General features: G+C 39.5%; 3 protein-coding genes across 9 annotated transcripts; all 3 read right to left on the reverse strand.

Moving 5' to 3' along the window:
• Positions 1-458: 458 nt before the first annotated feature.
• NRAS (NRAS proto-oncogene, GTPase) lies at positions 459-11,122 on the reverse strand. Of its 3 annotated transcripts, XM_028503192.2 has the most exons (7): positions 10,983-11,122; positions 10,364-10,491; positions 7,962-8,140; positions 5,556-5,715; positions 4,399-4,522; positions 4,023-4,064; positions 459-3,916 (listed from the first exon to the last, which is right to left on the reverse strand). In XM_028503192.2, the coding sequence occupies exons 2-5, from the start codon at positions 10,472-10,474 to the stop codon at positions 4,403-4,405; spliced, it is 570 nt and encodes a 189-aa protein (XP_028358993.1). In that variant the 5' UTR covers positions 10,475-10,491; positions 10,983-11,122; the 3' UTR covers positions 459-3,916; positions 4,023-4,064; positions 4,399-4,402. The 3 variants fall into 3 exon arrangements, with proteins under 3 accessions (XP_028358993.1, XP_035871020.1, XP_035871021.1); XM_036015127.1 differs by lacking the exon at positions 4,023-4,064; XM_036015128.1 differs by lacking the exons at positions 459-3,916; positions 4,023-4,064 and adding an exon at positions 4,214-4,224.
• Positions 11,123-11,237: 115 nt separating this feature from the next.
• CSDE1 (cold shock domain containing E1) lies at positions 11,238-44,752 on the reverse strand. 5 transcript variants are annotated; one of them, XM_036015125.1, is made up of 21 exons: positions 44,637-44,752; positions 36,586-36,988; positions 33,920-34,066; positions 32,054-32,252; positions 30,962-31,071; positions 30,470-30,562; positions 29,749-29,846; positions 26,527-26,608; positions 25,584-25,712; positions 25,355-25,480; positions 24,545-24,757; positions 22,928-23,068; positions 22,676-22,840; positions 20,341-20,448; positions 19,586-19,761; positions 18,856-18,968; positions 17,560-17,679; positions 14,830-15,008; positions 13,854-14,017; positions 12,942-13,074; positions 11,238-12,526 (listed from the first exon to the last, which is right to left on the reverse strand). In XM_036015125.1, exons 3-21 carry the CDS (start codon positions 34,055-34,057, stop codon positions 12,479-12,481), a joined length of 2,535 nt encoding a protein of 844 aa, XP_035871018.1. In that variant the 5' UTR covers positions 34,058-34,066; positions 36,586-36,988; positions 44,637-44,752; the 3' UTR covers positions 11,238-12,478. The 5 variants fall into 5 exon arrangements, with proteins under 5 accessions (XP_035871018.1, XP_028358422.1, XP_035871019.1 ...); XM_028502621.2 differs by lacking the exon at positions 33,920-34,066; XM_036015126.1 differs by lacking the exon at positions 30,470-30,562.
• Positions 44,753-47,818: 3,066 nt separating this feature from the next.
• SIKE1 (suppressor of IKBKE 1) lies at positions 47,819-59,360 on the reverse strand. Its single transcript, XM_028503037.2, has 5 exons — positions 59,112-59,360; positions 58,796-58,901; positions 57,598-57,740; positions 56,267-56,380; positions 47,819-53,843 (listed from the first exon to the last, which is right to left on the reverse strand). The coding sequence occupies exons 1-5, from the start codon at positions 59,268-59,270 to the stop codon at positions 53,742-53,744; spliced, it is 624 nt and encodes a 207-aa protein (XP_028358838.1). The 5' UTR covers positions 59,271-59,360; the 3' UTR covers positions 47,819-53,741.
• Positions 59,361-71,652: the final 12,292 nt, after the last annotated feature.

The following is a 71,652-nucleotide window of genomic DNA, read 5'->3' on the forward strand; positions in this document are numbered from 1 at the left end:
TGCACCAACGCAACAACGGGAGGGAAGACTTCCAGTGGTAGCGCTAATCGCTTCATATTAATATCACGAGAGAACGTGACGCAGCTATGAATCACGGCAATGAATCACCCCCAAGTGATCATGTAAAGCAGGCTTTGACACATTTTATACTGAGATAAAATGAGGAACTCAGATCTCCCGACACCGCCCAAAACTCCCATCCCAAAGTCTGAAATATTTTCAATGAAGGCACTTCGGTGGAAAAAAATTATAACCAAGTCAAGAACTTCCAGTTTTTATTGTTTAAACATTTAAAAAAGAAAAACATTCAGCCAAATTTTCCAAAATTAGGGTGGATTAATTTACAATAAAATAGGCAACTCCAAACCCCAGCCCTCCCGCTAGGGCCACGCGGCCAGCGGTTTGCGGCCAGCAGTTCCCGTCCAGCAGCAGGACCGCACAGGCGGCCGGCCCTTTCACCTGTGTGACGGCACAGCCGCCTGCAGGCCACACACCATCTGTTGAGACCATCCCTTCCCTCCAGGGCAGAGTTCAGACAATTGCTTCTCAGGTCAGTTTTCAGGTTTTTAAAAATCGCCAGTTACATTTGAAATATATCTACAACTACTCTGATAGTAACAACACTTTTCAAACAGTTCTTACACGAAACACTTTAAAATAATTTTGAGGCACACTGCCAAGATGAGAAATAATGTATGAGAGTTACAGTCCCTCGTTTATGGAAACCACCCAAATAAAATATTTTCCCTAATTAACTATCCTTCTTTCTTGCCATGTATTAGCAGAGATGAGTTACAGGAGGCCGAGTGCACCGCGTCTGGGTTCCTGGTTGTAGCTGCCAGCTCGGAGGAGCTCAGGACTGCGAATGCAAAGCAGAGGATGAGTACGCTCACCAGCTCTGGAACGGGAGAAAAAAGTGTCTCTTTGAAGTGTTTCTCTATTCTTGCTTTCAAGTCAAGGTAAAAATTCACAGCAGTTTAAAGGATGGTGAACGACTACAGGCGGGCCCCACTAGACTACATATTGAGACTCATTTTACCCGGTACACCCCTAAAGTGAACACTGTCACAGGTGTGACACTGTGTGACCAGGGAACGTCCGCCAGGGCGCTGCTGGGAGCGAGTGCAGCACTGACCACACCAGGCACGGCAGCCTTCGGGCAGAACATCGCATTTCCACACTCTCGAACGTACGACCTTTACAAGACAAACCACCGAAGTGATGTGTAATGGATGACAGCTGGCCAGGCACTTAATTTGGGGAAAGAGACTGTCGGATTTTGAGGTAAACCAGAATTATTTTCAGCAATTACAAACACACTCTGAACACCACCTTTCACACCGCACCAGCTGAAGAGGCTCAGCATTCCGCTCTCTGTCACTCCGCTGCGCCAAAACTCACACCTACATGTAACTGCTTAAGACGCTACTGAAAGAACACTTTCAAGTCTGAATGTTGGCCCCTTGAGACACACCTGTGCTCGCAACACACTTGAGGAAACGATCAGGCACACCCACAGAGCGCAGTGGGCACAGGGCCCCACATCAGTCCCACCTTCCCCCCTAACTTGACATCAGAGAAAAATCACACTGTCAGTCACATGGACGAGAAGAGGAGGATGAGGAAGACCACCAGGATGACGACTGAGGTGACAAGCTTTGATCCAGCTGCAGGAGGAGTGGCACTCAGGAGCAGGGACGGGAGCAGCGGAGTCCCTGCCCGCAGGCACCCACAGCACTGTGAAGACTCTCAGAACGGCCGCTGCGGCTGAGGAGCGCAGCTCTGGGTTTGCCACTCTCTGTGCGCAGCCCCGGCGCCTTCCCCTCTTCTGGGTTCACTCAGAGGCAATGGGGGCGTGCTGAGTAAATGAAATCCCTGTTTGAAGCTGGAGGACCCTGGTAAAACATTTACATATTAACAGACCAGGACAGCAAGCGGCCGTTTGGGGCCAGGCTTGTATCAAGTTGTCTGTGTTTCATTAGAATTACCAGGACATTATTTGCACGTGGAACAGCCGAGCCCCCAAAGCCTCGTAACTAACAATTCACTGTGTTTCCATGCCTTTCTCAAACAGCAATTCCAACCCAAAGTCATCTTCTTGTTCTGAACAAACTCAGCATTTACATTTGTTATCTTTGATGCACAGACTAATCAATCAACACTTTGTTTTAAAACCTTTACAGAACATTATGAAAAAGAAAATTTAAAAAAGTTGATCTGAGCCCTGGTCGGGAAGCTCAGTTGGCTGGAGCATCATTCCACGCACCAGAAGGTTGCAAGTTCGATCCCCAGCTGGGGGCATGTATAGGAAGTGCCCAATGGATGTTATTCTCTCCCCACCCCAGCACCTTCTTCTCCCTAAAAACCAATAAACACATTCTCTGGTGAGGATTAAAAAAAATTGATCTGAGGTACCCCCATCCTTAAAAACATGAGAAAAAATATTGGCATCGTTCGGTTTCCACGTGGCTAAAAGAAGTCTGGACAGTTTATTTATAAAGACCGCTAGGCTGGCCCTCCTCAGGACACCACGCTTCCCCAGTCATGATGGAGGGAGGGCTTGTGTGAGCTGGCCTCTTCCTTCCGTGCACGGCCAACCGCCCACATCTGGCAAAGCTACCGGCTGGGGCTGCCGGTGCAACAAGCACATGGGGAAGACTTCTCTCTCCGTGATGCCAACTGGCTCGCTCGAGTTCCGAAGCAGTGGCCTGGTCCATTTAGCACCATGCTTTACTCAGGGGAAACAATCAAACCGCAGCGGGTGAGGGGCTAAGGGCAACTGTGGACACACACATCATTGAGACACCAGGATATGCATCGAAAGTGTGGGTTAATACACTGTTTGAAAATCACTGATCGCAATATTAAATAAAGCTGCATCGAATTTTTACGGTTTTGCACACCTGCAAATGTAGAGCCTTCTGATATAACCCAAATTTAAATACGAATGGAAGTTCATTGAACAAGAGATTACCAGTAAGCTAGAAGAAACAAATTACATACATTTGATAGGTAGTAACCTACAAAAAAAAAAGTGGAGCACAGGTAAAAATTAAGTGAAATTATTTATACTTGTTTCCAGTTTCATCCTTCTCTTGGGAGAACCTAAAAACAGGTCTCTGGAAAGCGGACTTCACACATGTAAGAAATGGCATCTGCTACCATATTGGTATGTATTATCTTTCTCTCAAAGATAGACAGGTCCTACTCATACCTCAGACATTCACTGTCACCTATACTGGTTTCAGGACATCCATTCCACTGCAGGGTTGGAAAGGGAGCTCACAACCCACTCCTAGGAAAAAGGCACTTCACTGTGAAAGTCAGGTTTAATTGCATGAAAGTCGAGAGGGCTAGGATAGACTCAAAAGTCCATATTCCCCTCTGTACTTATGAATACGGAGCAGATGCCAGCTTACAGAATATAGCTGATAACATTACAAACAACCAAACACCGACAACATTAACTATAGCCTCAGCAAAACAGTTACTTATGACATTTCTCCAAAAACCAATATAGTTCCAAGTTCAACAGTAAAAAGAAAAAAAAAAAATCTCCAGCAGTTGCTACATGAGAGCTCGAGACATTGTTTTCTAGAGAATTTAATGTCTACAGTTTGGTTCTGTTTCGGAGTGTGAATTGCTCATCAGATGAGAAACCTGGGGTGACAGAGGTGTGTGTCTGGGAAGAACCCAGAGTGGAAAACTATCGGGGAGTAGTAGCAAGAGGTTCATTTCTCTGGTCAGACAACCGAGTGAGGAGGTAGTTACTCCGAGAACTTCTCAAACAGAGAATGATGTGCTGGTCTACCGGGAGCTGGGAAGTGGCGGGGCCGCCGCTGCTCGTGAAGCTGACGGCAGCGACGGGAACACTCCTCTCTCCTCCGGGGAAGTCGGGACCAGGGTGTCAGTGCAGCTGGAAGGAGACGGAATGGGTGTGTGAGTGTCACCGCGAAAGTGTGAGAAACAAGCGGAAGCAATCGACACGAACGATAATCCATGCACTTCCAAGCCCGTCCTACCTTGACAATGGCTCTCCTCCGATGCTAGAACTTTAAAAGTATCTGTAAGAAAGAAAGACACACCGTGTCAGGAGCACCTAGTTTGGATGTGGCGCTTCTTCAAACTCTTGGTCGGTGCCAAGAATGCGGTCTTCACACGGTTCATCCGTAGTGTCTTCTAATTTCTAATATTACTGAAAATGTAACCATGTCTGTAAAGTAACTGTTTTAAAAATAGTCTAGAACTCAGTACTCTCGGGAAGGGCATGCAGAGGAAAACATTTTATAGTTGTAAGTGAGCAGAAATCCTCAGGCAAATAACAATGTAAAAGATAATAGCAGCAACGCTCCTCCACATGGCTCAGTTTAGAATTACGTCAGGAGACCACGTGCTCACCTTGTTACATCACCACACAGGGCAGCCCCATGCAGCCTTGAGTCCCATCATCACTGCTGTTGAGTTTTTTCATTCGGTACTGGCGGATTTCTCTGACCAGCGTGTAAAAGGCATCTTCGACACCCTAGGAAAGAAAATGATAAAGACAGCCTAACAGATATAATCCAAGCTGTAAGCGCTCTCTCACTTCTTTATGTGAATTTAGAATTCCAATTGTTAAATCATTAGCTGATAAAATAAGGTGGTTTAGCCCTGGCTGGTGTGGCTCAATGGATCAAGCACCGACCCAAGAACTGAAAGGTCGCCAGTTCTATTCCCAGTCAGGGCACGTGCCTGGGTTGCAGGCCAGGCCCCCAGTCGGGGGTGTGCGGGAGCCAAGTGATTTGATGTATCTCTCACACATTAATGTTTCTCTCCCTCTCTTTCTCCCTCCCTTCCCCTCTCTCTAAAAATAAATAAAATCTTAAAAAAAAATAGGGTAGTTTAGAGAGAGGATACTAAATTTAGTATTCCTCTTGAATCACATTAACGGGCTGATATACAAATGGCACATTTTACAAAATCACATCCAAGCAAAGGAAAATTGGTAATGTGGGACATACACAACCATCAGATCTAGCCATTCCATTCCAGAGAACTTAAACCGTATGCAGGGGCTGGTGCTGACAGAGAAAAGACTAGTGCTTATCTTTAATCAAGGTCTTCATTTAGTCATATCTATGCATGCCAATGGGGGAGTAAAAATTCCACAGCAGAATGTGAACAAGTTCATTTTGGATTCAAACCAAAGGTTAAAATAGAACACTATTAGCCCTGGCTGGTTTGACTCAGTGGATTGAGCACTGGCCTGGAAACCAAAGGGTTGCTGGTTCGATTCCCAGCCAGGGCACATGCCTGGGTTGCAGACCTGGTCACCAGTAGGGGGCAGGTAAGAGGCGACCACACATTGATATTTCTCTCCCTTTCTTTCTCCCTCCCTTCCCCTCTCTCTAAAAATAAATAAATAAAATCTAAAAAAAAAAAAAAAAAGAACACTATTAAAATATTAAAAATCCCTAATAACAAAGAATGTGCATCACACCTCTAGCAAAGAGTCAGTCAATCAAATTCTCAGTCTTAAAACAAACCCTTGCCAGATGCTGGAAGCTGTACTCTACCTGTCTGGTCTTGGCTGAGGTCTCAATGAATGGGATCCCGTAACTCTTGGCCAGTTCGTGGGCTTGTTTTGTGTCAACTGTCCTCGTTGGCAGATCACACTTGTTTCCCACTAGCACCATAGGTACATCATCTGAGTCTTTGACTCGCTTAATCTGTTCCCTAAAAGGGGGAATATATTGTAAGAATGAGCTTTTTGGAAGGAATAAACAGCCAGGGCAAAAAGGAATCTAGCAAATTTAATCTAGGCCTCTTAACATCTACTAGTGAGTTTCGCTTTCCCCCTACTACGTATGGAAGACCTTGCATGCATAAGACTGGTCTAGACTGATTCAGCAGCCACAGGAACACCAAGTCCCAGTTCACCTTCCAGCGGAGACGGGTGGTTCATCTGCCTTGACACATGCCCCTGTCAGGCTCCTGGGTTTTCCAAAGAACCTGGCTCTGACTTTAACTGGCAACTGTGAATCACCCTCTAGAGCAGGGGTGTCCAACTCATTTTCACCGGGTGCCACATTGGCCTCATGGTTGCCCTCAAAGGGCTGAATGTAATTTCAACTCCTTAACAGTTAAGGAATAGTTACATCAATACAGTCCTAAAACTATTTCAGCCTTTTGAAGGCAACTGTGAGGCTGATGTGGCCCCTGGTGAAAATGAGTTTGACACCCCTGCTCTATATTAAGGTCCAAAGTACAAAAAATAAAGTGACTTTTTGAGCTTCCCTTGAGAGTGACGGTATTTATCTACTTCTCTAGGTGCGCGGTGTCCCTGTGTTTCCTTCAAACATAATTAGAGCTGGGCGTCCAAGATATAAAAGAAACCCCCAGAACTGCTCTTATTAAAGGGGGTCTAAAGGACCTGGAACTCTCAACAGGGACGACACCCCCTTCAGTGACATTTAAGACACATCACAGAGCAGTCTGCAAAGTGCTGCTCGGATTCTCCTGACCAACACTGTCCCGCAGAGCTTCTTACAACGATGGAAATGCTCTGTATCTCTGCCGTCCAGCCACACCCACCAGTCACATATAGCTACTAAATACTGGAAAAGTCAGTGCCTAATACGGCCAAGCAACAGATTTTTCACTTTTTAAAAAATTTTAATTAGTTGAAATAACCAAGTACTGCACATTACTGCCTTCCACTCTGCCCCTGGAATTACATATGAAGTCATGTGCCTGAAATGTATTACACTGGGGGATGATGGCAGTAACCTACGTTAAGGGATAATATAAGACAGCCTAGCTCTGGCTGGTGTGGCCCAGTGGACTGACTGAGTGCTGGCCCGTGAATCAAAGGGTCGCCAGTTCAATTCCCAGTCAGGGCGCGTCCCCAGTAGGGGGCGTGCGAGAGGCAACCACACACTGATATTTCTCTCTCTTTCTTCCTCCCTTCCTCGCTCTCTAAAAATAAATAAAATCTTAAAAAAAAAAAAGACAGCCTAAAAAGGAAAATGACTTCTAGAAATTCAGAAAATAGGTGCCTGCCAAGCACTGGGCATTTTATCAAGTACTGGTACTATTTCCAGAGAGGAAGTGGAAAGCAGAGCAGGTTTAGGAGCGACAGAAACACACACACACACTGAATTCAGTTCTGAATTCAGTCTGAACTAGTCGCCTCTGTGAGCAGACTTCCTCACATGGATGGGGCACAAGCCAGGACCCAGCGCTGTCGGGGGAACCCTGGCACAGGCTTCACTATGTGGAGACACCGCTCTGAGCGATTTACGTATTTATTAATTTGTTTAATTTTCACAACTCTTGGTAGGTACTATAATCTCCATATTACAGATAAGGAGACAGACACAGAGATTTAGTGGTCTGCCCCAGAGTACCAGGGCTAGTAGATGATGGAGCCAGGTTTCAACCCAGGCACCTGTGTTCCAAACCGCTAAAGGAACACGGAGCCAAGAACAGGAGCCCCGAGTTTTTGGTCCTGGCTCTGCTACTAGTTAACAGTCGAGACTCCAAACACCTCATGAACCACCTTCTGGACTCTACTTCTGATTCTGTAAAATCAGAATGTTGCTCTTGCGGCTTTATCTAACCCCCATTTGTTCCTTCCTATCGTCATGTCTATGGCCTACTGAAGAATGCTTCTCAGGTGTCTGCCCCTCTGAAATTCCTTTGTGACCTAACAACCCCTCGAGTTCTGAATCACTCTCACTCGCAAGCTTCACGGATAAACTATCACACATTCCAGCCATATTACATTACATAAAATAAGTTCCAGCATTAACTTCCAGTAATAACCCCAGATTCCCAAAGCCCAACAAACAACTTAAAACTAACCCCTCTCAAAATTAAAAAAGCTCTATCTTTCCTAGCACAGTATCCGCACACCCCCCGGCAAAGCCTCAGAACACACTTAAAGACCATCCTTTCAGAAAAAATGACGCTCCTGGTACCTGTACAGGTTAATATCTGCAAATGACTTGCTATTATTGATGGCAAATACACAGAGGAAGCCTTCGCCTGTCCTCATGTACTGGTCTCGCATGGCACTGTACTCCTCTTGTCCAGCTGTGTCCAGTATGTCCAGCAGACAGGTTTCACCATCTATAACCACCTGTTTTCGGTAAGAATCCTGGGGGGAGGGTGTGGGGGGGGTGAGAGGGAGATTCCACTTTTATTAAAAACCACAGGGAATGCAATGCTATCGCCAAGGTTAAATAAGCTCCTACTCAAGTCTCTGGTTTGTCCCTCCAACTGCTAATACATAATCATAAACAGGAAGTTAATTAATGTCTTCCTAGGAAAAAAGCCCCAAATCCTATATGCCTGCAGAAAGGAAAATGTGAACGCTCTGTTCCTGGAAAAGATGAAAAAAAGGTAGAGAGTCAAGAGGCAGCTCTACTGCAGCTGGACTAGAGATTACTCACAGTGTATTTTACGTATGAACTGAACTTTTCTTATTTGAGTGTTTACTGTACATTTAAAATTCTAAACATACCTCCACTATTTATAACCTGGCCCTGGTTACCTTGTCACTTGTGTTTACAATTAAATATACAAATACTTTTTATTTCAGACAAGGTTATAATATCAAAATATTTTTCTCATCATCACAGATTGTACCTTTGGGCAATATCCCTCCATCAATTTCCTAAAGGTTACAAAGAAGGTAGAGACATAAAGAAATCCTCAGAGAGACACATGGACAATCATATAAAAAGTACTTTCAATTTAGCTTGAAGGCAAAAATTTTACTTATATTTTAACACTTGTGTTCTGGGAATTTGAGTAAAAAAAAAAAAGAAAGAAAAGAAAGAAAAGAACACCTCATCACACTTAGTGAAAGATCTGGCTCCAGAAATAGAATTTAGCCTAGTTTCCCAGCACATTGATCAGTGAGTTCCTGGGGCTGTACTTTAAACGGAATTCACATCGCCAAAACTTAAGAGCATGTTAAGTGTCTGACTTAAGGAGATGAGCAAAATAAAAATTGTAAAGATAGGTTTCAGTCAAACTGTTTTAGAACAGAGGTCAGAAGTGGTTCTTTCCCAGCAGGGTAAAGGAGTCACTGACTGGAAAGGGCATCTGAGAACTCTCCGAGGCACAGGAGGAAACAGTATTATTTGTTATCTGAGTGGTGGTTATTACATAAGTGTATACAAATTTAAAGTCACTAAGCTGCATCTGCATCATTTATGTATTTTACTATATGAAAATCAAGCAGCAATAACTAAAACTCTGAAAAAGATTAAATGGTTCTAACAATTAATACTAAAGCTGCTATGCCTGAAATAAAAGATTTTTGCAAAGCACTAATGAATAACTTTTAATAATGGCTATATTAGAGTTAGCTTGCACTAAACACTCAGTAGCTGGGCGGTAGGAAGACCAGGGTGTGGATTAAAATAAAATAATCTCTAGAGTTACACATTTCTAGGCCCTGACCGGGTAGCTCAGTTGCTCAGGGGATAGCCCCAATACGCCAAGGTTGTGGGCTCAATACCTGGTCAGGGCATATACAAGACTCAACCAGTGAATGCATAAATAAGTGAAACAACAAATGGATGTTTCTCTCTTTAAAAATAAAAAAAAAATCAGTAAGTAGAGTCACACATTTCTAAATTGAATAAAATGACAAGGCCTTTTATTTAAGTTTTTTGCCATTCATTGACACCAATCTGTAACACGAACTCCCGTGAAAACAACAGGATCTTTAAATAAGTACTTTTTACCCAGGGCTTTACCATTCACAAAAAGTCTAAACACATTTGGTTTTTCACACCATCCCTGTGTGGGTGGTAGGAGACGCTTCCTCACAGTAACTTAACAGATGAAGAAAACAAGGCTCTGAGAGATTAAGTGACTCGCTCACTATCACATAACTAAAGACACTGCAAACGGGGACTGAAATCCTAGGCATTGCGATGGAAAATCTCATGTTCTCTCTACTCCAACCCAGTCTCTGCGGCTTCAACGAGCTTAGAAATTACAACTGTAGAACACCCCGGTCTCCGAATCTTTTATCTCCATGCTCCTACGTTATTTAGACAACCGCTCTACCTATGGCCTGTGCATTTTTTAGAAAAAGAGCTGTCACGTATGAAGAAATGAAATGAGTTCAACACTGACTTCGCAAGTTTACAGAACTGTTAAAAACTGTGGACTTTTTAGAAAATCTTCAGCAGCTCATAAAACTGAAGTGTTCTCCACAAGCATGGAAAGCTTTATTTATTGTATTAATGAACGCAGTACCCAAAATAACTTTGCGCTTTCTCTCAGCTAAAGAATAGCTAAAGGGTACGGGTGAGGGTAGATGGAAAGAGAGCAGGGTCAGCAGACTACCCCTGGGCCTCACCTCTATGGTGGGGTCATATTCATCTACAAAGTGGTTCTGGATTAGCTGGATTGTCAGCGCGCTTTTCCCAACACCACCTGCTCCAACCACCACCAGTTTGTACTCAGTCATTTCACACCAGCAAGAACCTGTGGGAAAGCAGCAATTACGGTTAATTGGCGAGCCACCACTACAGTACTTCAAAGTACATCAGTAGTAAGGAAAGCCAGAGTTGGAAATGTGTCGGTTCCACACACGTGACTCTTCATTTGGTTCTCAGAGTGATTCAGGAATGCAAAAACACAAGTTACCGTGGGTCTCCGAATCCTTAATTAGTCTTCTAGCTACCGCCACCCTCACCTATTTTTCAGCAGGCTTTGGGCCCCGCCCTCGGCCTAAGGTAAAGGCAAGTCCCCCTTCCTGCTCCTCCCGCCAGACTTCTCAGTTCTGGGGGGCTGCCTTCAGGCTGCCCCCGCTTCAGGATCCCCCGCCCGTCTCCAAAGATCTTCGCTGGAGGGCTCAAACCGAAGGACCCCCGCCCAGGGCCTTTGTCTCCATGTCGCAAATTCCACTGGATTCCCGGCAACGATCAGACGCCTGTACGCTCCAAAGCCCAACGCGACACACACCAGAGCCTTACCTCCAGCCCTGGTGCCTCCGCTGCGAACGGATTTACAACCAACACCCGGAAAAATGTTAGAGACCCCGGAACCGCCATGAACAGCCCCCACCAGGGAGCGGCACTTCCGGCCCCGCCCGCTACGTAATCAGTCGGCGCCCTAGGCGCTCCGTCCCGCCCCGGCCACGTGGGCCCCGACCCGGGAGGCAAGTGGCTGGCCACACCCAGACCCACCCCTCCCGCTCAGGACGTTTCAATAATGAAAGCGCTCGGTGCTGGTGTCTCAAAAATCAGTAAAACTTTATTCGCTTCCATTCTTTCGCCAATAACAGAAAACTGGAGAAAGCAAAAATGTTTTGTGTTTACAAAGATAAATGGCCTCTTTACCCAGAGAAGATCAAAACCTCAAACGACAACGGGGAAGATAAAAGCGCCCTCCCCCACATCCCCTGAGCTGACCCTTGTCATCTTAGACAAAGCCTTCAGTCCACTGGCCAGGGACCCTGTATGTGGCCAATTAAAGATGACGGCCAAGAAATCAGACCAATCCGTTTCCGTGATATAAAGTGGAATAGAAGCTACACCAAGGGTCAAGTGCCTGTATTTTACAGGACACAGGAACCAGGTGGTTACTTATAAAAAAAACAAGATTCATTTCAGGCACAACTTTTTTATTTTTTTTGTTTTGTTTTGTTTTAAATCAGTAAAAGAAACTGGGTCCTAGAAGCTGCAGTGATCTAAGCAGCAGCAAATTTGTGCATTCGTCTTTGTTTAAATACGTTTAAATTATCACACTCCTGGCACACCTCATTTGCATGAAATTCTGCACCATACATACTAATTGTAGTAAATTTACCCTCCCCACCCATCCCAGGAAAAAAGAAAAACTACTCTGGAAGATAATTTTCATTGAAATCTAACGAAACTTTCATTAAGTGGACTGTGATAAGATTATAAATGATATGAAAAATAACACTTTAACATTTGGCCATCAAGGAAATGGTTTGCCTATACAAATTTTTGCAATTAATATAGTCTACCCTCATGTGGTCCTCAGAATTAAAGCATAATGAACAAGAAAAGATAAAGAATGCAACTGAGTGCTAAGGCAGGACACCGTGCCAGAGTGATGAAGGTAGAATATATACTAAATACCAAGTGCAGAATTTCATAGGGCCAACCAGGTAACAGTCTATTAGTTTTCACTTAACACGGGCAAAGTGGATTTTGCAGTTACCAGTTGCGTTATATGCACCAAATAAAGCTCCTAAAATTGATACTACAAGGCGCCACCTTAAGTTTTCCAGGCTGCAACTGTGCATAATTTTAAAATGGTTTTCTTAAATTTATTTATTTTTTTAAACATAACACGAGGAAGGTGTTAAAATTGGTGTAATAGCTCAATAGAATAAGTATTCCAGATTTTGGGGAGGGATGAAGAGGGAGATATTCAGACCCTTCACCAGAATCCCCCCAGCTTGATCATAGCGGATTAATGATGTGCTTTGTGGATGTGGTTAGTCAATGACACCAGCCTGACGGATCTTTCTTTCTGCACCAAATCCCTGTGAAAAAGTAAAACTGCAGTTAATGACCCGCGTGCAGGATAATCACAGCCCACTCGCAATTCCAAAATGTACTACAAAAGGACTGCTTTTAATCACCTTAACCATTACCAATTTTTCCCCAGAGGAAATCTCTAGTAAACCCTCTCAATCTATTTATTACCTAAAACTATGTTCAAAGTATCATGAAAACCAAGAAATGTATTTCTTAAAATAAAGGTAAGCAACCATTCTGCTGGGGGCTGCATCAACGTGTAGGGACTCCCAGCTGGTTATAAAGCAACACTTGATGTTCCTTATTAAGCTGAGATATGTGGAACTAGGACCTCAAGTATTTATTATGCTGGTCTGTCAGTGTTCTGCCACCCCGCCTGCCCCCCACCCCCACCCCTGGAAACCTTGCATGCCGTCATACCATTGAGTTGTCTGGTCCCCTTGGCTGACGAAGAACCATTAGGCGAGGAGCACTGGCATCATCCAGGGTGATGTTCTTCAAGCGATTGACCAGCCTGTCAGGCCGTGGAGCTGCAACGGCCTTGGGGCCCTCACTGTAACACAGTCAAGAAAAGAGAAGCAGCAACACTTGGTGGGAAGAAAGCAAGTACTCACAGGAGTGTGTTTTCCACATAACTACCCAAATGACTCAGTTTTAATGAGGGGGGACTCTTGCCTCATTTAGCCAGCCAGCTAGCAAGACAGGACAGACAAGTTTGCTTGTGTTTTTACTCCCAACTCAAGGCTGACTACTGCACAGGAGCTGAAAGAATCATTCGGGTGAGGGTCATCCCTAGATTGGCCCAGACAACATAAAACAAGGTAGTGGGTGTGAAAAACCTGCAAGACTTAAACACAAAGAAATATTTCCAGAGACTGCCAGATCCTTGCATAGTAACAATGTTACTATTTTTAAGTGAAAAAAAACAAAAACAAAAACAATACAACCCCACAAAAAACGCATAGAGCCAGAATTGCTAAACTATAAAATGAGACTTTTAAGCACAATATATATATAACCTAGAAGTGGCTTAATGAAAGGAGAGATAAAAAAAGATAAGCAGAATCTTTTAAGAACAAGGAGTACACGATCATTTTACATTTAGTATATATTATGTGGCAAGTGCCCAATTAATGTTTCAATGGGCCAGATTTATGAGACTAAGAGTTTACATAATGAAGACTGGAGGTGAAGGACATAGGAAGTATCAAGCAATAACCAGAGTGGCAGAAAAGGATGAAAAAACGCAGATGGAAAAGGGAAGAAATGTGGTGAAGCCGAGATCACAAGAGACAGTCCAGAGAGACTGCCAGTCCAACAGCAGAAACTCACCAGACTCGCCAAACGTTACACGCGCTGCACTTGCCAGTGCGCTGATTAAGAATCACTGAGAATTCCACCTCATCTCCAGCCTGTAGCTCAATGCCATCCTGAACTTCTTTCACATGGAAAAAGAGCTTCTTGCTATCTCCTACTTCATAGTTAATGAAACCAAACTGGAATTAAAAAAAGCCTGGCTGAAACAAATAAAGGTTGCCTTGTGCCTTCATCTATTATATGAGCTAAATTTTTGAATTACATAAAATCATTAAGGAACTGTTACATAAACATATGCATGATTTTGATCGCTTCTGGAATTACTAAGGTGGTTTATAGTATTATAAAAAACAGCCACACAAATACTGTATTCACAGTTCTGACATTAAGAAAATGTTCTGAGGGCTCACAGGGATTTTCTTGAAATCTAAGTACCAGGAATAGCTTTGTTTGCCCTAAGCTTGTTTCATGAACACTCTTACAGTTTCTTTTTTTGTGTGGTCTGCAGACACAGCTCTGAGGTTTCAAGTATACAAAATCGTAGTCTTTCTAGTCTGAAAATCTATTTGCCCCATCATGTAATGTTAGTTGTCAATATCACTGATGTTCTTCATATTTTTATACATCACCTCGAATTGCTGAAAAAATGGTAAAGTGGGGCCCTGGCTGGTGTAGCTCAGTGGATTGAGCGCAGGCTGCGAACCAAAGTGTCACAGGTTCGATTCCCAGTCACGGTACATACCTGGGTTGCAGGCCACGGCCCCCAGCAACCGCACACTGATGTTTCTCTCTCTTTCTCCCTCCCTTCCCTCTCTAAAAATAAATAAATAAAATCTTAAAAAAAAAAAAAAAAAAAAAAAAAGGTAAAGTGGAAATAAAAACTAAGTAAATGGTTGGCAGTTCCAACCTTGGCTGAAAATTTTTCAGGTTTTGGTTACTATCACCAACTTATAAAAGGATCGAATTCAGACCCAGAGACACCACCACTTACCTGATCTTTCACACACTCCACAGTGGCCCTACGCAGAGGTGTGATGTTGTAGGCCATAGTCTGTGCATTTTGGCCCAGGACACACAACTGGAACTTGACGCTCTCCCCTTTCTGCAGGCAATCCCCTTTGTTGGCCATTCCAACTATGCCAAATGGGTAGACCTCGCCTTTCATATCCCCTGTGAGAAGAAAAAGGCACAAAGACTAAAAAGCTAGTATTTCATGAAAGCTAATACTAGTAAGTTGCTAAAAGTGCCTTAAGTACCCTAAAAATATATTTATTTTTATACCTCAGACATTCTTTCAAGCTTCAATGAAATCCTAAATGCTAAATACTATAGCGAAAACAAATGAGAACCTGTAGCTCATTATTACCTTACTAGCTAATGAAGAGCTTTAAATAATATTTATAAAATTAAAAATAAAACTACCGCTCACAATCTCATTACCTAAGTATCTGGTCTTTTTAAGCACTACGGATTGCTAATATGACCCACTATCTTTTTCTCAGGTTCACAATATGAGCCCAGCGACCAAAAATATTTCTGACTCACACCCAACTGGGCATGAAACAATAAGCCAAGCGCAGGCAAAGATGATGTGAATACAGTTTTTTGCCATCTCACCCCCTTTCTCTGTTCTGGTTGTGGTTCTCTCAAACCAGCAGGCACCTTTCTCCTGAATCAGGGCTCAGAACACTTTCCCTTAAAGAGCTAAACAGTAAATATTTTAGGCCTACAGGCCATCCTGTCTTTGTCACAACTACTCAACTGCGCTGCTGTAGTCACAAAGCAACCAAAGACAACACGGGGCAGGCAAAAGTTTACACTTGTCTGCACAGAAAATAACGCAGTAACAGATGAGTAAGTAATACCATAAGCCCTGGTTTGCACACTCACAACTGTAAACCTATTTTTGTCCACCCATATGTAAACAAGTGGTCTCGGCTATTTTAAATAAACTGTCTAAAAGCAAGCTACCATATCTGCTGATGTCTGCTCCTGAGTAAAAAGCTGGCTGGAGGCCTATGCAGGTTACGAATAGAAACGGGGTTAAAGAGTTCAGCTGCTTATCATCAATTCACTGGGATGCTGAAACCAATCAACCAACGAAGGTGGAGAAAAGGAGAAAAAAATTCAGGTGCAAGAGTAAGCTTCAGAACTGCAAATCCATTTAACCGTTCTATTGATTTTGGAGGTAAAAATTTTCAAACATAGAGGAACCACAAAATTTGAGGAGATACTTCCAACTGCTGAAGTCACGCAGAAGGACTAGACAGATGGTCTGATAGAGCGGTGTTAACACTGACTACCACACATAAATGCCAGAGCCCTGGCTGGTGTGGCTTGGGGGACTGAGTGCTGGCCTGCCGACTGAAGCTGAGCTAGGGAAGACTGAAGTTATCTTGTCCGAAGTCACACAGCCAGAAGTGGAAGAGCTGATTTTCAGATCTAGGTCTCCCAACTTCAAAGCTCATCATGGTGTGTCCCGAGTTACAGTTGTACTCCTAAATCAAGAGCCGTTCTCCCCACCAAGTGGGAAAATGTGGCCTATCAAGTCTCAGACAACTCTAGACTTAAGAGATTTCAGAAGATTCCTTTTCCTCAAAACCCTTACTTTGGACTATATCCTATAGCCAGGGTTGAAGAGTAAGAGAACAAGGGGTTGGGAATGCAAAAGGAAGTAACAGTGGCACTGGGGGATGGGGGAAAGGGCGACTTAACATTACCTCATGAGTTAAAGTTACGTGCTGGGATCCCCAAGGCCCTTTTAGAGGTCACTGTGTCTCTCGTTTGAAAGACTGGTTTGTTATAAAATTAACTCGTGTTTGGAGAGGTGTGTGCAGTGGCATACTGGGCCTACATAAAGCAGAAATTCCTAAGAACCCCATGAGGTAAAAGAACATGTTGTACTAGTTCATTGCTTTCTATCAAATGCCCTGCTCTTCTCCGTCCTACGTCCTCTCTGACCCCTAGATGGCACAAGGTTTACTGTTTGTGAGCCAACTGTCATCATTGCCTGAATTTCAAATCCTCTCTTCAACTCAATTATTATGGCAATTTTGCTATCCTAATAATACAGTTTTCCCCACTACCACTTCTACTGCAAACTTATTTTATGTGTAGTTGGTCTTTCGGGTGGTAGCTATCGGTGGTGAGGGGGCACCAAAACTCAGGGAGTTACTGACAATGGGGAGAAAAAAAAGCAGAAAATGCAAAATATAGGGAGCCTTGGCCTATAGACAAGTAATTTGCAGAATCCCCATGGAACCTTAGCTGTTAAGGAATAGATACAGCAAACTTTTAACATCAATCAAAAGTGTTTATAGAAATGAATGGTTAACTAGGAAAATTTGTTAATACTGATGTAAATAACCAGCGAATAGAGAAACAAAGTTGTCCTAAAACCAGCTAATTGTGAATACTTAGTTATAGCATGATAAATGTATTGTTTTAGTGTAAGCTTTCGTTCCAGTCTATTTAATGTAACTCAGTTAACATCAGCAGTCACGTGCTCACACAGTCATCATTTGTTCACTACTTAACTCCAGGCTGACTTCATTTCCGAGGGACAGAAAGATAAAACTAAGCATGGGCAAGTCATATTTCCTTCATTAAGTTTTTAAGGGATCTGAAATCAACTGCAACCAAAACCTCCGTATTTTAAAATCTTCAAAGCACTCATCTGAGTTAAGGCAAATTTCAAACACTTGGGGAGGGATGCTCTTACCTTCGTCCACAATCTCAATCATTCCTTGGTACTCAGTCTGTGTTGGATCGACGCTCCTCAAGGGGCGAATAACTTTACCCGAGTAGATGGTAGGATCAGCTTCTTCAGTAATGCCATTCACTACAAAACAAAAGTGTGCATACCTCACTCAACGATTTTATTTAAACTCTATTCCACAGGAAAGAAAGCAGAAGTCATCAGAACAAATGCTAACAGAAGGTTACTATTTACTTCTAAACGACCATTACAATAAATCTAATTTGTATAAGGAATTAAGAAGTACAGTGGAGCCTCGGCTCTGAAACTTAAATCATTCCAGAAAACTGTTCGAGGGGCATTTTGTTCAAAAACATCTCCTTTGTTGACCCAGAGACATGTGACTGATCATGCAGGCATCAGCTTGTAGGCTGTTGGGTGGAGAATCAAGACCTGAAGTTTTGTTCAACAACCAAGGTCTGATGGCATTCATACACAAAACGTGTCTTGCCCTCTCATCTTTTCCAGGTGTCCAAATGTCACCATTTTAGTGAGGCCTTCCCTGGCCCCTAAAATGGTAACTCCAATACTTTTATACTTTCCTGATTTACTTTATCTCAATAATATGCACTGCTATTTTTCTAAACAGACTATACACAATATTTTTATTCATCTTGTTTGCTTGTATTCTCTACTTAAAACATAACAAAAACAGAAAGTCCTCATCAAAGGACGAGATTTGCTGATTTCTTCACCGCTCTGCCTCCAGTACCTAGAAGACAGCATGCACTTAAGATATTTATTGAACTGAAATGAACATTCTTGGCTGTCATTTCTCTAAGTCTCACTAAGAGAAAGTGTTATTTGGGGAGTTTGGGTAAAAGCCAAAAGTTGGAGATGCTAAATATCAATGATTTACTTAAGTTCCCATTACTTTTCCCATTTAGAGTCAATCTTCTCCGAAACAATCTTCTAAAGGAATGGCCCTCTCTCCAACACCATGGAGATTTATATCTTGGGGTTATTTTTTAAAAAGGAGATAAATGAATCGAAAATAAAGCAAATAACCTAAAATACATAGGACAGTGGTTCTCAAACTTCAGTGTAGGAGAACATCAGAATCACCTGAAGGATTTCTGAGAACAGACTGCTCGTCCCCAGAGCTCCAGGAGGTCTGGGGTGGGCTCAGAGAACCTGTATTTCTAAAAAGTGGCCACGTAATACTGCCGAGTCTGAGGATCACACCTGGATAACCACTGATCTGGAACAGCTGGATTTGTTGCTCCCCCTCCCACCCAAGACACAGACTGAATAAATTACCCGAGTGTGTTTTGTTGACTTTTTCTGCACTGACTTTGTTGCCTTTGCCTTTGGACAAGCTGTACTCCACCATGTCCCCCAGTTCCAGGCTATCGATATCACCAGAGAACTCACTGTAGGTGGGAAAGAAAGGGACATTTCAATAAGCAATGACCACAAACAACAACAGTAACAAGCAGTAATTCTTTCTCCTATAAAAACATTTATGGCATGCCTACCTATGATAGACAGTGTTTTAAACACATTATATATACTGACTTACTTAGTCCTCAGAAACACCTGATGAAAAGGTACCATTACCCCCAGCTTCAAGATAATAAAACTAAGATACCAGGAAGTTAATTTCATCTGATAAAAAAGTTACACAGGTAGTAAGTGCAGAGCCTGGATCCAGACTCGATCCAGTTTGTACTGTCTGGTTCTAAGAGCCCACAGAGGTAACCCTGTGCTATCTCATCACACCAAATCATATGCACAGCTCTCTGGTATCAACATGGGAAACGGTATCCTTTCATTGAAGCAGAAAGGCTCCTGCCCAACGTTCAAAGCAGGTACAGGCCTTTCTACACCTTTTGGCCACATGTTCTCTATATCAAGGTAGATGACTAACTTTTCACCAGTCTGAAATTTAGAATTAAAACACTGGTAGCCACCCAATATTAAATGTTTTTGACTCCAAAAACCAAAGAATGAATAGTAAGCTCTAAGCCCCTAAAAAGGCATTCCTCACCTGTAATGGAAAAAGATTTCCTTATCATGATTGGCTGTTTCAATAAATCCAAAATTATCCTTCAGAGTTGCCACATAACCCAAGAGCCTCTTGGAGTTAGAATTACGACCTAAAAGTCGCACACAGGTTGCAATCTGCTGTCCAGGCCTCTGTTTGTCACTAATACTGAACTCAACCTGTGAGAAATAAGGGTGCTCATTAACACCATGCCATTTCCACACCCAGCTCCTTAACTTAGCCCATGCTTTCCGCTCCAATTATCCTTTGTAAATTCTCCGATGAAACAGATGTTCACCAGAACTAACCCTGTTCTGTCCCATCCCACTTTTCACAAAGGATCAAGTTTTGTTCTTCAGTGTGAATTCCTTATACATTCTTATTTCTCTACAGGAGGACATTCAGAAACCAGACACACTGAGTATGAGTAAAATGAAGAGCAATGTAAAATCACTGGTGCAGTTTTACTTTGATGTTTTAGTGGCTGTTTTATCTTACCAATATTAATTTTATCTAAGCAAATGGATTTAGGCATATCTTAAATACTGGCTGCTCAAAAAGCTTAACAAAGAGCTTGCTAGATCCTGCTGTAACTGAATAAACTGCTTTTAAATAGGAAGTTGTTCATATAGTAAACTTGTAAGCACACAAAATTTTGAGCAAAACTTGATAAAGTTTAAAGAAACCATTTTGCAGGATTGACGATTATGGTTACAGCCTTCAACCCTCCCTCTCTCAAATAAGCAAAATTATCTTGCCTTATCCCCTATTTGAGGAGAAGTAGATCCATCCACATCCTTGGCTTGAAAAGCAATAGTCAATTTCACCCCACAATCATCATAAGCAATAATACCATCCTCAGCCTCCTAAAAAACAAGAGAATACAATGGGAAGAGACAAGAACAACAACAACAAAAGCAATATAAAACCAGCTATAGTTCTTACAGACCCTTGAGCCAAAGAACTGGTATGGCTGTAGAAATCTCTTCATCTACAATTGTCTAAAACAATAGATTTTTTCATATGAATAAAAGGTGGTCTTGCCTTAAGCCAGAACAGATTCAATTTGCTATTATTGAGTCCCTTAATCTTAAGAACCCATTTTTTGCTGTTAAGGAGGAACACCTTACTGAACATTTACGTGCCCATTCAAATACTTCTCATAGCCAATGAGAAATCAAACTGGGCGTGTACTTTCAAACAGGTGGAAGTTCTGTAGGGTAGAAGTTTCTGTATCACCTACTTTGAATCTCCCACAGTACTCAGTGTTTGGTACATAATGTTTCCACACATCTACCAGTGCATAATTTTGTTTGGTACAGGATCTAGCACTGTTCAGAGCACTTGATATTCAGGTAGGCAATTAAGCTATGACATGTCAATGTTTTGTCACATTTAAGTCACTGTCAAATCCCAGAAGTGAGGCTAAGAAAGGATCCAACTTGGGTTCAGTAAAGTGATGGCAGTGAACTCAGGTCTGTCTCCAATGGCATCAGTTCTTTTGCCAGTTAACCAAAGTCACAATCTCAGCATTATGTTTGCTCTGACTCTTTCTACCCCTTAACCTCAACATCCAATCAACATCTGACAACACAGCAAACACCAAGTACGTTAAAAAGAGGTAAGACAACCCCTGCTGGCAAAGAGCCCAGTCTAGCAGAGCAGACAGATTCGTAAAATGGTTAAGTGTAAATACACTGTAACGAGGACAATGACAGAAAAGACTTGCTAGGATATAGTACTGGCCTAACAAGAGAGTGAAAAGCCAAGAAAAGCCTCACTCAGAGACTGTCTTGATCAAGTCAGGGTTGCCAGAGACATTTGGGAAGCAGGGCATTCTGAAAGCCAACAGCTGTTAAAAGTAAGGCCCATTGGACTTTATTTTTATTATTATTAATAGCACCACCTGCCACGTGTGAAATTCCTACCATGGACTAGGAGGCACTGTGAAGGCTGTAAAAACAAAACAGGGCACAACCATTTTTTAAGTTTAAAAAATGAAGCAGGGGTAAAGGGACTTCCCAAGAAACAAAGTAAGTGGTAATCAAGATGCTGCCCCTGCTCCTTCTGGCTCCTCAGTAGTTATTTCTAGAATCACGTTACTTTCCAGTATCTAATGTACTTCTTGTCTACATCCATGACTTCTGGCTACAGTTCAAGGACTACCTAAACTGTTGATTTCCTATCAAGCCTCTTCCATCCTTTGTCTTTCTCCACCCCATCTAGGGTTCATACTATTGCCATGATCATCCTGAACTGCACACCTCATGTCACTCTCCAGCAGAAATCTCTGAGTACAGAACAAGGTCTAAGTTCTTTACAGTAGCAATTAACATCTTCTCATTTACCTGTCTCTCGATTTTCCATCCTTATTTCCCCTACCCACCCCCACCAAAGTACTCTTCTTCCTGTCTAAAGAAACCCTGAATTTTTTCCCTCTGTACCTCCACTGTGAGGAATGTCCTTTTCTCATTTATTTCCACCCATTAAATGTCAATGCCATAGTGAAACCATCCCAGATTCTGCCAGTTTAGAATTTCACCAGAGTGAAATATTTCATATTCTGTATGAATGACTTGTTTCGATACAAGTCTCAATTTATTTACTTGATAACAACCCATCATTTTAGACTCTTTATATTTCTTATTCAGTGGATTTTTTTCAATAAATGAAGTTCAAATGTGTGATGTAAATCTACCCAAATTTAAAAGTTTTAAACTACTTGGAAGGAAGTTATCATTTCATACAAGCAGCTCTAGCAGGGGGTTACTTTACAATGTCTGGCAGTATCTGGAGACCCTCTGGGCTGTCACATGGGGAGAACAAAGATACTGGCCTCTAATGGGTGAAGGACAGGGATGCAGCTAAATATCCCACAATACACGGAAGAGCCCCCGCCCCCACCAAGAATTATCCAGCCCTAAACTTCCATAATGCTGAGGTTAAAAAACCTTGCCTAGTTCACTATTGGTATTACAGGGAATTCTGACAGAGAGAACACTCCATTATTGTCTATTATTATGGACAGTGGTTGCCTTTAGGCAGAAGAGGAATAAAGAGCTACAAAAGTCATTTGGATCATGTAAAACTTACCTTTTCTTTGCCTTTATTTGGGCTAGTGGTTTTGGGATTGGGAAAAGTGGCTTCTTTTTCTACAGTGCCCAGAAAACGATGATCTGAATGGGAATGGAATGAAACCGTGCCCTTGGGAAGTTTTTTAATCCTAATAGCATGATTTCTTTGGGCAGAGAGCATATCCTACAAATGATAAACAAAAGTAACTTAAACTGAAAAAGGAAGCATCCAGAACCACCCCCCCCTTTTTTTCCCCCCAAAACTACTCACAGGAACCACAGTAAACTCTACTTCATCTGCAATATGGAGCTGGTTCCCATCCAGAATTTCACTATAGTGGAAGAACATTCGAGCATCACGATCCACACACTTGATGAAACCAAAACCATCTCTCATGGCAGCAATTACACCCTGAAACCCAAGTAATATTTTCACTGGCTGTGAAGCTTTTCAAAACAACAACATTCAAACATCCAAACACGATCAAGTTAAATTCATTAGGAATTCTCTGTATTAATGACCCAAATTCTGTATCCACATTATAATTTTTCCATTTAATTACAAATTCATTGTAAATAAACTTCTAAGCAACTGAAACCAGATGCTACTCCCCTGGGCTAATATGCACTAGAAAAAGTTATATCTGAAGGTAAACAAATGTATACAACATAGTCCATTTAAATTCTCAATTCTGTTAAATTTAGTAGTATTATCATGTTTTTTGCAAGACGAGGAAAACAAGGCTGACAGAGGCTGAACAATCTGTCCAAAGCACACAGTTATAAGTGGCAGAAAACAGAATTACACAGTCCAACCTTGATGACAACATAACTTCCAGAAGCTTTAAAAATCTACAGGCCCGTATTTCAAGAGCTTCAAAAGTCAACTAAAGGCAACTCTCTGTTCTGTACCTTAAATATTTTAAGGGTTTAGGCACAGGAAGGACTTCAAGTTTAAACCTGAAGACTAAAATAAAAGAAATCCTCTCTTATTTTTTCCTTCACTAAATTAGTAGCTCTGTGAGGGCATTACATCCAGAGGAAATGGCATTCAAATGTATACTGAAACACCTACCAATGCTTTGCATATGCATACTTTTATATATTATAGAGATCATTCTATAACCAGCTTTGAATACAGGCTAAATATTCTGACATTTAATCCTTGCTGAATCCTGATGTTAGCTAAACTACTCAATGATGTATTTCATACTGTAAAGTGAAACAAAATCTGCTTGAGAAACTTAAAAAAAAACCCCAAAACCCACATATTTAGATCTCCAGATTTTGTTAAAAGCACATTGCAAGTTTCAAAACAAGATCAGTTCTCTAAAGGTAAAGGTTAAAAAAGTCCCAAGAAACTTCAATTTTCATTGAATGTTTCCAATTCCACTGAAACATACTCTAGATGTTACCACCCCAAACAGAACTAATGTAAATTTGAGAACATTAATTCATGAAAATTGAGCTTGTACAAAACAATATACCCACTAAAAGAATTTTCAAAATCTTGCTGTAAAAACAGAAGAAACAAACCTACTTGATTTTGCTTAATCTAGTGTTCACTGAACATCTTACAAAAACAGTTTGGGAAAATCTACTTTCTAAATGACAGACTTGAATTTAAGGGCCAGATAATCAGACTCTCAAAAGACCTTAGAAATCATCCTGTCCAAATTCCCACCCTAAAACTTTCCCACATCTATGTCAAGATAAGTGACAGAGCCAGATGTCAAATCCAGACTGACTCACACTGTGTTCTTAATTAACTTAACAAGGTAACTGCCCAGTATCATTAACTGGAAGAATTTTCAATATAGCATTTACAAATTTGAATGTAATACTCCTCCCCCCACTGGATACTTACCTAATAATAGCTAACACTTACCATTTCTCTGGCTTCATTAGTGAACTGAAAAGTACTTGGTAGAACTTCTATGTTGGTTGCTCGTTCTAATTTGTCACGTCGGTCTGTTGAAATATTAAACCTAACACGATCGCCTTCCAACAGGGTCACCTTGGATTTTGTATCTTTGTCTCCAAAGGGAAGTTCTTTAGGAATCATAAAGTCAACTTTAATGCGTCCTGGCAACGGGTCATTCTGATGAGAAGGAAAAACTATTTTAGCTGGAGATTTCCCATCCTTCTAGTGCTACGTCAAACAAGAAGAACACACAGCAAACCCATGTTATTTTTAACAGTTCCCTAAAGGGAAAAAAGGGGCTGACAACCTAAATCCACTTTGAAAGCTTTGTGTTCTATGGTTGCGTGATACAACCATAAACTCCCAAGAGGGCTGTTAAGATCCTGCACTATGATACCGAGAGGTTTTATTTAAGGGAAAGAATTTTAGTCTTTTATGTTCCACATTTCCTTAGCCATAATAGCCCCCAGTCTTATCACCTCATTTCCCCACAAAAGAAACTCGAAGTGCCGTGGGTGGCAGTGGAAACAAATGGACCCCTGAACTATATTTTTTCCAACTTAGCAAGTATTTCTTTTGCCCCCTTTCCCTTATTGACCAGTAAAACAACAAAACAACAAACCGCATTGACAGATAAACCAATCAATGGTTTCTCATTTAGTTTAAATATACATATAAAGTATTTAATTGTTCCACTACCATGTATTTATTGAATGGAATAACATTTCTGTTACTGAAGAGGCGAAGACGACACTCTAGAAAAATAACACTTACCTGGTTTTTACTGGGTACTTTGGGGATAACTTTGGTTACAGTTCCTTCAAAATGTTCAATGCTGATATCTTCAAAAATGACTGTTCCTTGAGGCAGTAGTCTGACATCTGTTGCAACTTCTTTACCCTGAATAAAAAGGGAGTGGAGTGGGGGTTGTAATTTTAAGTGTTTCCTAATTCACTGCTGATCTTAAAAGAAGGTCAAAGATGAAATTAGTTAACTATCTTACATTTCTGTCCTTGATTGTGAATTCCACGTCATCTCCAGGCTGTAAGGTGTCTAAGTCACCTTTAAATTCACTATAGTGAAAGAATATCTCTTTTACAACATCACCTCTTTCAATAAAGCCAAATGCCTCCTGAAGCCAAACAAAAACCAAAAAATAGAAACATTATGTACCATTAAGCATATGTATATGATGACAACTGACAATCAATTAAGACTTTTCAAAACAATTATACTGCCCAAGAACTATAAGCTGATGACCAGAAAAAAAAATTGCCATGGAAACAATATACTTGGTAAAGTCTAATATTCTCAATTAAGCAGACCATTTTGAAGAACATAATGAATTAGCACTGGCTGGTGTGCTCAGTGGACTAAGTGCCAGCCCGTGAGCTGAAATGTCGCTGGTTCAACTCCCAGTCAGGGCACATGCCTGGGATGCGGGCCAGGTCTCCAGCTGGAAGTGTGAGAGGCAACCGATAGATGCATCTCTCACACATTGATGTTTCTCTCCCTCTACATCTCCCTCCCTTCCCTTCTTCCTAAAAATAAATAAATAAAATGTTTAAAAACCCCAAACATAAAGTAACCAAAGAATTTTAAAGGATACTTTTTTAAAAAAAAGATTTTATTTATTTATTTTTAGAGAGGGAAGGGAAGGAGATAGAGAGAGAGAGAGAAACATCAATGTGCGGTTGCTGGGGGTTATTATGGCCTGCAACCCAGGCATATACCCTGGCTGGGAATCGAACCTGTGACACTTTGGTTCGCAGCCCGCGCTCAATCCACTGAGCTACACCAGCCAGGGCTTAAAGGATAAATTTTAAGGTTAACAGTGAAACATTTTTAAAGGGAACATAAAGAGAGACAAAAGGCTTAGGTTTGAAGTTGTAACACTCAGAAAAATCAAAGAAAAAGTCAAGTCCCTCAAATTTGATGTTACCCACCTTCATGGCACAAACGACTCCTTGATAGCGGGTTTGTTTCTTTTTCACCAACATAATGTTTCGAGCACTCACAGCACCAGTACTAGAAAGGAGTAAGTGGGGGGGTGGGGTGGGAGGGGAATCAAAGAGGGGTGACAAACGCATTGGTTAGATGTGATGAGTCTTGAGAACCAATAAACTAGTTTCCTGAGGCCTCAGGAATTCTATCACTAAAACCAAACAAAGTTTGTGGCACGTGACCCTTTTCATATGGCTTCATATGCAAGACTTTTGCTCAAAATCCCTAGCTTTCTAAACACGGAGCGCACATATAGATCATTTTTCTCTTGGACTGTTAACGTAACACCATGGGTGTTCTATTCTGCTTTTCTATTAAAACAAAAGAAATAAAGGCACAAACTGCATGCAGGCAAAGATAAGGAATGTTCATTTTGGGAATGTCATTCATTAAACACGCATTTGAGTAGGTATTACGTGCTTCAAGTGAAGGTACTGGAGACAAATGAGTAAGAGACGGTCCCTGTTTGCAGTTACTGAATTACTAGGTTGGCCAAGAAGTCTGTTTAATTTTTTCCATAAATTAAAAAACACGCTTTTCATTTTCACAAATAACTTTATTGATTTGGATATTCTGAGTATGTCAGCTATCTCCCATGTGACCGTTCTTAAATAATGTCTCTATTTGATCCCTATCAACTTCAACTGGTCTACCTGCAACCAGGGAGCATCATTCAGCGAGAAATCTCTAGCATGAAACTTCACAGAGCACTTTGGACACATTCAATCAGTCACAGCACTTTCTCTATATACTGCACAAATCTTTTTTTGTGTTTCAGTTGCATTTTTACCTTTCTTGGAAAATAAAGCATAATATACTGAAAATGTTGCGTATTTCCGTCCATCTTCAATATTAAAATGGCTGTACAAAAATTCACCAATTTGGCTGACAGTGACCAGAGGGGAGGGGGAGGGAATTTCAGGGGAAGGGGGAAAGGGTTTGAAGGAACTAGTATAAAGGACGCTTAGACAATAATGGGGGGGGGGGGGGGAGTGGAGACGGGAGAGAGGTGGCGAGGGCTGGGATGGGGGTAAAGGGCAGAAAGATGTACTTGAACAACAATTAAAATTTAAAAAATAAAGCCAACAATTTTTATTTTATTTAAAAAAAATGCACGATAATGGCAGCTGTCACAATACAGTAACAAAATTGCTTTGAATGAAGTTAAAGACAACTAAGCACTACTAGAGCCATCTCATAGAAAAAACAAACAACTTTTTGGCCAACCCAGTAGTAACGATCTTACCATTTTTTTTCTGATTAAGCAGCCATAAAAGAAATATGAGTAAATGTAATAATTACAGGAAAAATGTGCTATCCTTTAAAAAACGATTCACCTTCACTGAAACCAGATACACCATATATTGCTATAATGTCCCCATCTTTGAGCAGCAGCACTGTAAATTTGATTTTGTTTTAAAGTTGGCAGACTATATAAGATGCAATATATTTATTGATGTAGTTTGTTTTAAGAGTTGCAGACCAAGCAATTACTTCCCTAATTCTTCATGAACAAATTGTAACCCAATTGTGCTTATTTCAAAAATTGAGCAGACTAACAAAGACACTGAAAAAAATCTCACCTGCCTTTGCAACTTACTACAGGCTTTAGACTCAGACTGGGATTTCCATAACTGCTATTTAAAATTTTAGGCAAGTTGCCCTGACTGGTGTGGCTCAGTGGATTGGGTGCCCCACTGTGAACCAAAAAGTCATTGGTTCAACTCCTGGTCAGGGCACATGCCTGCGATGCGGGCCAGGTCACCACAGCTGGGGGGTGTGAGGCAACCGATGGATGTCTCTCTTCCTCTCTAAAAGTAAATAAAATCTTAAAAAAAATTATAGGCAAGTTACTTTATGAGAACATACTTCATTTTACAAATGAAGAAATTTACGGGGCGAGGTTCTGAGGATTAACAGCTACTTAATACAACACTTGGCACACAGGAGAACTTAAAAAAGATTAAGCAAAGCCCTTTCACTGGCTCCGTCCTCAAACTCAAGTCCTACCCCCTAGATTCCTACTTGAGATTAAACTGAGATATTCAGATGAAAATTTGTAATATCCATCCCTTCAACTCAACCTAATTCCTTCTGGTCTTACAAGAGGCAATGTTCAAGGCTAACAATTCTGCACAGGCTCTCGGGGCTTTTGCCATTACAAAGTGCCTTTCTAGTACTTTCTCCACTTCCTATTTTTAACTTCCTTTTGTACTTGTATCTCCCCTCTTACCCACCCCAAAATAAAAATAAACATCCCTAGGCTTTCTTAACTACACTTTCCCTAACTGCTTATGCTGTGGAGATTGATGGCTCCATTTCCTGCCCATTACTAACTAGTTTGTCTCAGACCTGTATGTGTAACTGCATGTTCAGTATCTTCATCCAGAAATACCGACAGACACCTCAAATTCTAAATGCCAAAATAAGTAGAATTCTTCTCCAACCCTTACCTTAATATTTCTTCTGCTGTATCTCCTTAATGCTATCATCATCTGCCCAGTACCCCAAGCCAGAAAAATGGCACTTGGGACATCCCTTCCCTTAATTCCAGTACACACTCCTGTTGAATCAATTATAATGCTTGATGGCTTTATCAATGTGACCTGACTTCTCCATTGGATCACCCCTGGCCTTTCTACACTGGCCCCTCTTTCATATTAACTCTCATGTAACTGCCTCCAGTCTAGGACATTCCTACCCTCCAAAAGTTTACCATCTCCACCACTTCCGACAATCTAAAGCTAACATACTTAAAACCACTCAAAGACTTCTCTGATTATGGGATAGTGCTTAGGCTTCACCTTCCTACGATCCAGTCAACTCAATCAACTCAAAAGTATTTTCCTCAAATTATGTCCTCTACCCAGAATGCTCTTTTTTCCCTGACACCCTTCCCTCAAAACTTATAACAGTGATGCTTTTGCAAAACCTTCACTGACCTCCCGAATAGCTAGCTCCTTGAAAGCTATTTTAATTAACTTCCTATTTCTGACGCCCTATACAATGCCCATCATGGAATAGGCCCTGAAACAATTCGCCGATTAATGAAAAGTTTAAAAGGCCATAAAAATTATCCAGACTTACAAGCTAGATTTTTAACTCCCTTCAAATTTCATACTGTAAAAAAAAGAAAAGAAAATCACCTAGGTGGAAAAACTTACTGTTTATTGTTATCAATTACAAAGTTTATTTTATCTCCGGTTTCCAGCTGAACGTTCCCTTCCACATCTTCAGGGGTGTAGGTCAGATAAAACACTTCCTGTGAATTAATGAGTTATTGTTACTATATGAGCAGGACGCACGTTTACCGTGTACTGTGACTTACTTTGTTAAATACCTCTTAAACTGGCATTTTAAAAGCCAAATTTCCTAAAATTAGATGCTTTGTAAGAAGCACATTGTTTCATTACGTAAACACACACTTCCCCTCCATGATGCTGATGACTTCTGCGAGTCCACAGCTGAGCAGCAATCCAACTTCAAAAAGCTTACACACGTGGAAGCGTTTGCCCAAAGACTGTAGTTACATTTCAAAACCAATTTTTATATAAGGCATTCCAAACAAAAAAAGCCAGAGTTAGTGCTTAAGAGGAACCAGGAAAAAAAGTCTCCTCCCGCAACCCCCCCGAAAAGTGAGTTAAAAAAGGAGCATTTTACCTTAATGTTCTAACTAAGGTCACACTTGGGCAAGCTAAGACACTTGGAAGTCCTACAGATTTTGGTTTTAATTTTTTGATTATGCTGCACTTCGAAGCCTTAGAAACCAAATTTAAAATTGATTTTTATCAACTGCAGCTTACGTTTTCTATTTTGAATTTTAAAGTACGCTTATAGATCACATAGTGGATCAGGCAAAGGTTTAAGAAAAATACACAAGTTTACCCCATTACGTTCGTAGCATACACTCCCTGTTGGACTCTGACCCGGGGCAGCTGGAGATTTACTCTCTAAGGTGTGAGGAACAGCGCACACAACCTACCAGTCAAAAAAAAAAAAATTTCCATTGCTAATCATTTCAGGAGCAGCACTGTGCAATATAAAATGAATTTTAATATCCTCTATACTATACACAGAGATGCACTTTAGTATGATCCATAAGAGGATGCCATGCTGCCAAGTTTCAAACTTACAGTACTTAAGTTGACTGTAAGTGTAAACTTTGAGTTATTTGTAAAAACCCAAATTGAGTCTCGACCGTATTTTTTTCAGGTCAAGAAATGCCAGTGCTTCTGATATAATTTTAAAATAGTAATCTTTATATACTGTAGCTCTCTTGCGTGCAAGCTGAGGAGATGGGGAGAATCTTCCTTTTCTAATGTGAAAGATACGCAAATGCAGGGCCCGAAGAAAACATAAAACATCAAAGGCACTAACTTGTCCATTCATTCGTTCTTCAGGGACGATTTCTTGTTTTATCTTCACCAGTTTAATAGCAATGGGCTTCCCGGTCCGCCGGTCAGATGATACTTCAAATTCAACATCATCTAAAATAAAGAAAGTGCTGTTTGTTGTACTAATTTTGGTAAAACGGCCTCTGACTTTCAAGCTACACTTCATGTAGCTACTTGAGCTGCCTTACACCAGTGATCCCCAAAATGTGGCTCCTGGACCAGCAGCAGCATCACCTGGAAGCTTAGCAGAAAGACAGATTCTTGGGCCCCACTCCAGACCCACTCAAAGACAAACTCTGGGCACGAAGTACAGCACTCTATGTTTTAACAAACCTTCCAGACACACACTAATGCTTCGAAAGCACTGCTTCAGACTAAGCCATGCCTTAGTTTTCGTGGCATAAACACATACTACAAATAAGGCAATATAACAATCATGACCTTTGGCAAGTTTTTTAAACCCTTCTGTACCTCATGTGTAAAATGAGAATTTACCAAAATAATATTCTCATCGGGCTTAGAGTATGTGGTACACCAAATACTCATGTTGACCACTGTTCTGACTCCCCCCCAACCCCACCAAAGATATTTACAAAACACACACTGATACCTGGTAACTTCAGTCCTTTAATAAGCCTTACATTTTCACATGTAAAAGTGGCTTTTATGGTGCTAGCCAGGGTGAATTTTCATATAGTGCAAGGGGTGACAGTACAAGAGTTATTTTTTCAGGCACTACCAAAATCATATCTAGTAAAATAATCAAAACTAACATTATGAAAATTTAATATTTTCACGGGCCCAAAATTGAATATAGTATAATGAGTCATTATTAGGGGAATAAGTGTCAAATCCTCCAAGTATTTATTTAAAAATATTCAAGTTATTTTTTAATCAGTTAATCTTTTATCCCTCAAAAAGACAATATTACAAATAAATCAAAATTCTGCTAGTTTGTAATAGACATACTGTAGTAATTGGTAGAATTAAAAGACCAAAACTAATACTCTCAGGAGCTAGTTGATATGGAAGAGAAATTTGTGATTAATTTTATAAAGGAGAATCAGCAGATTACCTCCTACTTTTAAGTCCTGCAGGTTGCCATTATACTGTGAACAGTGGAAGAAAAGTCTAGCTTGACGTTCTGAACACTGAATAAATCCGTAAGAGGTTAGCAGTTTTTCGATAACCCCAGTTTCACGCAGTGCTGCTGAAGTACCATTGGGGTACCCATTGTGTCCATTGTTGTGGAGAAGGTTTGGATCAAAGCTCATCTGTTTTAAAAAGAAAAAGAATGCAATATATACAGATCTGTACATTATCTCCACAGCAGAGGTCTGATGAACAATTCACTAAGTTTTTAATGTATTATAAAAAGGCAAAGAAAATAAAGGTAAAATAGGTTAAGGGAAGATGATTATGGGCTTTTATTGCTGAAATGTTAATTTAGCTAATAAAACATTTCAGAGCAAATATTTGAGTTACTTTGGGAAATCGCCCCAATTTATGGTAGAATTTTTGCTTACAAGACAAACAGCATTTCCAGAGGCTAGTAATAAGGTAAATCAACTACAAAAGTAAAAGCTAACTTTAACTTTAAATTACTAAAACAACAATTTCAAAACAGTGGTAACTAGTATTCAAGAGATGGCAACCCAAACTATGAGCACACTTCCGTAAGAAACTTAATTAACATCTATTTTGAAATTTAAATAGAAACTTTAATACTATTTGGTAAGCCATGCATCCTAAAGACAGTAAGTTAGTAGTGATTAAACAACAAACTTTATATGCAATACTTATTTCAAACTAAAAACTATCAGAATAATGCATGCTTAGATCCTTTAAGGGAAACCAACCCAAATAGTTAGTTAGAAAACAAGAGTTGTCTAACATAAAATTCCAAGAAAGTAACAACTCTTCAATTCTAAAAATGTTCAATGACTTGACAGGTACTTTTAAGAAGTTTTCACCTGTTTCTGACACTGATAAAATCTCTAAATGCTTTTTTATTTTTATGATCAGATAAAGCAAAGGAAACATTCTGTAGTGAAAAGAGGAACTATTTAGATGCAACAAACCCTCTTTAGATCATCAAATACTGTCCACACATTGGGTATTTCATTTAGCTATAAAAATAAATACTAACTGAATCTTAAAATAGGACAAAATCCATAGCAAAACTTAGGTTTATATTTCACTTACTACGGCTGCAATATATCCACATCTTTACAACTAGTTTTAAGCCCTTTCATTGAAAATTTAGTTTGTAAGCATTTTCATTTAAGTATAAAGTTGAACACTACTAATAAAAATATTTTTCATTAGAAAAAAATTACCAAATTTCTAGAAAAATAAAGCCAACTATAAATACTTCAGTGTGTGGGATGGCCAAATCATGCAAACCAAAGTTCACATCTGTAGGTGGTTAAGTTCTCATTATTTCACGCTATATATTGTTCTATTTGACATGCGTTAACTCGTTCAATTTTTACAAAAGCCCACGAGAAATATTACCCCCATTTTAACAATGAGGAAACAGATACAGAGAGGCTAAAGGACTTGCCAAAGTCAAACAATAAGAGTAGTCAAACCAAGAAGGCCTATGTCTACAATCTGGACTCTAACCTACGGTTTCTCAAACTTAAGTTACCTGGAGATCTAGTGATGTGGTTAAAATACAAATCTGATTCAGTGGGGATTTTGAGATTCTCCACTTCTGACAAGCTCCCAAAGTGATACCAATGCTTTTGATTCTTGAATACACTTTGAGGAGCAAGGCCCTACACTACCTAAACTTATCTTTCAAGATTCAAGGTGAAAGAAATGCTTAGGAAAGTTAGAAAGTGAGTCTGCAGGGTATTTCAACCAAACTGGCCCTCCTAAGCCATGCTCTTAACACAAAGCAAAACAAGCTGGGATGACTGCTTCCCTGACTTACAGATCTCTGATACATGGGTGTCCTCTTTTGTTTTTTTGTCCCAGATGAGGTAGAAGATGAAGATAAAGGTAAAGAAAGTGAAGGAGGGGCTGCAGGAGGGGGAGGAGGATCTGATGGCACAGTAAATACGTTCTCCATCTCAAACAGCTGCGATAACATAGCACAATGTTTATAACTGAGATAAGAAATTAACATATAACTGACAGTCAACCTGTGTATCTTTACAGATTTACCATGAAGTTACTTTAGCAATATATATTTATCAGATTTCTGTTGACTAAAGAAATAAACTACAGCATCAAACTGGAATGCATTTTTTAAAGCTCTTACACATTCCCTAATCTGTAAGTTTTATAATTTTTAAAATGCCAAATGGATTCTGTAGTGGTTGCTACATCGAGACAATTCAGTCCAATTTCTTCTCAACGTTCCACAACTTTACATAGAATCCAATATTCTCAATCATTTGTCTCCTTAAAGTAGGGTACACACAGCAGCATAAGCCAAAGGGGGGGAGGGATATAGACACATACACACACACTTATATAGGATCCGGCACAAATAACGCCCCTCTTCATTAAAAAATCGTAAGCATGAAGTTCTGTAACCTAACAATATCACACTCAAGCATACCATACAACATTTTAGGTGAAATGTTCAAATTAGAGCTATAAATCATTACACCCATATTATTACCCTACCAACCACACTCAAGTAGGCGTTACCTCGGCAAGACCCTGGTTTTTTTTTTTTGCCCAAGATAAAAAATAACTTTTATAAATATTTACAGGAGAAGCCTTGCTGATTGCTAAGTCAGACGACACATCACGTACATTACCTAGGTTTTGAGAGGGAAGAGTGGAAAACTCGGAAAGAGTATGACAGTGAAGCCCTGCCCCCTCACTTCCTTTCAGGATATCAGTTTATAATTGCCCAATTAAGTGGACACACAAATTTAGCTATCTAGTTTAACTGCTCTCACAAATAGATTCCCCCAGAAGAATCTAGACAGAAGGGAATGCTAATACAGAAAGCACAGGCAAAGAATATGGAAGCTGACACTCTGAATCCTTGTACTAGTTCTTTAATGTCTACATTGTGAAATTAATGACCATTAATGAGATCTGCCTAGTGCACCAAGACTATGATACAGACTTACATTAGCAGCAATAAAATATACTACATGTATTTCATCCCTCAGATATTAATTCATGATAGTATGAAGTATCCAAATATATTTCTGGTGAGGATGGAAAGTTTCTGCATTGTTAAGAGGTAAACTTACACAGCAAACTAATATTCAGAATACAAAGATTAGGCTGAACAAAAAGCACTTCCACTTTAAATCCATTTCTACAATTCAAATCAATGAAATGAAGTGGAAATCTTGTTATCTTATCTTTGAACCCTACTGAATAAAGATAAAAGCTATTCAAATTGCATTCTCTTATCTAGCCGGTCTAAACTGATTTTTAAAAAACCAGATAAAGAGGTAAATACAAGTAAAAGCAAAAGGTACACTACACATTCTCTTTTTTGGCACTTGTCTTCTATTACTATAAACTGATAATTCCTTTCTGAATTCCAAATCTTTATTTCTATCAACTTTAGAAAGCTGAGAAGTTAAAGATTAAAAAGGAAAACTGCCTTTATTATTTTTAGATTCCGAAAATTTCCATTGTTTAACATTGCATACTATCATATTTTCTCAATTTAGGATTACTAGCTAATGAACAATAAATTTCCACAACCTATTTCAATTTCAGGAACCCCCCAGCTAAACTTCACCATTTTTTACAAACAAGTTTCTAGCTTGGACAACTGGATAGACTGTAAGTCAATTCCCTTCAGGCTCATCTTCACATGCAGTTGGTCACCAAGTCCTATCACTTCTACCATTAAAACACCTTGTATCTACCTCCTTGACTATACCCTAGTGTTTACCTTTCTTATTAAACTCTAGACTTGCTCTTAACATGTCTTTCCATCCTCAGCTCAACTCTTAAAAGTGGCACCATTTCTCTTCAAAGATATACTTTTGAATGTGTTACTTTAAAATCTTAAGCTAGGTCAATTTTGAAATACAAAATCCATTAAATGCTTGCTTAAAAACATCTGGCAATGTTCCTACGGAATAAAGTCGAATGTAGTGGGCCCTTCAGAACCTGTCCCCCACCCCACAAAACTGTATGCTCCACTCTGGTCACGTGTGTTTTCACTTCTCTGACTCTGTTACCTTTCCACCTTTACCTTTTAATGAAGTACCACTCACCTTCAGACATCGCTTCTCTGTAGGCTTTCTTTATCCTCTGCTATAACCCCCACCCCGCCCCAATCAAAGACTACAGTGGGTACTCCGGTCTGAAATCCTAACTTCTAAATAGCACAGATGCAGTTTTTCTAAGAGACCAATAAAGCAATGCTAATAAATACAATCTTATGTGAACAATTTCAGTTTGGGCCATAAATATCACCCTCATCTAACAAAAGACAATAAATTAAATAAAATAATCTAGGGTTGATATTTTCAGATTAAACAGCTGCGGATACAGTTTTCATAATACTTTTAGAAAAGAACCAATTAAAAACATTTTTGTATCTGACCAAATAATTAGGAAACCCAAAATTATAAACGGATCATTCCCATCAGGAAACTACAAACCTACCTCGCAGTGATAATCAAATATTGCACTTTCAGTAGTATTTGCTGAGTATTCTTTTTCAGCACACGTTTCAAAGGATGAAAGTTGCTAGTATTAAAAAAAAAAAAAAAAAAAAGAAAGAGCGAGAGAAAATGATCTATCAAGCTACCGAAGAATACGACTGCTGCTGCACCGGGCAATCTCACAGCACAGCACTGAAGAAAGCAAAGACTACTAGCAGCGTTGGGAAGTGCTCTTTCAAAGCTGTTGAGTAGGCACAAACTTCTTGTTTCAGATAAAGTGTTGTGTCTTCAACTTAAGTGTACTCTTCTTTGGTCTTGTTGGTTGTTTCAAGGCTTGTTCTTTGCCTGATCTGAACTTGAAGCAGCAGTTTCAGGTGGTAAAGTCTGTTCTGTTACACTTCATACTAGAAATAAAAAATGAAGACATTAAGTATAACTTCCATGAAAGGATCCCGGACAGAAGGTGCATAGAGAGACAAACTCATTTCATTAACTTAGAATCACTGGTCAAGCAAGTAATACAGGGAACTTGGAAGCATATTCATTTGATGTTATGTGAGCAGTCTCTCACATGCTAGTGGATGCCTTCTTTAGCATCGCACACTCAAAACCAGAAATTTTAGTCATTGTTGACACCCCCTTCAAGCTCTAAGTTACATGGTATAATACTGATATTTAGTATAAGGTTTTTATAAACAGCTAGTACTGTGTTAAGTATTGTGGAAAATATAAAAGAAATTCATGCCATTAGGGGAGTTTACATGCTTGCTGAGAAAAGCAGAATATAGGACAAAAAGTCAAAAATTAATTTGCTCAACTAATAACTGGGTACCTACTATGTCACATACTAGAAATATTGTGCGTATATTGTTTAATCACCACTGTATGGGCACTGAAGCAATACGGTAAGCAAAGTCAAAGAAAGCTTTTAATAAAAGGTAAAATTTGAGGTTAATTTGGAGAAACAGACATATTTTTAAGAGCAAGAAAACACCTGGGTATTTTAGGCATTAAATATCACATAAGCCAAGACCGAATATGCCACTAAATTTTAAGTTCCCTCAGAGCAGGGACCATTCACGTGATTTTCTATGCCCAGCCTTCAGGGCGGTTGATTGCATGAATGACTGTGTAACAAGTGTGGCTTCTTGTTGCAGAGGAATCAATAGGCTGGTCTGGCTAGAACAGAGGGCTGGGTTCAGGTGAAACAGGATATGCACTGTGACAGCTATAGTGCAGCCAGATTATGAAGCTGTTCACCTTGATGTAACAGGAAATACAGTATTAGTTCTTGATATAAGAGTATGAAGTCTTGAATCCTTTGGGAGATGACTTAGTGAAGGAAACAGAAATGTCATTGAGTTGCTGCCATAAATAGATGAGAAATGTCTATAGAATAGAAACAAGATGAGATAAAATGGAAAGAAATGAAATAGATGTCTAAATAAAACTAGGAATTATATGTCTTGTATTAACTATAAAAATTATTTTGCATAAACTCAAATGTTAACTAAAATGATTTATCTGGGGAGAAGAAAAAGATTTGGTTTTAGATATACGAAAAGATGACTAGAGTATTTGGAAAACATCACAAATAAAAACTATAAGGAGAGGTCAGAGGTGGTCAAATAGCTTAAACTAGCAGAGCTCACTTCAAATCACTGGTACTTACTAGTACAATTCCAGGAACAAGTTAAATTATTTAATCTAAGTTTCAGTTTCTCATGTGCAAAATGGAATCTGGGTAGCAGCTGGTTTGTGGCCTTTCCCTCTTATCTGTAACGTTCTGATTTTAGTGTATGTGCTGCCAAGCGATCACTGTGGCCATTTTTTTTTTTTGGTGACTGTAGCTAACACTCCATGATGTTACATTGTTACTTCAAATATTACATTTGTCTTGGTCACAATTTTATTTAAATCATTCTCCTATTACCCAAACTAGCTACTTCTTATTCTTCGAGGTAGGGTTTTCAAGTCACCTGGGAAGCTTTAAAGTATACCTATGCCCAGTTCCCACTCAATGAGTAATTCAACTGGCCTCAAGTAAGGTTACTTCCATAATGATCGATTCCTCCCTCTCCACTTCCACACCCAATGTTGCAAGTCTTATCAATCAATATTCTTTGAAGATCTTCTATATCCATCTTTTGTCCTAAATGAAATCATGTTAGCCCAGGTGTCTAACATATCTGTTAACTTCCAAGGTCAATCCCTTCCACTTTTTTATCAAATAACAGTGCCAGACTGATCTAAAAACTCCAATTTCATCTCATCTCCTTGTCCAAAATCCTCAGTGACTTTTCCAGCAGTCTAGAGAGGGAGTTTTTTCTTTTTAATTTTTATTATTATGCCTTCATTGGTTGATTCTTGACTAGGGAATCGAACCCACAACATTGGTATATCAGAATAATGTTCTAACTGACTGAGCTACTTGGCCAGGGCTAGATAGTAAATTCTTAATTCTGGCTGCATATCCAACCCAACCACCATCTGGGTAACTTAAAAAAAAAAAAAAAATCAAAGTCTAAACCCCACCCTGACATTGTAATTTAACTTCACTAAAGTTAGGTCTCAGGCGTTGGTATATGTTCTTTACTCCCCTTCCCCAAGGTGTCTCTGACTTGCAACCAGCATTTAAGAATTACCACTCAAAGTGTCTCTATCCTACTGGGTTGGCCAGAAAGTTTGTATGGTTTCCCCCCCCATAAAATAAAAAACACATTTTTCATTTTCACAGTAACTTCATTGATTTGGATATTCTGAGTATGTCAGCTATCTCCTGCTATTGGATCCTAGTGTGTAGAGGCCAAGGGTGCCGCTAAACATCTTCCAATGCACAGGACAGCCCCAGAGCAGAGAATCATTTGGCCAAAATGCCAGAAGTACCAAGAAACTCCACAAACCCCTTTTGACACATTCGATCAGTCACAGCACCTTCTCCATACACTGCATAAATCTTTTTCTGCTTTTCAGTTGCATTTTTATCTTCCTTGAAATAAAAAATATGCAGAAAATGCTGCAAATTTCCTTGCATCTTCAATATTAAAATAGCTACACAAGAAATCACTAATTTTGGTAAGTTTTTTTTTTAATGCATGCTGATATGACAGTTGTCACAATACAATCTTAACCAAATTGTTTTGAATGAAGTTAAAGACAACTAAGCATTACTAGAGCCATCATACTGGAAAAAATAAACTTTTTGGCCAACCCAATATAAAGTCTTAATTACCCAATCAAGAAATAACCTCTTCTTTTTAAAAATATGGACTTAGAGCACTGGTCTATCTATGAACCCAAAGACCTCAGAACTGCTATCTGATGATACTGATGAGAATTTCAAGCTACTAACAAGGTTGTATGTATTGAGACAAAGAATCAAGAAAACTTATCTTGAAAAACTTGAATTGAGTTAACTCAGTCTAGGGTGTTGTACAATATTAAGAACTGCCAGGTTTGTCACTTAGTAACACAGAAACAAGACACTTCCAGATTCTAAACACGAAGTACTGCAGGGCCAGCCCGTCTTAGGCATTAATAAAGCCTGTTAGGATCCATCAAAGTTCAAACAAACCCACCAACTATCATGAATAATTGAGAGTGGCTAAATTTCATTTCATTAGTATCTTCCCAGCTATGAGATTTCTGTGGTTAGCTAAATGCTTTTAAATCAAATTAACACTTAATAAAAACACTATAAAGGTATCTGTTGGGCATTTTCATAAAATTGGCTATCCACTCACGCCAAGATTACTAACACTCATGGATGGTTACGAACAAGTTTTGCCTGAGTCCTCTGAATGTCAGTGAATCAGTTCTCTCTCCAAGAGCCAGGCACTGAAGTCACGTGATTTACAGAGCACCAATCAAAAGTCTAAGGAACAACTTAAATGTGGATCCCTCTTCCAGACTGCTAAGTAATCAACTCCTTTCTCATTTGCTCCATATGTAAACAGTATCACCATTAGTTAATTACCAACTATTATGTCATGTTGTTACAGGAGTTATCAAGCCAATTCCTCTTCTTGAACTGAAAAGCCAAATAGTCAATCCCTAGTTCACCTTTCACCTGTCTTAAATTTATCGTCACCTGTTTTGTTATTTACTAGCTCTTTTCAGTTTGCTGCTTTACCTGAAAAGCCTAGCAGAAGCCAAGCACAGTGGGCACCAAATTAATAAATGTTGAACTAAAACAATTTATGTGATCTCAGTAATCAATCTAAAATGTATCGCATAACCCAGTTTACCACTTTCAAAACAAGTTATCCTCAAAGTTTGTACAAGCACACACTTGGGTAGAATATTAATGAAAGTCTACAAAAGTCTCCCACCAACTAACCCACCTTTTTTCAGAGTACCTTCCTCCTCTGAGAAGGGCAAAACCTTCCTCCTCTGAGAAGGGCAAAAGACCCAAATAGGCAGCACAAGAATGAGAAGGTTCTCTCTATTGTTGATTTGTTATGAATAATATTCTTGCCTTTAACTTTATAGTTCACATTTCTTCGTGCATTAACTCAAGTTAAAGTATATTACATTTTGCTATAATCTGCATAACTCAAGTGCTGAACAGGTTTTAATTCACTTTTACTGCAGCATCTAAGGAAAGTAATTAACCATCTTCAACTTTTGTCATCACCATGTTGAATGGAAATATTAGAAAAATCTAATTGCTCCAACTATCTTTTTGTGCACGCTTAATAATAATGATGCTGCACTGTTAGGTACCTTACCAGCTACTAAATTATTAGAAATTATATATCCATCTATCACTTAACTGCTTCTACATACACTAATACTTTGAAGCAGGGCAAATGCCAGTGTGGGAAAAGCTGAAGAAATGCTTCAGACACAAAGTTAGGTAATAGTGTAGACCAGCACTGCCCAAAAGAAACAATGGAAGTCATATATACGTAACTTAAAGATTTCTAGCAATCTTGTTGAAATTGAAACAGGTAAAACTATTCAGTTGAAATTATGTATCTTATTTAAGCAAATATATCCAAAATGTTATCATTTTCCACATGTAATCAATCTAAAAAAATGAGTTTCACATTCCTTGAAATCTAATGTTTATTTTACAATTACAGGACATTTCAATTGAGAATTGTGTACAGTTCAAGTGCATAAACAGCCAGTCAAGGCTGGTAGCCACCACACTGGTCAGAGCAAGCCCAGACTGGTAAGAGGAAAAGGCATTGGCATGAACAATAAAACAATATAAGTATAAGGCCCCTACACAAAGACCTCCACTGAAAAGAGGAGGCCAGCAAGACCTAACAAACTTGACCATAGCAAGAGTTTGTACTTGCATCTGAGAAGCAGAAGTGCATTAACTAGCTGACTGTGTACTGGCTGTAGCTGAAAACCCGTGGATAGCCCACATGTTCAATGTGAAAAACTGCTGATCAGTTTACTTTCAACCACACACTAATGTTTTACCTCAGAATAAAAGGACATACTCTATACAAAAATGCTCCAAAAATTAAATTACCACTCAATACTTCTGAACAGAATACTGCCTAGAGAATACCATATTCAGTTTAGTACCCATAATGAAAAATGTAGTATAATAGAATTCCTCAGTCTTGGCAGTATAAACTAAAAAAAAAAAAAAAGTTTTGTATTGATCTGTTTTTTAACTAGGTATTCACACATTCAAGTGGAAAACATTCTAGTATCAAAGAAATTTTTTAAACTTCCGATTTGGCAGAAACGATTTAAAAACAAATGACTGGATTCAAGAAAACAAGTCCTTCGTACCACAGAAGTTTCACCACTGCAGACATTCCAGCGATTAAATCTTTAAAAATACAGTTACAATTCTAGCTGTAACTATTATGAAAAAAATCCTACAAGTTTTATAGTTATCTGTAAGACAATTTGGGTCAAAGGTTTCCAAGTAATTTCCTTGCTTTTTGAAAAGACAGAGCTTATAAAGCAAATCAATTCTTTGTGTTTCTTTAACAAGATCACAAGATTTAATTTTTTTTGGTAATACAGCTCCAAAATTCAACTCTTTAAAAATCTATCCAAACACATTTGCATGTTTCAACTGCCTTGTCAAGAGTATGCCTCTCACAATGTGAATAAACTTAATGCCACAGAACTGTACATTTTTAAAAAAAGGTTAACATGGTTATTGTATGCACATTTTATCATAATTTAAAAGAAAATATTTTTTAAGAATGTTGGATGGCCCCGAAGTGTGTCTTCAGGTAGGAGGAGAGGAAAACAGGAGTAGGATAAACCATGACTGCATGTCAGTTTTCACACTCATTTTTGATTTGCTAGGATTTACTAGAATTTTCAACCACATTCTAAAGGTCATACTTGTTAAGCCAGAACTTATTTACAAAAAAAGAAAACCTATCTTCCATGTCTCAAATACTTTACTTTTCAACTCAGCTGCTATAAATACTCATCTCCACGGTAAACATCCAGAGCAGCTGCAAACACTACCATCTCTTTCATTTCCACTCGAACCACTATCATCTTTTATTTTGGGCCGAAGGCTAAAAAGAAACAAGGCTCAATATTTGCCTGGATTTTATGACTCAGGCGTATGCCTTTTCAAGTGCATAAGCCCCCTGCCTAACTACACCAAGATACCCTTTATTAGTATCGAAAGGACACCAAGATATATTGCCCCCAATGTAGTATTGAGAATGCATGCCTTCTAGAAACCCAAAATGAAAATTACTCATGTTTAACCTAGAATAACCAATATTAGGAGAACTGTAACTTAATATCTATATTTTACAGACCGGTAGCTCTGGAAGAGAGCTGCCAGTTCACATGTCTTGACAAAAAGCGAAGTCTCTCAAAAGAAACAGATTTAACTACCAGTGTCTTCGAGCGTTCTCCTTTTCCCTCCACCCTGTTTAAAGAGGACTACATTCACTCTAGGTGCAAAACAAGTAAATTGCCTAGCACAACAATGTTCCGATTTTCGTGTTTGCAGATTGGGATGCTGTTTTAGGTTGGTTTTAGGTGGCGTTCCCTGCCTCACTTCTGAGCCAAACGAGAGGAACCATCTGGATGTTTCTAAAGGAAGACCTTAAAGCAAAAGAACCGTGTCTCTTAAGACTTCGTACTGGTAAAACATCGGATAGTAAAGGCCTAGAAAGTGTCTCCGATCACAGCTCTAAAAAACCAACTCTACAATGACGAAGCCAAGCCGACCATTGCACAATGTGGGGCTGGCTCTTGCAACATATGAGCTAGAGTGGATGGTGAGGAGGATGGATTCCACTAAGCTCTCACAGAGCACGCCCTAACCTCAGGTTAGAAGGGTGAGTGAGTGCCATGTGCCTAAGATTAGGGGCTGGTTCCCTTTCTCGATCAGCCGAAGGGGAGGCGAAGAAGGGAAGGTAGAGTGCAGCGGCAATAAGGATGACAACTCGGCCGCACTACAGTGCTAAATGTGGCTGGGTAAAAGAGGTGTCTTTAGGCAGAGATGAAGCGGGGCCTTAGCCCATACACAAAGGAGGAGCCACTGCCGCACTGCGCTCTGGTACTCGTCAGATCCTCAAGCAGGTGACAGCCGGGATCTATAGGGTCGACTTAGGGTAGGCCCTTTTTCTCTGCCTCTGGCTCTTCCAGCCTCACACAAAGGACCGCGCCACCACCCCCTCGCCCCGCCCGCCGGGACTTGTAGTTCCCGTTTCCCTCTCCAAACCGCAGAAGAGGAAGCGGTCAGACTACAATTCCCAGCAGCCTCCGCGCCCTAGCCCCGCACCCCGCCTCCATCTTGGCTGCGGTCGGAGCCTCCATTTTCGCTCCTCTCTCCCCTTTGGTCACTGCTACCGCCACCACGCGCGGCCGCCTGGCCTTGACTTCTCGCTTCGGCTCTGCGGCCTGACGTGAGGCCTATAGTTGAACGAGGGCCGGGCGTAAAAGCTCGAGGCAGAGATTCAGGGTTGTATTTTCCCTACCCGGAGCTTTAGGGGGGCCCACTTTGACTTAGAAGTCCCTCCCGTTAATCTTGGTCTTCTCATATGCCCTTAGCCTGGCTTCTTGCTACCCACAATTGGACCCTAGGGTCGTACTCACCCCAACAGCTCAGCGCCCCCTCTCCAGCGCCGCCATAAGCAGCACGGCCCGGTACGTAGGAATAAATCTCGCTTTTCTCGCGAGAGTTGCGGGCTCCAAGCGCGTGCACAGGAAGGGGAGGGGAGTGTATTCCTAATACGCTTGCGTACCAAGACTGAGTGACGCCCGCTGGTAAGCTTTGCTTAACCAATATGGTCGCAACGTTCCACTACGTTTCCGCCCCAATAAACTGGGGGAAGCAATCTCGGTATTTACTGACAATGCTGGGACTCTCGGAACGGGGTGGCAGGTGACTTTTTGACGTTTCTGATCTTTGCTAACCGGAATATGGTAGAAGCAGGTGGACATGGGTAAACCTTGAGGGCGAATAATATAGAGGGCATATCGAGCAATGCCATATAAAGGATTTCTGTTTTCCCAGCAATGATCCAGAAGCCCCCAAGCCCCAGTTTCTCCTCACAGTGCAAACCTTCCTTTTGTTTTCTGTTATGTTAGACTGGACTTTTCATTAGTATAGGTCACAGTTTTAACATGGTGATGTTGAAGTCTTAGGTGAGACCTTTGTCGCCTAGAAACTATATTGCTTGCAACAGACGAGCAAGGCAGCATAATCATTAAAAACAGAAACAGACCCCTTTAACTGACCTTTCTAGTTATCCATGGTGTATCAAGTAATCAAAGAGGCTGAATCAGTAACCAAAAGGTTGAAATCAGAGCAAACCATCTTGAGTTTAAGAGGAGGCAGTATCCTGCTTCTCACGTTCAAAGATTTTCTCTCCACCTCAGTTACTATTGATCCAATCTGATACCACCTCTAACCTGCCTTTGTTGTTTGATGCTTTCCCACGCTTGCCTAGGCATCGATATTTGCTCAACGCTTTCATAGCTCACTCTATTGTGATTATTAGTCCGTACTAGCTAATGATACTTTGGCACAGGGCCTGTGACCTTCATGTTTGCATCCGTGGTTCCTGACAGTGCCTGGCATAGACATCTCGCAAAAGCTTGCTGAATGAATAGCACTGAACAGGGTAGAAATTGGAATGTTCTATTGGGGAGATACAGAATGTCAACATATTGAAGCAGCTGTTTTGTTTCCTTTGTCCAATTTTTAAAATAAAATTTTATTTATTTTTCGAGCGGAAGGGAGGAAGGAAACATCAATGTGTGGTTGCCTGTTGAGGCCCCCCTACTGGGGACCTGGCTCCTAAGCCAGGCATGTGCCTTGACTGGGAATCGAAACAAGGATCCTTTGGATCACAGGTGGGCACTCAAGCCACTGAGCCACACCAGCCAGGGCTTCTTGTCCAATTCTTAAACTGAGATCTCTCTTTCCCCAGCAACTGAGGCTTGTGCCCTGACAGGAATGGAACCTGCAGCCTTTTGTTTTGTGGAACATCACCTAACCAACTGAGCCAAGCTGATCGGGATTCTTTTTACATTTAAAAAAAAACCCCCCAAACTGAAATTAGTTAAAGCAGAAACTTTTGAATTCACTGGGAAACCATTTCCAATGCAATAGGGTAGGCATGGATTTGGAAAAGATATTTAGTCTATTAAGGAGTAACCATCAGAACAAAAAATTACACATATTATTTTTGGTTATTTAGCATAACCTTTCTGAGAAGCTAAAGTCAACAATGAAATTGAAATTGTTTTTTCCACTCTATAATCTCAATACACACACTTCTCTGGCATCTGTTTGAGAATCAAAAGTAAGCATCCTTTACACACTTATAAGGTTTTCTTGAGAAGTGAAGGACGAGATTTTTGTCAGTTCTCTGTGACATAAGAAAAATTAGGTCAATGTAGAGGTTTTTAAAAAATAAGACTATATTCATTTATAATTTTAAGGACTTTTTATTCTAACACAATGTCCTTCCTATTTAGGGAAGTTAAAGGAAACAAAATTATGGTAATAGTAGATGGTAAAAGGATCCATGTTCAAGACTTCAGGACAGGAGACAATTTAAAGCAAAAACTTTCAAAAGAATTATTATTTCAAAAAAGGTATGTAATTAAAATTTAGTCCTAGAAGTTTATACTCCAAAACCTTTTTTAAAAAAGATTTTATTTATTTAATTTTTAGAGAGGGGAAGAGGGAAACATCAATGTGTGGTTGCCTTTTGAGCATCCCCTACTGGGGACCTGGCCTGTAACCCAGGCATGTGCCCTGACTGGGAATCAAACAAGTGACCCTTTGATTCACAGGCCAATGCTCAATCCACTGAGCCACACCAGCCCAGGTGATAGTCCAAAACTTTTTATTCTTTAACAATCCTCCAAGCAGTTAAAATACATTATATAAATAAATAAGAAAGAATAATGATTACGTAATATTCAAATTTAAATAAGAATGCAAAAGATTTATATAATCCTTCCCTATAAAAATGTCAACATTGCATTTAATGTTAGAATCAGTTGGACTTGCTAAGCTGCTGTGGTAAAAGTAACCACCATAAGATTTTGGCTCTGGGAACCAGACAGAGGGAAGGGTGAAGCAAAAGAATATTTTTAGGTAACCTTAAATTAGATCTTCATGAAAACCAATTGCAGTTGGAATAAAATCCAAACTCTTGCCATGGCTTACAATATCCAAAATGACCTAGTCCTAACTAGGTTTGTAAACCCTGGTTCACCGTGATTCAATTCCACTGCCCTTTTGGTTCCTTGTACATTGCAAGTTCGTTTCTACTTCAGAACCTTTGCATTTACTGTTGCCTTTGCCTGGAATGCTCTTTCCCCAAATCATCACATACAGTATTTGTCACTCAGTTGGATTTCAGCTCAACTGTTACTTCCTTGCAAAGATCTTTTCTAAAGTACCTACTAGTACCATCACTTTAAAAAACATTAGTTTGTTTTATTATCTTCATAACATGTATTGCCATCCAAAATTAACACATTTATGAATTTAATTATTCTTCTGAACATTAGTATAAGCTTCAGTTCTGTTTGGTTCATCATTGTACCCTGTACATATAGGTCAGTGACTGACAAAATAAGTGCTTAATAAATATTCATTAAATGAATTAGACTTAATTAAATCTAAAACAGTATTGATTGTATGAAACATTATTTATGCACCACAAGGAGAAAATATGTTGGGGGAAATTGGGACAACTATAGTAGCATAAACAATAAAAAAGAAAAATGACAAAGACTTAAAGAAAATGTTGACATTTTTACTGACATTTTTATTACTTAGAATTTTTATATTTATTAAGAGTTCTTTTAAACTTATTTAGACCTGGACTTTTTATGTGTCACTCTCTTGAGTATAAAGTGAAAAAAAAATCAAAGTAAGTTGGTTAGGGTATTCCTATAATTTCTTTGCAAAGCCCAACTCTTCTGAATATTTTAATAAATTTGACCATATTTTAAAAATTCCACTAAGAGGCAACTCCAAAATAAGTCAACAGATTAGAAGAATATATATTTGCAAAATATAAAACTGACAACGTATTAGTATCATGAATATATATTAGTACGTAAGTTCAAGAAAAGGAAAAAAGAGGGAATGACTTAAATGTCTATATTTAAAAAACCTGTACAAATAAACATTTGAAGTTATGTTCAGCCTCATTAATTGGGGAATGCATATTTGAGATAATGTTACTTACAAAAGAATTGGAAAAATAGTACGGAAATTTCCCATAAACCATTGACCCAGTTTCCTATGTTAATCTTACCTAACCATAGAACAATTTTCAAAACTAGAAAATTAACCTTGACACAATATTAACTGAAGTACAATGTATATTCAGGTTTCACTAGTTTTCTAATACCCATTTCTCCCCGAGTCAAACCCAGGATCCTACCCTCCTTAGCCTCCTCCCTCCTACAATTCCTCAGTCTTTCCTTGTCTTTCATGACCTGGAAGCTTTGGAACAGTATTAGTGAGATGTTTTGTAAACGTCCCTCAATTTGTTTTTGTCTGATGTTTCCTTTGATTAGACTGAGGTTATGCATTATTTGAAAGATTACAGAGGTGATATACCCTACTCATTGCATCCTCCGGGGGTACATGTTGAAATGTCCTATTGTTTACTGTTGACATAAGAATGTCCAAACCTGTACAGCTTATAAAAATTTAAGTCAAACAGAGGATGTGCCTGGAAGCAAGATCTCAACAGACTGAGAATGAGTGTGCAGCTTCTTTTATGTACTTGAAATTAGGGATCGTAAGGATTACATGAAGGTGGGAGAAAGCAAGGCGGGGATTTGATTACTGGATAGTTAAGATTATGTGCTCTCTTGAGGGTGTTATGCTTTAGAAGGAAGGGTCTGAAATGGGGCATTTCAATGGCATGTTAACCTACGTGCACAGAAATAATGGACATGTCTTGCTTAAGGCAAAGATAGGCCTTTTGCTAAAGAAGCTATGTGCCTGAGGTGTGACTGCCCACCATGACATGCCCAGTTAGGAATTTAGGATCATATCACCATGTGAGGTTATTTTCCATAGAAACCCTTTTTGTTTTGGTCACATTACCTTAATCAGCTGGATACAGTGATGTCTGCCAGGATTCTTCATAGTAAAATTACTATTTTTCCCTTTATAATTACTATTTGAGGGATACTTCGGGACCATACTTGTTTGAAGAGTGTCTTCTCAAAATTCACATCTACTCAGAACCTCAGAATTGTGGTGTTCTTTGGAAATAGGGTCTTTGCAGATGTAAGCAAGTTAGAGTGAAGTCATGCTGGATCAGGGTAGACCATAATCTGGTGACCAGTGTCCTCAGAAGAGGGAGATTCAGACAAGAGACCTACAGGGAGAACACTAGGTGAAGACTGAGGCAGGCATGCCAAGAATGGCCAGAAGCTAGAAGAGGGGATGGGAGCCATCCTACCTCCAGAAAGAACCCACCTTGCCAACACTTTGACTTCAGACTTCCAGCCTCCAGAACTGCGACAGAATGAATATATTTGTTTTAAGCCATCCAGTTTGCGGTGACTTGTGGCAACTCCAGAAAACGAATGCAGAGACTAGACAAATATCATTTTCTGCTTAGACTTTAGCCCACTAATTTTAGCATATATTGGTGGATTTCTTTTTGGCTCATGGATATGCAGGTTATTTTCCGTACAGAATTATTCTTGGCCCACCAGTAATACTGGTAATGCAGCATTTCCTAAGAGTGCTTCATTGTTGTCTTCAGGATTTTATTCCAAGCTGCTAAAAGTCACTGTGGTAGGCAGAATTCTGATTCCCACCACATGTGGGAATCATAGAATTGTTGCACATGCTTCTTGAGAATGGGCTGGACCTGTGTGTATTCTAGGACATCACTCTTATCTCCCTCTGGCAAAGGTATTACTGCAAGTTTATTTAAGATCTGTAATCAGTTGGATTAATCAGAGGGAGAATATTTTGATTAGGCCTAACCTAGTCAGGTGAGCTCTTGAGAGGGAGTCTGGAAGTGGGAGATAAGGGAAACACGATCTCTCCTGTTGGCCTTGAAGGCCTACAAGTTCAATACCTGCAGGGAAATGAATTTTGCCATATGAGTTTGGGAGGATCCAGAGCCTCGTTTGACACCTTGATTTCAGCTTCGTGAAATCCTGAGGAAAGAACCCCAATCAAGCCCTGCATGGATTTCTGACCCACAGAACTGCAAAATAATACATGGATGTTGCTTTAAACTGCTGAATTTGTGGTGACTTCTTATACAGCAATAGAAAACATACAGCTGTCCTCCAAGTTCTTATGCTGGCACTTTTTTGATCTTACAAGAAAGTGTTAATGAAAAATTCATAGAAAACAACTAAACTATTCCTTCCTCAAATGGTTCTTAGTTTGTTGATCGAAATATCAAGAGCTTGCCCTTTGCCTAGTCATGCTACTAGGGATGCAAACCAACTTTGTCTACGCGCAGAATCAACCACACCACAACCCCTACATGTATAAGACATATCCCAATTTCAGAGATGTTAAAAATAAAATAGAAATGAATCCTAGAATTAGGAAGATGCAGAAATTCACTTCTGTCAATTCCACATGTATTTCTAGGAGGCTCTATGAAATGTAGAGTGAACTGTAGTTCATCGAAGCTCTGAAGACTCTGCCTCTTTAGCATTCTTGGACAGTGACAAAAGGTACAGCATCCTAAGTGTCCTCAGAAGTTATCGGGGCCCTGGCTGGCTAGCTGTTGGTTAGAGCGTCATCCTGATACACCAAGGTTTCAGCTTTGATCCTTGGTCAGGGCACATACAAGTACTGACCAATGAATGTGTAAATAAGTGCACCAACAAATCAATGTCTCTCAAATCAATAAACTAAAAATATATAATATGCCTGGCTGGGTGGCTCAGTTGGTTGCAGTGTTGTCCCAAAGCAACAAGGTTGTGGGTTCCACTCCCCATCAGGGCACATACAAGAATTAACCAATGAATATATAAAAATACACGGAACAACAAACTGATGTTTCTCTCTCTCTCTTTAAAAGGTCAATACATAAAATATATATACATATTTTTAAAAAGAAGTTATCTGGGATGATTAGTAAATAAACATTTCTGGACCCCATTTCCAAATTTCAATTTCAGTAGGTTGATGAACCATGTTTTGAGGAACACTGAACTAGACCTTCACTGTTTGAATCAAATTATGTCTAAGAATATAAGTCAAGGTAATAAAAGTAAATATCGGTAATATTTAATCATTTTCAAGATACTTCCAAATTTAATTTCAATTTTATAATTTGATCTGGAATCACATAATTTGATTTCTAATCATGAGGAAATCTCTAAAACCATTTCAAAAACAACTATTTGTATAGTTAACTGCCGCCTACATTGTGTTAATTACAAAATATTTATGAAAATGCTGTCTACTTAACAGGTTGCTATACATGTGAAAAATAAACCTTTGCACTTCCTAGTAATTAGACTCATTACTGATTAAAATTAGCTGACATTTTCTAAATCAGGTTTTTATTACAAAGATAAGTTTGTACTGATTTTGCAAACCAGTCCAGTCCCTCCATCCACTGCAAAGAAAACATTTTTACATAAAGTGAAAAAACATTCTTTTACTTTGCATTTTAATGATACATTATCTTCAAAGCATTAACACCAGCCAGAATTTATGTCATGTATAGTGCTGAGAGCTAGACTCATTCAGACTTAAAGCTTTTGATTTGCCAGGGGAAAAGTGGGCAAACACATCTATCCTGAGACGCACAGCACTTTAAAAACAACTTAAAAGAACCTCAGACAGATAAAGGGACACCATGTTTCACTTCAAGGGGCCATCTGACTACCACTTTCACTGAAAAGTGGCCATGGCAGCTGACAAATGGCATAGGGGACCTACCTTCTGAACTGGAATTGCAGGACATGTGGTGGGACTTAGGGCGTATACTTCAAGGCAAATGGCTGGGCTAAAAGTTTACTTACCTCTTGGGAAGTGACATAAAGGTGCCCACACTTGGGGTAGACATGTTTTTTTTTTTCAAGTTCTATGCAGGACTTTGAATAGAAACTTGATAAATTCTAAAAGAACATATACATAGTCGTTAAAGCTCACTACTGAACGCAAAGTTCATTAGTATTACCAATGGGATCAGATGCTCTTAGGATATCTTGGAGAGATCTTGTTGTTTTAGTGGGAATTTTTTATGGCAGTACAAAAGAAATTTTACATCACACAAAACACTAACACAGAACTCTTTAATGCTGTGCTTCTCTCATGTACTATGATGCTTAATGTTATTAGAAAATATTGACAGGTCTAGCATTCATTATTTCAGTTTTTTTGGAGCAAATCTAAATTGATAGTATAACATGAAGTAATGTGAGTAAATGAGATGGGGGAATGAGATGATGAATGAGCTTGGCTGACCACTCAGCACTTGAATCTCAACACTGCTTGGCTGTCTGCACAGCACTATGAATGTGACATAACTCTCACTGAGTGATAAAACTTGCTTCCTTGTGAAAAATGGATCTAAAATGAAAGCCAATTATTGGTACTTGTAATGAAAGATTTCCAAGTAAATGATGGTTCTTAAATATAAACAGAAATTATATATAAATTAAATAGTAGAATGTAGTACCTGAGAACTAAGATGTGAGTAAACCTACTATATGCTCTTCACGCTAGGTAAACCACCTAAGTTTAAGATTTCCTAGTAGGAAAAAACTGAAAAATTGATTATGAATATCAAAGAGAACAAATAAAAGCTTTTAGCATTTGAACTAAGTGTGCATGTGTATGTCCACATACACAAGACTAATTTCTCAGCATTCTCTGAACATATGACTATCCTACTATTGGGAAAAAACAGCTGACTTACTATTTTTATCTTCACCCGAGGACATTTTTTCATTGCTTTTAGAGAGAGAAGAGGAAGGAAGAGAAACATCTACTCGAGAGAGAAGCATCAGTTGGTTGCCTCCTGTATGCATCTGGACGGGGAACTGAACCCGCAACATTTTGGTTATGGGACGACACTCCGGCCAACTGAGCCACACCGGCCAGGGCCAGCTGACTTATTTTCAAGCGTTTCCTGGAGACTAGCAGTAGGTTCTCTCAAATTCAGAGTAAAGACACAGGCCATGAAGTGCAAACTCTTAGCACCAGAGAGACTTACAACTTCATAGAAAGTGAACGGCATTACAGATCAGAGAATTTGCCAATCTAGTTCTGCAGAATTTTGTTTTTCTCAAATGGAGAATAATCTGGGTTTATGCCAAATAGATTTAAGAAGTTAATCTCTTTAAATTTTTTCATAATTTTGATTTACAATCCTATGTAAAATCAAATCACTGCCTTATAATACAATGCTCAAAGATTCAGAGATGTGAAAAACCAAAAATGAACTGAAAACCCAGTTTATAGAAATCGAGGTCCCAGAAATGAAAATTAAACATCGTCTCTTAGAGAAGGGAATGGTGAAATTCAGTGCGTATTTTCACTGACACACCCAAAAACTGTTTTGTGGACAGCCAACTTTGACTGCCAATTCTAAACTGCCACCTGATTTCTTTTATCAACACTAAATCAAGTCTGAGGCAAGACACTGAAAGGACAATGCTCAAATAGAAAGATAACGTCCTTCCTTAATAAACAATCTCCAGCTGTCATTCAGCAGCTGGTTATTTGATGGCTTGAGAAGCAGTGTCCACTGAGTTTTCCTTTCTGACCTGAAGCGACTCACTGCTGATGGACAATAATTCTCGAAGTTCCTTATTTTCAAGCTGAAAAAAAGAAAGAAAAAGTATATGTTTATTTCAGGTATGTTGACTTTCAAACAGCATCAGAACACATCGTTTTGTCCAGGAACAGAAAGCATACTATTTCAATTTTTAAAGTTTTAAGGAAACAAAGTAAGAATTTCCTAATCTACTACTTATTTATTTTTGAACAAATACTTAATGAGCAATTTTTATATGCTACCTGTTAGGACTACAAAAACAAAACAAAAAACAAAAGAACAAGATTCCTCTCCACTGGAGGAATTCACTACTTGTCATACTCGTCACGGTTCCCCCAAGTTTTACTACTGTTTCTTCTATCTTTCAAATTCCTGGTAATATTTTCACTCCACTTAGCTCCTCTCCTAGATGCCCACAGTTGTGGAGAAAGGAAAGAAAGAGAGAGAAGAAACTACTTATTGGCCACACAACCAGGTACCACGTGGGTATCCTACATAGATATTATTCCTACATCATATCTCTTTAAGAGGAGGATACTATGGCTCCCAAAACTCCAAAAACTTGTCCAAAATCAGATAACTGGGATGTGGTATTGCTGAGATCTTAATCCAATCAATGCCCATGTTTTTTCCACTTAAAGTAAAAAGTAGCATTTGTCAGCCCTGGCTGGCATAGCTCAGTGGATTGAGTGCAGGCTGCGAACCAAAGTGTCGCAGTTTCGATTCCCAGTCAGGGTACATGCCTGGGTTGCAGGCCCCAGCAACTGCACATTGATATTTCTCTCTCTCTCTTTCTCCCTCCCTTCCCTCTCTAAAAATAAATAAGTAAAATCTTAAAAAAAAAAAGTAGCATTTGTCTCACGTTTTCTTAGGACTGCTTCCATAACGTAAGTTGTTCTATCATTTGAGCTAACTCCTAACTCCTTGGGACCCTGTCACTCCCTTTATTTCCAAATAGGGCAGTTAGCACTCTTTATCCTTCTCTCTGCAGAAAATTCTGCTAAACCGTAGTGTGTTCAGGTTTCAACAAAAGTCAGAACTTGCGGTCATGAAATCTTGTACCATGTAAAGTGCTTTCCCCAGTGCTTTGGGTCTCTCTCCTAGCATTTATATACCATTTCATATCATATAAGTACAGTAAGTTCTCACTTAATGTCATCAATAGGTGCTGTGACTTTAAGCAAAAACAATGTACGAAGAAACTAATTTCACCACAGGCTGAACAGTACACAGGAGAGTTCAGCTCCTGTGGCATCTCACCAACGTTGGAGTGAAATGATGCTGAACGAAATGAAGTCATTCGAGGACCTGCTGTGCTAGTGTTACTCCTTCCCCCAGCCTCTGAGCGGGGACCCTCGCTTTCTGTTCCTCTGGTGTTTCTCAGAGGGCCCGTGATGGCATCTGGTGATAAGCAGCATTCCAACCACCTAGAATGACGTTTCTCCCTAACAATTTTATGGGTGCACTAACACTCCAGGCCTTTCTCTGTGAATTATTTCCATTTTAATCAAAATAGTACATGAAAATAGCTTAAAAAATAAATAAGCCCTGGCTGGCGTAGCTCAGTGGATTGAGCGCGGGCTGGGAACCAAAGTGTCCCAGGGTCGATTCCCAGCCAGGGTACATGCCTGGGTTGCAGGCCATAACCCCCAGCAACCGCACATTGATGTTTCTCTCTCTCTATCTCCCTCCCTTCCCTCTCTGAAAATAAATAAATAAAAATCTTTAAAAAATAAAAGTAAAAACTACAAGCCTATAATATAGACAGTAGTCCCTTGGCTTTGTTTCTCAAAAGCACCCACTTTTAGTACTTTTATCTATTTCTTTAGTATTTACTTCTATTATTTTAAATAATATGCCAGTACTGCTATCTCTTTCCATCAACTGTAGACATTATCTAGTTGACTTCCTTTTATGGCAGATGAGAGATTTTTTATTTTTATTTTTTCCCCAATAATTAATACTTGTGTTAAAGTATTATCCATATTAACAAAGAAGCCAACATCACAATATTGTTCAAAATTCATACACAAAAACAATATGGGAGAATGTTTTTCATGATTTTGTACAACAGTTTGCTGAATATAGTATAAATAAATACTAACCAAAAGAACCAAATGGGGACATACAAATGTCCCTTTTTTCACTGTATTTTTCCCAATACCATTTATCCCGTTTATATTTCCCTCCCCACCAAGAGATTTCTAACTGACATGTAATTTGTCCCTTCCACACTCAGCCCCCTTGGAAAGATGATATCTCAATTTCCAGCCAGTACGTCGTAGGCATTTTCATTGTTTGCTGCTGGTTACATTTCCTTTTTTGAAAAGGGTGCGGAGTTTTAACGTTACATCTGCAGCGCACAGAAAACACCAATACACCGCAGTGACAGGAGAGCAGTGACATCCCTGCCAGACTCCGAAAGCGCCCTGAAATACTGTGAACCGAAAACAGCAACAATCTTACCTCTAACTGGGCTAGTTTCTCCTGAACCTTACAAAACTGGTCATCATCCACTTGAACTGCTTTCCTCATCACCTCTCCCATTTCACAGATTCTGTCAATCTGACTCTCAATTTCCTGTGAAGATATTAACACACAAAAAAAGGTTAAAAAGTCATTTTTTCTACAGATATAAAGTTCATGAGAACATGTACATTAAGATGTTAAAAAGTTCATTAAATCTATGCTACAGAGTTTACGCAAGAGTTTGACTATAACCTGAGTCCTCAGGTGTGAAGCCATAATAAAGTTATCTTGTGGTATCCACAAACAATTTGTTTTCAAAAGATCGATTCTAGTAATCACCCCCTGGATGTTGAACAACATCCCTAAGCACTTACTAACTTCAACTTGAATATTTCTATTGGCGAGAAGCTTACCACATTCCAAACTACCTTACTCCACCATTGGAATGATCTTTTAACAAGTTTTTCTTATGAACTAAAATCGGTCCCCTTCAAGGTCCAAGTTTTCTTCTCCAGAGTAGAGGAAATAAAGTTTCTTTTTCTCTTCCAGATGAAAGCCATCCACATATTTAAAATACTCCTGTTCCTTAAGACTTTTGTGTTAAGTCAGTAAAATGCTTTCCATGGAATCTAAGATGAATTTTTTCATAAATTCCACTTGTAGCAAATAGTGAGGGACCAACTTATTAATCCAGGATTACATGATGCAGAACGTGTGAATATACAATGACAACTATAAAGTACTCCTCAGGTATAAGAATCATTCCTGGTCACCATAATCAACCAGTAGAATCTCTGCCATGTAGATATAGAATCAGATATAAATATACATATATATATAAACCATACTTCTCCCTCCTAATGAGTATGATATTATGTGGTTCACTGTAATAAACATTTCCTCACCGCCTGCTATGTGCCAGGTACTATGTTAGGGATAAAAGATGAATTCATACCCCTTATGTCCAAGAGCATATAATTCAGTGAAATGTACAATAATAACCAATCAAGTATTTCCTGAACACCTTTGACACTAACTGGCATTACATTTGGTGGAAGAACCAAGAACTGATTAACATTTTGGAAACAGATCTTGACAAGACAGGAAGGAACCTGAGTTCTATTCAATTTAAAGGGCCTGACAGCCCCTTACCCCTTTTTTCTATTCACATGTTTACAAACCTACAGTGAAACCAACAGTGAATGTGACAAAAACATGAAAGGAAAACAAATTTACTTTTCTTTAAAAAAAAAAACAGGCACACAAGCTAAAACAATGTCTAAATTTCAATTCAGTTAATTTAGAATCTATTCATCAAAGTTTCTTACTGCAGAGTGAGATTGGTGAGCTTTCAGGACTGGTTCAGCATCCACTGCTTTTTTAGCAACCATTAGCTGTAACATCTGTTTTCGGTATTTGCTCATGATGAGTTCCAAAGCATCCTGGTGTTCCTCCAAGGAAATCCATAGCTCTATCGAAAAATAAAATAACTTGGCAGTGATGCCTGAGAGAGAGCTCTCAAAGCCAAACTTCTCATAGTTGAAATTTTATGACGCTCCATGAGATACTGTGATTCAAATTCGTAAATTAGTGTTTAAGGCCACAAAACACAACAGTTAAGGTCAATGTGAAACAACTTTCTAGACCAAGGCAGCATAGTTTGGTAGAAACGTGGGATTTGTAAACAGAAGGCATGGGTTTGAGTTTAGTTTTGCAAGTTGCTAGCTTAATACTCTTAAGCAAATCATTTAACCTCTCTGAGTCTATTTCCCGTCTGCACTGTAATAACCAATACCTGGCTCATCTACCTTAATGCAAAAACACAAGAACACAATGGAATGACACACAGGGTCCAGCAGAGGTCATGCCTGCCTGAGTGGGGTTGGTAGAGTAATAATATGGGTGTAATAATTTCTAGTTTTAATTTAAACATTTCACCTAAAATGTCAAATGGTGTGCTTGAGTGTGATATTATCATGTTACAGAATTACATGCCTATGGTTTTGTAATAAAACAGGGGCGCTATTTCTGCCAGACCCTGTATGTGCAAGCCCTCTGTAAACTGGTATACAAGTAACTGTTCATACTGTTATTGTTAATGATGTACTTCCCAAACCTAACACTATACATCCTAAGTATAAACTTTAGCCCTTCCATTTCAATCTTAACTCTAGAATATTTGAATATTTCAACTTTAAATTTTAATCCCTTGAGGATATTAACTTTTGTTATGCAAGCCTCCATCTGGGGAATGCCCAAATAAGCCAGGCAACAATTCAACTCTACTAAGCACCCCTTTGACAAGATGCCTATAAATACAACCTCAACGAGACAACTTCGAAAAGGGTAATGTAACAAACTTTAGTTTACTGGGCCAGCACAGGACAATTCTATTACTAAAAGTGCTGACCTGGAAATACATATAGCATATGCACTTTAGTAAACAGTTGGGTAGTTTTGCAAGAACTTGAAATTTTACTGGGTATGAGAAAAATCATAAAAACTACACAAAAAGGCCTGACTAACCTCTGTTTTCCTGCTGTAAGTCTCTAATCTGTGTATTCTCTTGGGACAGCAGAATGTGAGGTTTGTATTTGGACATGTCCTTTATATCCGATGCATCCTCTTGATACTAGACGAACAGAGACAGACTAAGTGCGCCGTAAACAGAACAGCCGCGACGCAACTTGAAGAGGCAGGAGAGTCAGGGCTCCAGGGCAGAAAGGTCTCACCGCCGCGCCGGGTCCAGGAATAATTTCCAGGCCGAGGTCCCACCTGACCTCTCCCTCCACCCGCCAAGTACCCAGAACCCCTAGGCACCGACCCCTGCCCTCTGCCTGACCTGTTCCGGAAGCGCTGTCCCCGCCTCTCGCATAGCTGCCACCCGCCGGTGCAGCGCCGCGGACTGATCCACCAGCGACTCGGCAGCCGCATCGTGCTCCCGCAGCCTCTCCAGCAGCGTCTTAGCGTCTGTCAGGATTTTCTCGATGGTGCAGCTCATAGCGACCGCCGGACCACAACCCCAACACTGTTTACCCGAGCGACTAGCTCAGAACCTCCCCGAACCTGTCTTAGTCACGGACGTCACTTCCGGGTATGCTTACTAGGCGTCTGGGCAGCCTGCATGTGCGCCTGCGCGGTGGCTGCCGAGTCCCGGGGGACGACCAGCTCCCACCCGCGGCTTCCCAGCAGCCCGGTCCCGCAGGGAGGCGGAGGCTTGCCCTTGCCACGCCCTTGGCTTTCCATTCCCACGGCCTGGTGGGCAAGTTGCGTTTTGCTGTGTGGCTGGATTTCTCCTTTCCCTGTTGGTTTTGAGTGATGTTGGTTGTTATTCGTTCTTTTTTCTTTTTAATTTAGAGTTTTAAAAACTGTGGTAAAATACACCACCTGAACCATTTTTAAAATGTATAGTTAAGTATTAAGTGCATTAACAATGTTCAGCAAACATCAGCACCATACATCCTCGGAACTCATCTTGCAAAACTGAAACTCTGTGCTCATTAAACATTATCTCCTTATTCTACCCTCCTGCCAGCCCTTGGCAATCACCATTCTACTTTCTGTCTCTACTAGAGACAGGAACCTCATCTAAGTGGACTCATACAAATTGTATTTGTCACTTAGTGACTGGCTTATTTTATTTAGCATAATCCGCTCAAGATAGATCCATGCACATAGAATTTCTTTTTAAGGCTGAAAAAATATATGTATATAATCACATTTTGTTTATTCATCATTGATGGACACTTGGGTTGCCTCCACCTTCTGGCTATTGTGAGTAATGCTATGAACACAGGTCTACAAAAGTCTGTTTTAAGTCCCTGCTTTCAATCCTTTTGGGTGTACACCTAGAAATGGAATTGCTGGGTCACGTGGTAATTCTATTTTTGCATTTAATTTTTAAATGTATTGATTTTAGAGAGAGAGAAACATTGATTTGTTTCAGTTATTGATGCATTCATTGGTTGATTCTTACGTGTGCTCCAATCAGGAAATCAAATCCACAACCTTGGAATATCAGGACGATGCTTTAACCAGCTGAGCTACTCGGCCAGGGCTCTATTTTTGAATTTTTGAGAAACGACCATAACGTTTTCCACAGTGGCTGCACTGTTTCACATTTTCACCAACAATGCATGAGGGTTCCAATTTCTCCACATCCTTGATATTTTCTGTTTTTCTCTACCCTTGCTATCTTGTTTTTTTTTTTTTAAATAACCATCTCAATGGGTGTGAGACAGAGCTATTCTTTTCTGCTTGCCTATTTTTCTATTTTAATTGAATTAATAACTTGAGGATAAATTTAACCAGAACAGCAGTGACTTGTGCTGTTTCTTCTAGTGGTTTGTGAATTTACCTTGTCAAGCTTGTATGTCAAACTTTGTTCTTTGTTGTTTATTATTTTAGCAAATATTTTTGGAGAGCCGTTTTTGTTTCAAGAACTGTTTAGTGTCTGGGAATACATCATTATCTTTGCTTCTAAACCTGTGCCTCCTCCTGTTTTAGTAAAGAGCACATTCATACACCCATTTGCCCAAAACAGAATCCTGACAGTCATCCTTTATTCTTCACTTAATCAGTTACCAAAGCAACCTATCTCTTTTGTATCTTTAGAATATATGTATATATTTTTTTCTTTTGTATTTTCACTGCCAGGGCCATCATTGTTTCTCACTCAGATGAGACAGGTATTCCAGCTGGTCTTCTCCCCACCTCGTCATCTCCTCCTCTAATAGCTCTCCCTCAAGGATACCACAACCACTTGCTGCCCTTTCAGTGGCAGGTAATTATATTTCTATGCCCCACCCCCCAATTAGGACTGAGAACTATACTGGTCATTCTAATTCCACAGTGCCACTGACAATTTCTCTTGCTTGTGTAAAACCTTCTCTATATGAAGTTTGTATCACCCAGCTAAAGAATGTTCTCTCCTTCTTTATGGCTTTCAATTACTGATCTACTTTGGGTTTTCTCTTTTATTTGTAGACAATTTGAGGAGTTAGCTTACAGTCTTTTTGATTAATCCATTCATGGCTTTCCTCTTGGGTGATACAGGTGCCCATGTGGACACATTGTCTAATGTTCTGTTCTTTGGCCTCAGCAGTTCTAGAAACATTCAATTTATTTTGGCTCTCCATAGCCACACCCTTGATTGTTCACAAGGATTGTTGCACTAGTACCTAATTAAGCTTTAATACCTAATTTTCTGGCCGCAAACCTTTGGTTCAATCTATCTAGGTCTTGTGATCCTTTCTCCCACTACTGTGTCTTTGACCTCATCTGGCTGTTAGATTTCTGAATACATCCATATTCTCCCTACCTATCAGACTCTTCTCATGTGGTCTAACTTTCCCTGACCAGACTGTGCTGTTACAAAGGTTCAGAAATCTGAACCATTATCTTTCTAGCATCCCTAATTTATTCACAGTGCTCCTTTAAATGCAAATGCAAGTTGTGAATTCCAACCTTTGGCCCATCCTATGATATTAGTAGTGATTAAGATACAGAAATAATGGAGGGTTTTTGTTTCTGTTTTGCTTTTGTTTTTATGAACATGTCTTGGGCATGTTTATAGGCTTTATAGAGGAAGGATGCAATTGAAAAAGAAATACAAGAGAATAGGGGGATTTTTGAAGGAGGAAGAACCAGGAGGAGAAGGGACATAGTAGCTACTTGATAAATCTGAATATTGATTAGGATGGTGGGCGTAGGGTTAAGAACAAAGGTGAATATGCTGGCCTTGAATGAGTAAGAGACACTTCATTCTTTTTAATTGGAAGGAAAATAAAAACAATGTATATAAATATAGATTCTAAGTGGGGAAACATGAAGTTGAAGGGAGTTGTGACCTTCAAACCACCCCAATACTTACACATCCCATCAGTAAGCCAATAAGATAAGCTCAGGCGACCTTAGTGTTGTTTATGGGTACCACAAAATTGCCCGTGTCTTTTGCTGGTTCTGACTCATTTCTATGCTGACCTAATTTCTTTCTGGCTCCCGTTTCTTGGCTCCACTTTCTCTTACTCTTTGGGCCACGAAGCACTTTTGGGTCTCTCTACCTTTTTCCTCTGCTCCCAGGTGGCCCTATCAGCAATTCTACTCCTGCCTCTCTCAGAGTATGTCCTTTATCCCAGGGATCCTCCAGTAATCCAAATGCCAAATCTGACCCACAGGGCAGTGTTCCTGCCACACTGACATGACCCCTAGTGAGGGGGAGACGTGGACATTTCCCTGGAAATCTCTCCCCAGTACCCTGCCCATTGCTGTAGCCATACCACACAGGCAGGAAAGCAGTCTTACTGTTGTCCCTGGGCCTGAGATACTCCACTTGGAGCTGTAGGTGTTCAGGGAGCAGATGGCGGTCCCAGTGGTCCACAACAGAGACATGGGAAGAGTTACTCGATTTTACCTGGCCCATAGCACCCCCGTGGCTTCCTTCACGCATTATCCACACATCTATGCTGTACCTGGCTGATGTGAAGTTTTTGATACTTCTGGAAAAATTGTGCAATGATTCAAAATGCAAATCTTTATAGACATTTAGGATCTATGGTTAGGAAGCATAGGTGCACAGCATTACATGTTTCATATTGCATTTATTAGGTAGCCTATTTTACTCCCTTTTTCTTTTCCAGATGGTAAGTTTTGAGCTCTCAGACCTGTGTTTTTTCCTGTTGCTACTAATTAATGGCTTTCTGGAACTTGGCCTTGAAAAACAGATCTTCATAATTATGGTGAAAGAAATCTCATCAAGATAAGGGGAATTATTTAGTCTTCTAGGAAGTAAGAAAAGCAGATAATAGTTTGTGTTGTAAAACTTTCCTTGTAACTGTTCATTCTAATTAAGGGACACCCTGACTTTAGAGATTGTTGCTGCAGCCTATGAAAATAAACTTAACATCTAAAAAGTCTGTAATTCTGATTGCTTGCCTTACTTCATTTGTTGCCCTGGTAATAATATTTAAATCAACATCCTTATTTTCTAAAATGTTTAAATATGTTAGGTAGTGGGTTGAATTGTGTTTCCCAAAAGATATACCCACGCCTTAACTCCTGGTATCCGTGAATGTGGGAAAAAGGTCTTTGCCTTTGAAATTAAGAAAAGGATCTCAGGAGGAGATCATCACAGATTGAGGTCAGCCCTAAAGTCTAATACGGGTATCCTTAGAAGTGACAGAAAAGGAGAAGACACACAGAGGCACACAGGGAAAAAGGGCGTGTGAAGATGAAGTCAGAGATTGGGGTGTGTGTCTAGAAGCCAACGAACACCAAGGGCTGCCTACTGCCACCCGAACTTAGGAGAGAGGCATGGAGCAGGTTTCCTCGGGACCTTCAGTTCAGAATTCGTGCCTCCACCACTGTAAGAGAATACATTTCTGTTGCTGTGACAGCCCTAGGAAACTGTTACACACCTATGTGTTTTTTAAAAAATTGAAATCAGACCCTGGCTGGGTGGCCCTGTTAGTTGGAGCATTGTCCCGTACACCAAACGGTCTCCGTTTCAACCTTCAGTCAGAGCGCACACCCAGGTTGCGTCAGGGCGTGCACGGGAAGCCGCCGGTCCCTGTTCCTCTCTCCTTTCCTCTCTCTTTAAAACCAATACACATATCCTTGGGTAAGGATTAAAAGTTTTTTAAAAATTAAATCACAAGAACATCCTTGGCTCTCTTACCCTTTATGTATAAAAGTTGAAAACAAAAGCAATGACTGGTGGAATTTGTTTTAATTTATTTATTTTTAGAGAGAAGGAAAGGGAGGGAGAAAGAGAGAGAGAGAAACATCAATGTGTGGTTTCCTCTCACATGCCCCCAAATCGGGACCCAGCCCACAACCCAGACAAGTGCCCTCACTGGGAATCAAACTGGTGACCCCTTGGCTCGCAGGCCGGCACTCAACCCACTGAGCCACATCAGCCAGGGCTAGTGGTGGAATTTTTAAATAAACAGAGTCTAATCTCATTCAAATTAATAGAAGAGAACCCAAGAAATGGGCATTTTTGGGTATTATCTAAATGATGTTGAGGAGACAGAAAGGTGGATGGTCCTAGTTCTGAAACCAGAAGTACTCTTTACCACTATGCTATAGTGTACCATTAGGGCAGGCTGGAGAGTAAAGTATGTTCTTGTTGAAAATGGAGGTAAAAGCAGGTGCTAAGAGTGGTAGTGGGGGTGATCATTGAATGTTGCAAGGGTTTGGAATTACCTTTGTAATTACTGAAATGAATCAGAGGGTGTGTCATTTATCTATTGCTGCATAATAAACTATCCCAAAACTTAGTGGCTTAAAACAACAACCACTTATTTTGTTCATAATTGTGCAAGATGTATTTGAGTAGGTAAATGAATAAACTGTGGTACATCAGGCACTGGGATATTACTTGGCAATAAAGAGAAATGAGCTATCAAGCCATGAAAAATATGGAGGGACCTTAAATGATTATTACATATGGAAAGAAGCCAATCTGAAAAGGCTATGACATTCCAGAAAAGGAAAAACTATGGAGACAGTAGAAGGATCAGTGGTTGCCAGGGGACTGGGGAGGAGGGATGAAAGGGCAGAACACGGAGAGTTTTTAAGGCATGAAACTACTTTGCATGATTCTATAATGGTGGATAAATGTCACTATATATTTGTCAAAACCTATAGAATGTACAGCACTGAGAATGGACCCTAATGTGAAGTAGAGGCTTTGGGTGATAATGACGTGTCAGTAGAGGTTCATCCATTACACCAAATGTACCATTCTGGTGGGGGAATAGATTACGGTGGCCAGAGGCTGGGTGGGAGCCAAAGATGGATGAAGGTGGTCAAGGGGTGCGAACTATCAGTTATAAAATAAATTAGTCCTAAGGATGTAATAATGTACAGCATGGTGACTATAGTTAATATACTTGAAGATTGTTAGGAGAATAGATCTTGAGGGTTCTCATCATAAGAAAAAGATTGTAACTATGTGTGGTGGTAGATGTTGACTGGATTATTGTGGAGATCATTTTGCAATGTATATATGTATCGAGTCACTGTGTTATACACCTGAAATTGATATAGTGTTGTATGTCAATTATATCTCCATCATAATAACAATGAAGAACCATGAAAAAAAAAAAAAAGAGGTGGCTGCTCTCTTTTAGTCTCCAGTTTTCTCTTAGTTCCAGGAGATTAGACATCTAATCTGATCACTGATCTGACACTTTCATTCTTGCGTCTTTGCCTGAAGTCCTTCAAGGTCTAAATCAAACGTCTCTTGTCCTTTAGATCACTGGTTAAGCATCCTTCTGAAACTTCTCAGTTTTAGTTAGGCTCTTTTGTCATGTACTGTCATAAAATTGTGTTCTTTGAAAACATTTGTGTCATTTATAATGATGATTATAGGAGTACTTTCTGCTTCCCCACAGGACAGCCATCTCCATGAGAGAAGAGATAATTTTGTTTTTGTTACCATTGATCATCAGCACTTGCAGAGTGCCAATTTATTTATTCCTCAAAAAATATGTGGAATGAATGAATAATGCCCCCTGGTCCTCCTGATCAAAGCCTGATTAGCTTGCCTGTAACAGCTCCTCAGTTTGATTCTGATGGCTAGCCAGACTTGGGAGCCATCCCTGTCAGGACACTGTGTGGGATGGAGTGTTCTGATTGATATCCCGGACTGGGTTGGTTGGTAGAACTATGACAGAAGAAAAGCCAGCTGCTATTTACTAAGTGCTGTGTCCAGCAAGATTCTTTTTGAGGGAGCAGTGGCTTAAACCACAAACATTTATTTTCTACAGTTGTAGAGGCTGGAAGTCTGAGATCAGGGTGTCAGCTTGTTTGGGTTCTTGGTGAAGGTCCTCCTCCTGGTCGTGTCCTTACAAGGCCTTTCCTTGATATGGAGAGAGAGAGCCCCACCAAGGTTCTTAATTGCTAGCTGTAGAAACAAATTCTGGTTGGTTTGAATGGGGAATCATTTATTGTAAGGATATTGGGTTGCCTTCAACATCACTAGGATCACTAAAGAATCGGGTTCACAGCTGTACAACCAGGAATGATACTCAAAATCATGTTGCAGAACCTGCCCGGTGAGGACATTACAAACACTGTCCTCAGTCATAGATGCTTCAGCTGCCATGCAGGCAGTACACCTCCGCAGCAGCTGCTCTGGGAACTTTACTTGCAATTGTAGCCACCACCACAGAGAGAGGTTCTGTGGCACAGCTGGGCTGGGGGGTGGGGCACAGCTGGGCTGGGGGGTGGGGCACAGCTGGGCTGGGGGTGGGGGAAGATGTCTGGTCAGCTGAGCCTAAGTCATTGACCCATGTTTCAGCTACAGGAGACGATGAAAAAGCCACATGTTTAGTTTCCACAGCAGAAGTAGGGCTCTGCCTTACCATAAGGACAGGGAAGTTCACAAACAGTGAAAAGTTTCAGATACCAGGTGGCTAGGAAGAATGGTAAGTGTCATCTATAGATGCTTATTGTGGGATACGCTATTTATTTCTTACTTTCCTGTGTTCTCATGATTCTTTGTTTATGTAACACGTATCACTTTCCCTGTGTCATAGTTATTGACCTACATGTCCTACCACCACCTGGAAGAGAGTTACATACATTGTGTGAATCTTTGCATGCCTCTAGTAGCCAGTGAAGTGCTTACTTTGAGTCGGGTGGCAAGAGGTTTGGGGTAGTCATTCATGCTTGTTGAGAACCTCCTGTTGAGTTGTGCTATGAGTGGCCGTCAGTTGAGCTAGATTAAATTTGTGATTAGAGAGGCTGATATCTTAAGTATTCTGACCTGAAAATTCTTCAATATAGAGTTCTGATATAATATTTAATAAATCAAGTCCTGATAGTATCAAATCTATAATATTGAAGTTTTGAAAATTAAATAATTATAGTGAATGTTTCCAGAACACTTCCCTGACACTTCAGTTCCACCAGCTATAGGTGATTAGAAGTATGTTAATTAACACGAAAACAACTATTCATGCTGTCTCTTCTCCCAATGCCTTTACTTTCTATTATATTTATTCTTGTTTAGGCTGAAGAGAACAGATCAGTTGTTCACTCTAATTTCCAGTGTTGAAATATAGTTTGATAAAATACTTAAATGTGGGTACCAAGGGAAAACTGAGGTAGCTAAAGGTTAATGTTTTCATGCACTTAATAACTATTAGTGCTACTTCTGCATCTTGTCAAAATGATACAAGTTCATTCTGGCAGGACTCAGCAGAGCAGCTAACAAAGAATTACTTGATTTAACAACAAGAAAGTAAAAAACCAAGAAAGAGAAGCTATCTTCTTCCCTAGGTAATTTTTAAAATATTCATTCTAACTTAGGCATTAGTGTAGCGAGAAATGCCAAGCAGTCAGAAACGCCACGTTAAAAATGTGAGTAATTTTTATCCTTACAGTTAGAGCCTGAGCTGATGATCAGTGCCTGTTACACAAGACAGACTGACAATGACAAAAAAGAGTCTGCACACACCACGTGCATTTCTCTAATATCATGCCAAACATAATATTGATTGAGGACAAGGGGAAGTATAATGAAGAGAAGTCTTAGAGTATTTAATTCTCTATTTTAAGGGGTACTTATTCAAAATATTGGCAGTCTAAAACCAACAGGAAAATTTCCAGGTAAGGAATATCAGCATTATAAATGGTGACTTGCAAATTCTCCCTGATGTTATTCCGTTCTTTAATTCAAACAAAGACTTACCTGTCTGTTTAAGCCAGGTGATTTTCTCCCCCTCGAAATAAGGACCCTCAACAGGTGCTCCTATATCTTTCTCACTTTGGGAAAATAAGTAATATTTTTCTTTGCAGATTTTCACTAATATTATAGATAAATATTAGGCAGTAAAATTTTCCAAATTCTTTCAATAGAAAAATTGTAACTAGAATACTTAAGAAATTTTCCCTGCCCTTGAAATTGAGATTGCTATATTTCTGCATTGGTTATTTTATTATGATTTTTAAAAAATGTATAATTTCTGCCCTGGCTGGTATGGCTTAGTGGATTGAGCACCAGCCTGTGAACCAACGGGTTGCTGGTTCGATTCCCAGTCAGGGCACATGCCTGAGTAGTAGGCCAGGTCCCCAATAGGCGGCATGTGAGAGGCAACCACACATTGATATTTCTCTCCCTCTCTCTCTCTAAAGATAAATAAATAAAATCTTTTAAAAATGTATAATTTCTGTAAAAGCTGAATCAAGAAACTTTATAAAATATTATTTAATGCTAATTAGAAGTTAGAGGCACTCCGTCTCTGTCTCTCTCTCTCTGGATCACGCCCACACGTTCCTGCCACCCTTCTCCAGGTGTGTTCGCTCTGCCTTTCTTTTTCCTCAGCTCCAAGGGCCCTTCTCTTGCCTCTGTAACTTGTTTCCTGAGCCCACGCTACCCAGCTGGCTCACTCCTTCCATGATTCGCTTCTTCTACCTCTGTGACTTTCTAAATAAACTTCTGCTTGCATTTGAAAAAAAAAAGTAGCCATAAATATTTGGAGTTGTTTCTTCATAAACCAGTGCTATCAATAAAATATCAAAATATATTAAGTATGAGTTACAAATAGGTAGAACTATCCCTGCCATTATCTACAGATTTCTGTATTATGAAAGGTTTGTGCTACATTAATGTACTAGAAACAACATAACAATGAAAAGGAAAATATTTTAGAAAAATCATCCATTTTGGATTCAACAACCCTTTACTGAGTAACCCTTACAAGAAAGTCAATTGATTAAGCATCAGGGAAATAAAAATGAACTTGATCTCTGCGAATGAGGCATACACGATTAATTTGTTAGGTAATTCTGAATGAAAACAATTATAGCCCCAGGGGCTAAAGCACTAATGGATATGTGAACAAAGTGTTAACTACCAGTGCTCAGTTTTCCTTCTGTGAAATGAGGAAGAATCAATCTCAAATTTAAAACAGAACGTATAAGATAATGAACTCCTTAAGTAAGTATTCTGATTTTCTTGAAAGCCAGAGGCAGTACTTGATCACATCTTTACTTTTAATCTCTCAGTCATGAGCTCAGTTGGTTAGCATAGCCGCTGTTCATTCTCCATTCATTCACGCATACTTATTGAACACCTGTTATGAGGCAGGCCCTGTTATGGGCACTGGGAAGACAAATGTGAAGAAGGTAGCTGCAGACCAAGAGTCTAATAGATAGGAATGAATAAATGATCACAGATGGAATCACTCTATGGGCCTTTTCCTGCTCCATAGCTACAGATTGACCCCTTTAGCCAGCAAAGTCAATGATGAGCTAGAAAAAAGCTCAGAGAACATACTCAATTGATGGGTCAGCCATTAGCATCATTTATATATATAAAGCTTGCATGTTCTCATTAGTCTTTATATTTTTGAATTATCATCCTAATTTTATGCCTTATTTCTCTAAATTAGTAATATTCTCAATTCTATAAAGTGTGAAGTCTTTAGGGGGAGTATTAGAGGAGTGGAACATTTTTCTAATTTATAAAATTTAATTTTGTTTTTGTAAACACAAGCTGATAATTATGCTTGTGCAATTTCTTAAGTATATTTTAAACTGAGAAATATATTGTATACGGTCCCCCATGTTATTTTTCACTTAGTCAACTAAAAAAAAAAATAAAATAGGAAATAATGCTTCTAAAGGTGGCTTCATTAAATAGGAATCTGATTTTTATTTTTATAAGTTGTAGATATAAACAAGCAGCTGCAAACTCTGCTTTTCACATTAGCGGATTAAAAAGTATTGTTAAAATAATTACCCTTGTATAAAAGAATTCAGCTAACTATGCCAAGAGAAATGCTGTAGGTCTTCAGGATTCTTTCATAATAAATGGAACACAATAACAAAGTAACTAGAATACTCCCATAATTATTTGCAGTAGTTTTTTAAAAAGCTGTTACTTTGCTCAGATCCTATTCTTTGTTTAAAATTTGGTTGACAAGAGTTTTATAAATGATTACAGGAGGTGGGTTCTGCTGCATTAATGAAGCTGATAATGGTTAATTACTAAACTGGAGTAAACAGTTTAAAGACTAGATCACAAATGAAAAGCCGATTATGTAGAAATGACCCAGCTGTACTAAATGTGATTTCCTTTTACCATTAAAAACCTCAAACATTTTTAAAACACTTAAAAAAACCGCAACTAAACCATTTATCTTGTAACTTTATTCCTTACTGCTTTGTTTAGAATTGAAAGCCACATCTGGTTTAGTTTTCAAATTCAATGAAGCAGCTCCGAAACACACAATGGAATTCACTTGATTGTAACATAAAATGAAAATCAGTACAAGTTTAAGAGACATTCTTTTTGGTTGCTTAATATGAACTCCAACTGTGGAGACTGGCTTTTTCTTTTATTTAAACGAGGTGAGAGTCACGTAACATAAAATGAACAATTTTGAAGTGAACGTTTCGGTGATACTGGTACATCCGGTGGTGTACAACTACCACCTCCATCTAGTGCTCAAGCATTCTCATCGTTCCGAAGGGAGAGCTCAAGCCCATTAAGCTATTGCACCCCATCCACCCACCCCCAGCTCCTAGCAACCACCAACATGTGTTCTGTCTTCAATGGATTTTCCTATTCTGAATATTTCATGTAAACAGAATCATACGATATGTGATCTTTTGTTTCTACTTTTCATTTAATGTTTTTGAGGGTCATCCACATCTTAGCATATATCAGTATTTCATTTTATGACAATATTTCGTTGAATATTTATATCACAATTTGTTTACCCATTCATCTACTAATGAACGCTTATATCCATCTTTTGGCTAAAGTGAATAGTGCTGTTATGGATATGTATTTGTTTGATTATCTGTTTTCAGTGGGTAATGTACTTAAGGAGAATTGCTTGGTTATATAGTAATTCTATTTAGTTTTTTTGAGGAATCACCAAAGTTTTTCATAACACTGGATTATTTTACATTCCTATCCACAATGCAAGAGGGCTCCGTTTTCTCTGCAAGCTTGCCAACCTGTATTTTCTGTTCTATGGTGCATTTTGAAAACATTATAACTATCCTAAAGGGTGTAAAGTGGTATCTCATGGTTTTGATTTACATTTACCTGGTGGCCAGTGATGTTCAGCATCTTTGCATATGTGTGTTGGCCATTTGTATATCTTTTTTGGAGAAATATCTATTCAAGTCCGTTGCCCATTTTTCCATTGTATTTTTTTTTTTTTTTTGGTCTTTTGTTGTTGAGCTGTAAGTGTTCTGTACATATTCTGGACACTAGACCATGATCAGATATATATGATGTGCAGATATTTTCCCTACTCTGGAGATTTGCTTTTTGCCTGCTTGGTAATGTTCTTTGTTGCACAAAAGTGTTCAGTTTTGATGGTGTCCAACAATCTATATTTTCTTTTGTTACTCAT

This window comes from Phyllostomus discolor, chromosome 14 (assembly GCF_004126475.2).
Source record: "Phyllostomus discolor isolate MPI-MPIP mPhyDis1 chromosome 14, mPhyDis1.pri.v3, whole genome shotgun sequence".
NCBI lineage: Eukaryota > Metazoa > Chordata > Mammalia > Chiroptera > Phyllostomidae > Phyllostomus > Phyllostomus discolor.

Bases quoted from the DNA above. Each gene is read 5' to 3' on its own strand.
- NRAS (XM_036015127.1), bottom strand. From the start codon at position 10,474: ATGACTGAGTACAAACTGGTGGTGGTTGGAGCAGGTGGTGTTGGGAAA. The intron at 8,141-10,363 runs GTGAGGCCCAGG...CCCTCCCCCCAG, and splicing joins AATATGACCCCACCATAGAG to GATTCTTACCGAAAACAGGT. The intron at 5,716-7,961 runs GTACCAGGAGCG...TCCCCCTTTTAG, and splicing joins GCAGATATTAACCTGTACAG to GGAACAGATTAAGCGAGTCA.
- CSDE1 (XM_036015125.1), bottom strand. From the start codon at position 34,057: ATGGAGAACGTATTTACTGTGCCATCAGATCCTCCTCCCCCTCCTGCA. The intron at 31,072-32,053 runs GTAATCTGCTGA...TCTTTATTTTAG, and splicing joins GCAGGACTTAAAAGTAGGAG to ATGATGTTGAATTTGAAGTA. The intron at 25,713-26,526 runs GTGGGTAACATC...GTTTGGCTTCAG, and splicing joins GAGTCGTTTGTGCCATGAAG to GAGGCATTTGGCTTTATTGA.
- SIKE1 (XM_028503037.2), bottom strand. From the start codon at position 59,270: ATGAGCTGCACCATCGAGAAAATCCTGACAGACGCTAAGACGCTGCTG. The intron at 57,741-58,795 runs GTTAGTCAGGCC...ATTTTTCGATAG, and splicing joins CTTACAGCAGGAAAACAGAG to AGCTATGGATTTCCTTGGAG. The intron at 56,381-57,597 runs GTAAGAAACTTT...ATATCTTCACAG, and splicing joins CTCACCAATCTCACTCTGCA to GAAATTGAGAGTCAGATTGA.